The 68077-nt window shown below is 72.1% G+C and overlaps 1 protein-coding gene across 1 annotated transcript; it reads right to left on the minus strand.

The window, feature by feature from the left end:
- Positions 1-5500: 5500 nt before the first annotated feature.
- On the minus strand, positions 5501-60301 carry TAFA5 (TAFA chemokine like family member 5; the record flags this gene model as incomplete). Its single annotated transcript, XM_084254513.1, has 4 exons — positions 5501-5621; positions 11770-11897; positions 19716-19865; positions 60190-60301. 4 exons carry the CDS (start codon positions 60299-60301, stop codon positions 5613-5615), a joined length of 399 nt encoding a protein of 132 aa, XP_084110639.1. The 3' UTR covers positions 5501-5612.
- Between the last annotated feature and the right edge of the window lie 7776 nt (positions 60302-68077).

Genomic DNA, 68077 nt, shown 5'->3' on the forward strand with positions numbered 1-68077 from the left:
CTTCGGACAGGGCTCGCCAGCCAGGAGGAGCCCGTCCCCTCCCCTGGCCACACGCTAGGCCTGGCTGGTCAGGAGGCCCCTCTCAGCCAGGAGGCCGCTGGGTGGGCTCCCGGCCTCCACCCCAGCCCCACCCGAGCTTGGGACTGTGCTGCCCGCTGCCGGGAGCCGGCAGGCTCAGCTGTTTACAGCAGCCGGTCAGGCTGTGAAATGACGCTCAGGGGGGTGAGAGCGGAGACGGACCCCCTGCAGGCACAGGGGTCTCGCTGGCCCTCGGCCGCCGCCAGTGTCCTGTAAGTGGCTCTGCCTGCCAGGCCGGGCAGCGGCTCCTGATTACGGAAACTCCATACCTGGCACTTCCCCCTAGAGCAGCCTCACCTGTGGGTGATGAGCCGAGCGGCTCCCGCATAATTAACACTCCACGGCCCCCGGAGCCCGGCCACCCTCTGCTGAGGCCCTGCTGCCCACTGGCCGGCCCTCCCTCCCCAGTTTGGGGGCTGCGGTGGGGGGTCCAGGCTGCCTGCAGGTGTCGCTGCTTCCCCCATGGGTCTACAGCCAGGCCGTGCTCGAGTCAGCACCCTAGCAGAGGGGGCTGGGGAGCCCCGGACAGGATTCCCCGGGGGCTGGTCCCCCGGCACGCGGGCCACGGGCTCGCCTGGAGCCGCAGGAGCGGGTTTGCGGGACGCCGGGGTCTGCGGGACGCCGGGGTCCGCGCGGGAGGCCCCTGCCTGGTTCACTGACCAGCGGGGCTTTGTCGCAGGGACTGTTATTTTTTATTTGGGAATGAATAATCCAAGGCCCGCCGCGCCCCTGCGGAAGCTCCTTCTTGCCGTCACGAGGTCCGGGCGGCTCATCAGAGCAGAAAGGCCAAAGAGCAGAATCGCATCCCGGGGGCGGCCCCGGGGCGGGGCTGCGCCTGGGGTTCGCGGGTGGGGCTCCCGGGGGCGGGCGGGACACAGGCCGGCCTGAGAAGCGCCCGCCGCGCGACCCGGCGTGGGGGCTGGACGCCGCCGCTGACCTCCCGCAGCAGGGCCGGTCACGTGCCGGCCCGTTGGCTCATCGGCCACAGGTGCCCTGGGCTGGGCAGGGAGCGCCCAGGCCTCCCCCCAGAGGATGGCGCGGATCGGACTCGCGGGAGGCCTGGCGCGCGCTGACCGCTGCGGGGCCCCTGCCCCAGAGCCGTCCCCCACGCCCAGTGGGCTCCCTCTTAACACACAGAGCCTCTGGGCGAAGCCGGCCACACGCTCTCGGGGCCTCCGGCTCGGAGCCTTTCTGGGCGTCTCCTCCGACGTGCGCCGGGCCCCGGCAGCGCCTCCTCCTCGCCCTCACGTCCCGGGTCCCCCGACAGCCACGCGTGGCCTGGCCGTGCACTCCGTCCCCCTCCCCTGGGGGAAGGCCTGGCTGCCCCCACGGGCACTGGACCCAGCTGCCACGTCTTGGCCGGCGCCGGGCGCAGACCACAGGCCCCGCGGCCGGTCCTGAGCCGGGGCCTCTCCCCGCGCCCGGCCCCCACGTCCCAGCCAGGCCGGGGCCGTCAGGCTCTCGCGCGGCCTCTCTCCCTCCGAGGCCAGTCTGCCCCTGAGAGACCCGGGGTCCGGGCGGGCGGCTCGGCGGGGGCGGCGGCCGCGTCCGGGGACAGCAGGCCTGGTGACGGCGCCTGGTCGAGCTGCCACCTCGCTGACGTTCAGTTCCATTCAAGTCAGTCACTTGGAGAGTTTTGCCAAGTCCAAGGTTATAGGGAAATAAAGGCAAATGGCCCATTTTACGGTCTCCCGTCAGCCACCCCCACGGCCCGCGGCCCCGCTGCAGAGGCGGTGGGCGTCCCCCGGCCCCGCCTCCGAGTCCCGGCTCTGCCTGGCTCTGTCTCTGCCGCCGCGGGCGCTGCCTCCCTCGGTGGGCCCTGGGCACAGGCCATGCCCGCCCGAGGCCCGTTCCGCAGGCGCTGTCCCCACACCCGCCCGTGCCCGGCACGGAGGGCTCCAGGGAGACTTTCCCGACAGCTGACGGACACTTTCCAGACGGTGAGGGTGAAGGGACTCCTTTCGGGAGGGGGGTCTAATTCTGACGCCAGCCAGGCAGGGGCAGCATGAGAAAGAGTCAGGTCAGTGGACTTGAGAGCAGCGTTTCTAAAACCCAATCAAGACGTTAGCAATTGAAATGCAGCGATCCCCACGGCACCCCTGGGTCTCTGCGGCTCCCAGGCGGCTCCCAGGGCGGGTGGGGGGTGGAGAACCGAGGAGGTCAGCCCGAGGCCGCCGGCTGCGCCGTCCAGTGGCGAGACCCAACCCCCAGGGAGGACCATGAAGGTTTATGGCAGCAAAGGCTGTTCCCGCTGTGGCAGCCGCCCCGAGTCGCTTTGCGGGGAAATACAACAGGGACCAACCCTGCAGGCTCAGCCGGCTCGGGAGAGGGGCTGGGCGGAGACCCGCACACGAGCGTTGACGTGTCCGTTTGCAGGAAGCCCGGGAGCGTTAACATGTCAGTTTTTCACGCGGATCCATAAATTCAGTGGTTTTCATCAGCACCGCGCAGGCTCTCGGCGGGACCAGACAAGCTGAGGTTGGGGCGGGAGGCCCTGTGGTGAGTGGGGGGCTGCCGCCCTCGGCAGAGGGGTGGCCTGTCCCTGCAGACAAGCCCGGGCCGCCTGTGGCTGAAGGCCCGGACCCTGCCAGGGCCCGCGTGGCCAGGCGGAGCTGGGGTGGAGGCCCAGGGACAGTGGACGTGGGGACACAGACCCGGCCCGGCGCTGCCCTGCCAGGGGCCTCAGCTCAGACCAGCCGGCATGGCCGGGTCCTCAGGAATCTGGGTCCTTGGCTCCACAGGGGGTTCCTTAAGAGGGGGTTCAGCTTCTCAGCCACGGGTCAGCACTGCAGAGGATGATGCAGCGGCCAGCCCTGGACCTCAGCAGGGCCACCTGGGGGCGATATGGGGGACACTGTGGGTGGTGGGGGCCACTCCAGAGGGTGCGGAAGGCACCTGGGGGGTGCTGCGGGGGCAATGGGTTACTGCTGCTGGCCATGCCGGGCGCCCGGTTCTGACTGTGTTGTGACGCCTCTGAGCGCCTCCCCGGGGTCCCTGGAGGCCAGGCCCGGTGTTGGGCTCGCCTGGACCCTCCTACGAGGTGCTTAGGGTGGCGGGTAATGAGCAGAGGCGCCGCATGCCACACGTGTCTCCCACTGGCCGAGCCTGTGCCCTGGGGTGGTGGACAGGGCCAGCATGGGCAGGCCTGTGGCGCCGATAGTGGCAACTACAGGGACCACCGCCCCGAAACCGGGCCCCAGCCGGTGCAGAAGCACCCTGCGGGCGGAGGCCAGAGCCTGCGGCAGGGGAGGGGAGCTGGCACGTGGGCCCTGCAACTGGCCCCTCTCTAGAGCCCCTGGGGCTGCCCCCAGTGTGTGCGGGTGGCGGGCAGAGCCCCGTGTTGGGGGAGCCTCAGAGACGGCTGTCCCCGTGGAGCCACGCCCAGGCCTGCTGGCCTCTGCTGGGCTCCCCCGTCACCCCGACGCGGTGGCCGGGCCAGCAAGCTCTTGCTGCCCTAGACCCAGCGGGGCGTCCTCCTGTCTGTGGGTGGCGCTGCCGGCACTGGGGACACAGCAGCTCTCAGGACCCTCAGCAGTGAGGCCACAGGAGGGGTGCAGAGGGCCCGCCTGTCCACAGCCGGGTCCTGTCCTTGCTTACCAGGGAGCGCCCAGCACCTTGCCTGGAGGCCCCACGGGGTCCCCGCTCTGGCCAAGCCCCGCCCCGCGCGGCCCCGGGACAGTGGGTCTCCTCACGGCAGTGGGGTGGCTGATGCCCCAGCCCCAGCGGGACCCGCCTGAGCCGCGGCCTGCGGAGTGGACGCTGGGAGCCCCCGGCCCGATGGCCTCTGGGATCTCCAAGGGCTCCCAGGACGGGTCTCCCCTGCAAGTCCCCGAGCGCCTTCATGGGCTCCGCTGTCCCGGGCGTGCGAGGCCCCGCGTCAGAGCTGGACTCGGGGGAGCCGGCACCCAGCCAAGGCCTGACGCTGCCCACGGCCCGGCCGCGACGCCACCCATCGAACAAAAGCCATGCTTATAAAGGAGTTTTTCTTTATTTTCATAATTTAGCTGAATCAACACAAAATTGAATACTGTAAAACATGAGAAAAAACGCTGCAACACCTCGAATCTCCCGCCTCGGACCCCCGCGGTGTCGGCCCTCGCTGTCCACCACGCGGGCGGCGCGGGCGGGCGCGGGCGGTCAGCGCTGGTCTGGTCAGTTAAATGTGCGTGGACATCGGCCTTAAATAAATGGGTTTCTCTCCTACCTTTAGTCTATGGGGCTGGGACAGCGTCTATATGGTTATGTGTTTTACTCTGTTACTTGGTAGCGTGAACTAGCATCGTCCTCCTGGTAGGGGCCTCCGGGCGGCTCCCTCCGCGGGCGGGCGGGTGGCCCGGGGGAGCGAGAGGGCCAGGGCAGGGCGGCTGCGCCCCGCACCCCTGGCTGCCCCTGCCACGGGGAGTCTGGGCCCACGGGCCCTCCCCGACCTGGCCACCCCCGTCTGGACCTTCCGACGCGGCGAGAGGACGTCGGGGGGAGGGGCCCTCTGGCCGGGGCTGGCGCGGGGCGCGAGGGGACAGGGGAAGGAAGACCACACGGACGGCCGCTGCCGGGGAGGCCCGGGGGAGCCGCTGCCCGCCCGCCCGCTCCAGACACGGGTCCTCCCAGCCCCCCGGCCTCACCGGCCCCCTCTGGCCCCACCGGTTCCCCGGCCCCACCGGCCCGGCACCTGCCGCCCGGCCTGGCTGCCCTCGGGACGGCCAGGCGACCACATTAATTGTTAAATAGGATTTTCTACAAATATACAACATATAAAAACTGTTAAATATATAACTTTAGGCTTTGCAAAATACATTTAATGATCTCTTTCAAACAGTGTTACTTCAGTTTTCTTTAATTTGCTTTCTGGAGCTAAATGGCGTGTCGATGGGACGCAGTCACAGAGACCCAACATGCTCTTGGCGCGTTTACTGGATTATCCAACTACCGGACATGGGCTGCGGGAGGCTCTAACTGGTTAAAACAGAAAGTGAGTTTAGTAGGTCAGGTCCGTCCGAGCGCGGGGCGGGCGCCGGGGTCCTCCGGCCGGCGCTGGCCCTGAGCGGGCCCCGCAGTGTTCGTGGGGCGGTGGCCTCGGCCGGGGTGCCCGCCGCGCCCCGCCGGCATGTCCGCGCCGCCCCGCAGGCAGGGGCTCGCCGGGCGAGTCCCGTCAGAACAGCCTGCTCTTTGGTCTGTCGCGGTGCTGAAGGGTAAGAAAATAAAAGCGATTCAGACAGTCCAGGCCACGAGGGGCGGCCACTTCTGCGCCGGGGCCGGTCCCAGGCCCGCGCCGTCCTCCTCGGCTGCTGGCCGGCCGCCCCTCGGCGCCTCCGCCTGGTGGGCGCCGGCCCGCCCCGGACGCCTGGGGCCCGCTGAGTCCCGGGCCAACACACCCGGCGGCGGGCAGGCTCAGCTCAGACGCCGAGGAAGCCTTGAGAAATGCGGGCGGGTGGCGGCCGAGAGCCGGGGTGTCCGCTGTGGACGGAGGACGGGGCCGGGGTGTGGACGCTCCAGGGAGCCGAGGCCACTCCCGAGGCCCCTCTCGGCTGTGTCTGTCAGGAGACCTGGAGCAGAGAGAAGACAGCGGTCAGCTCCGGGCTCAGGCGGTGTCAAAGGTCCGGCAAGCCGGGGGCTCATCGGTCTCCCCTCAGGCTGACCTCACGGGCCCAAGGACAAAGGCGACGCCCGAGCCACGTCTGCGCTGACTCGGCACCTCTGGCCGCGCACGAGGCTGCGGCCGTCGATCACCAAGGAACTGAACCGGGGGGAGACGGAGGCAGCAAATACCCCTCGGAGCAGGCAGAGAGCCGACTCGGAGGATGGCCCCAGGCACGGACCGAGCCACAAGCCCCTCTCCCCAGGTCTGCCGGGGTCACCGTGCACCTCAGCGGCAACCCCAAGGGTCCGACCCATCTCCGGTGCAGCTGGGCTGCGGCCTCGGCCATCACCACGCCAGCCCCTCGCCGGCCGGGGACAGGCACCTGGATGCCGGGGGCGGGGGGGGGGGCACCACAGGCTGCCGAGACCAGGGCGCCCAGAGGGTGCCGCTGCCTGTCCCACAGCCCTTCTGTGCCGCGAGGGCGCGGGGCCGGCGTGCGGGGCCTGTCGGGAAGGCGTGTGCTTGAACAGAGAACCAGGCTGCGGGCTCCTCAGTCTCCGCAAGTTGATAAATTGCTAGAATATAGATTTATTGATGAGCACACAGTCCAGCTTCATTTTCTGGGAAGAAATCGATTAATCTGAATATGGGAAAACGGAGTCCTGTCCCCACAGGGCCGGGTTGTCCTCGCTCTGCCGAGTCTGTCCTCGGAGGCGTCTCCTCTGGGCCGGCTCCGCCCAGCGGGGCGCCAGGACGCGGGCCGGGCCGTGGTGCTCTGCAGTGGCCACTGCTGCGGGGCGGGGCAGGGCACGCAGGGCCTGGCTGCGCGGGGTCACTCGCTCGGGGTCCGCCCGTGACCCCAAGGGAAGGGGGCTTGGGCAGCGCTGCCCCCACGCGGGACTGGCCTGCACAGCTGCACCCCCAGGGAGCCTGGTCTGGAGACGGGCGCGGGCTGAGCCTGGAGCTGCGCGCACGCGGGCCCCACCAGGGCGCCACCACCTTCCCCAAGCCTCCCGGGACGCCCCGAGTGCTTCACACCCGAGATGAAATGTAAAATCACTGTAACATTTGGAAAAAATTCTTTGGAGATTGGACTGAAACGGTGCTAAATCTGAAAATTAAATCAGGAAGAACGACACCTCCCTACACCACCCCCGCGCTGGAGCAGAACGGGGGCTTCCAGCCAACTCACCCCCTCGAGCGCTGGGGTACGGCAGCCCTGTCTCGCTGGAGACTTGGAGTAATTTTATCTGCTTTCTGCTTTTCTCAACAAAGCTTTCCTCTCACTTTTATGGCACTTACTGTTTTAATTAAACGCTGCGCCCCTAAACGTCACGACCAGCTCTATCGGGTTTCGGGATCTCCAGCTGCAAGCGGGCACACGTCCCCCTAAAGCTGCCTTCAGGTCGGCCTGCCCCCTGCCCGACCGCCCGGTGCCTGCTGTACCCTGCTCCTGGTGGGCAGGCGGGCGATGCTGGCCGTCCAGGCTGGGTGGGAGACCAGAGCGCACAGAGCCAGGCGGCGCCTCAGCCCCGAGACCTGCTGTCGCTGCACCCTGCACGCTGAGGGCAAGCAGGGCTGTGTTCCAATAAAGCTTTATTGACAAAATGGGGAGGGGGCCGGAGTTGGGCCGTGCAAAATGGGACCCCCCGGAGTCCCGACCGGCCCAGTTTATGAAGCTCCTCGGTTAGCGTTCAAAGTGTTCCCTGGACCCCGCAGCGCCGGGGCGCACCGGCCGCTGCCTGTTTCACGGGGACTGTCCAGTCTCGTGTCGGACACTCTGACCGTGTTTGCCAGGACTTCAGGAAGACACCAGCAGCGGTGGGCGACCGCCGTGGGGGGCGGGCCTGAGCGCCACATTCGGCCCCTTCACCGCACGGGGCCTGGGTGCAACGGGACCCCCTTCTGCCCAGGCCTGCTGGGGCGCTGGGGCTCCTTTGTCCTCTGAGAGGGGTACCCGCTGGCCACGGCCCTTGGCTCTCCGTGCCCGCCCAGCTGGCACCTGCTGCCCTCGGCCTCTGGTGGGGTTCTCCGCTCACCTGGCTGAGGTTCAGGGTGCACTTTCCTTTCTTTTTTAAATTGTCTTTTTAAAAAAATATTTTAGAGATTTATTTTTTATTTATACAAGAGCTGGGGTGCAGGCCAGAGGCGCAGGAGGGTGAGAGGACTCACCAGAGACAGAGCGGGGAGCAGAACAGGCAGACTGACTGAAACCCACTGCTGAGGGGAGCAGCGGGGAGTCAGGAGGGGTCTGCAGCGCCCTGTGGGACCCTCGCCGGCCGGCCGGGAATCGAACCCGCGCTGCAGAGGCCGCGGACAGCTCCACGCGCTGCGCTCAACCCGCTGCGCCAGCGGGGAGGCCCTGCACTTTCATCTCTTATGCAGACCTACTGTGTGGGGCCCCTCTTGTCCCTTTGGGGAGGCAGAGGCCAGGGTGCTGGCGTCTCACACAGGTGCAGGAGCCGTGGCCCCGCCGCCGCCAGGGGTGCCCCTGGGAGACAGGCCATGGGTACTGGAGCCCCCACGTGGCGCCGGGGACCTTGGCCTCGGGGCAGTCTGCGGAGTGAAGCCCTCGGGCCAGGGCCAGCCGCGCCTGCTGGTGAGGCGCCCGGGGCTTCCTGCCCGGGGTGCTCCCGGCTGCCAGGGCTCCCGGTCCGGGCTCAGCTCGTGCCGAGGACCTGGGGGCGAGACCCCGAAGGACAGTGCCCGCTGGCCGCCTCGGTCCTGCCGTCTGGGGACATGACCTGTCTCTGTCCCTTCAGACGTGTGCCTGGTTTCCCCAGAAAATGCCACGCTGGGTCCAAAGCCCCACATTCAGGGTCAGTGAGCGCGGGGCCGGGCGAGCCCCCGACGGCTCCCGCCTTCCCTCACATTCCTTCCACCTTTCCGCGGCCTCTCTTCTTCTTGTCGGGGCTTTCTCGTCAGCGAGAGCCTCCACAGGCCCCCTCCGGGCTCTGCAAACGCGCCGCGTCGTCCTGCTGCGCCCGAGGGGCCGGAGTCATCGGTGGTGGCGCCGTGTCCTCCGCCTCGGCCCGCACAGCCCCGCGCGGGGGTCGCGCCCGCTGGCCAGCTGCCTCCGCGCGGCGAGGAGCAGTTCGTGCCGGCGGCCGGCTGGACGCTGATGCCGCCACTCGATGCGCCGGCCCCCCTGCGCCGCGCTGGCCCCGAGCCGCCCTCCCCTCCCTGCCCCCGCCTGCCCCCGGCCCTCGCTAAGCTGGCCGCGGGGCACGGCAGTTCGTTGTAACGGCCGTTGTTTCCACGTGCAGAGCTGGCGCGGCGCGGCGCGGGGAGTGGGTGCACGGCGGGGAGGCGGGCTCCCCGCTCCCGGGCAGGACGGCCCCGGGTGCTCACCCCCGGCCTCTCCAGCAGCGGCTCTGCCCTCCTCGCTGGCCCCGGCTTTCCCTGTCGACTTTCTCAGGACGGGCAGGCGGGGGTCGCCGCAGGGCGGGGGGCGCGGAGCGGGGGCTCTGTGACCCGGGCAGGTGAAGGCGGGTTCACCCCTTTGCCCAAAGCGGCACCCCGAGCCCGGGCTGAGGTCCTCAGTGAACGCCTGCTCGGGCCCCGCGTCAGCTGGTCTGTCTCCGGCGCCGGGGACCTCGCTCTCCCGCCCCCTCTTGGCTGTGGTGCCGCCGGGGGGGCCGTCGTGGCTTCGTCTCCCGAGACGCCGCACGCAGCGCCTGGCCCGAGGCCGGCGTCTGGCCCCAGCGGGAACCACCGCGTTCTTCTGGAGAGAGCCGCCCGCGCCCGGGGGCCGGCCTCCCCTCGCAGCCCGCTTCTCCGCCTTTCCCCGCGAGTGGTCCTGGGCTAAGATCCGGGCGGCTTTGACCTGCAGCTGGTGCACCCCTCGGCCCCCCACGCGCCGTCTGTGTCCATCTCCAGTGCTGCCCGGCAGGCCCTGGACGTGTGCCCTCCTCTGCTCCAGGCTGTTCTTCCGGCCGCCACCTTGATGCTGGAGGCGGGAGTCCCCGGGAGGGGGGCCGGAGCCAGCTCCCCCGCTACACCCTGGGTGGGCCCCCACGGACGCGGCACCTTGACCCCAGAGCATGGACGCCCGAATTTCCGCACTGACGCCTTCCTATGTTCTCTGTTAAACAGGCAGAGCCTACTCATGGCTGGAAGGAGCCCGCGGGCCCTGGAGAGGTGGGGGAGCAGATCAGGGTCGGGGGCCTGACTGGTCCGGGGGCCTGTGAGACCCTCCTCTTCAACAGGCTTTGAGCCAGCAGGAGGCGGCTGCGGGCGCCCAGCCCTGGGAGCCCGGCTCTCTGCCCAGCTGGGCACCTCTGCTCTCTGGAGAAGGGAGAGCGAGTGCGGGCCTGCGCCCCGGGGCCCCTCCTTCCATGCCTCGCCCTGCCCTGGGCGTGGACCCACAGGGCTGGGGGCCTGGGTGGGGGCTGCCTCCTGCCCCATAGCACTGACCACTGCCGGGTCTCCAGGCCGGGTTCGGCCCAGGCCCAGCCAGTCTGCAGTTCCAGAACAATCACAACCGTCACAGCGGAGAGCGCCGGCCATGGTCACCGCAAGCGGGTGGGGCGAGCGGAAGAGCGGCCAGCGTGATGGGACAGGCGTGAGCAGCTGCAGCTGGGGAGGGGCCCCGAGACCCCTGAATGCAGGGGATGACCAGATGACCAGCGTCTCGCTCACGATCAAGCAGGTCTGCCTAGAGGGGCTTGAAATCACGAACTTCAAAAATAATGACTTAGAGGACCAGGGAGAATGTGGGGACCCGTGGGGCCTGCGGGGAGGGTCTGGGCACAGCCCACGCACCCCCTCACCCACACCTGGCCTTCAGGGGCCTCAACCCTTCGTGCTGCAGATGCTGGACCTCAGGCTCCGAGCAAGGGCCTCCCCGCAGGCTCCGTGGCCCCCAAAGTGGCATCTCTGGGGGGTTACGAGGGGGTGGCCTCAGCTCCCTGGGATCTGGGGGATGGGACACCCCAGCGTCCAACATGGAACCAAGAACAGGAGGCGCTGAGCAAGGGACCCCCGCAGGGAGAGGAGAGGGGCTGCAGGCCCGAGGAAGGGGTCAGCGCTCAGCTTCCCAGAGCCCCCTCTACAGCCCGACCTGGCACAGGCTGCCTCAGGCCTGGGCATCAAGAGCACCCCAACCCGGACCCTGGACCACGGGCTCTCTGTGGGCTCGCCTCCCATCTCAGCCGCTCCCTCACGATTTAAGCGGCACAAACCACAGCCCCGAGGACAGTGGGGTTGGGTCATAGTCGCCGGCGCGAGTTGGGTCATAGTCGCCCCTCCGAGCACCCCCAGGACCTGCTGGGCCGCAGGCAGCCCCTCCCCGGGCGGCCAGCTCCAGGCCTGCGGGCTGAGGCGATAAGGGTCCCCACCGTCCAGTGGCCTCTTGGAGGAGCTAAGGGGCCGAGGCGGCGCTGGGCCGGAGCAGGTGCTGCCGTGGCCACTGTCGGGGCGGGAGGTGCGGGGAGCGGCCCCCAGAGCCTGCCGGGCAGGGCAGCACGCCCAGCCCAGCCCAGCCCAGCCCAGCCCAGCCCAGCCCAGCCCAGCCGGCCGCTGCAGGTCATGCCCTCAGGGTTCCCGCCACCCTGACGAGGGCCACGCGCCGACACCACTGTGGGGGGGGCTGGTCACGGCACGGCCAGGCCAGACCCTCCAGTCCCTCCGGGCGTCTCCCGGGGCGCCGCCCGCCACGCGGCAGGACACTGCATGCCAGGAGCTGGCCTCGCCCCCCCAGTCCGCTCTGCCCGACGCCCCTTCACCCCAGGAGGCCCGAAGTCCTCTGCGGGCCGGCCTCCCGCCTAGGGACAGGCCGCGGCCCCCGCCGACAGCCCGAGGGCCCGGCCGATCGGCCCCACGGCCCGGGGCTGCCTGTGGGCACTGCCCTCGCCGACGGTGGGCGGGGCTCCGGCGCGGGGTGGGCGGGGCTTGGTAGAGGGTGGGCGGGGTGCGGGGCAGGCGGGGCTTGGGAGAGTGAGTGGGCGGGACCTGGGCGTACGGTGGGCGGAGCTCGTGCGCGGGGTGGGCGGGGCTTTGGGCGGGGCCCGGAGTGGGTTGGCGGGGCTGGGCGTAGGGTGGGCGGAGCTGGGGGCGGGGCTCGGGGTGGGCGGGGCCGGGGCGGGGCCCGGGCGCGGGGGGCGGGCACGCACCGTGGTGGTCTTCACCCGCCCGCCGGGCTGCGAGCACGTCCAGCCGGAGCGGTTGATGAGCAGGTCGCAGCCCTCGCCCTCCAGGCACGGCAGCATGTCACACCAGCGCTTGGTCTTGATGATGCGCGCTGCGGAGAGGACACGGTCAGCGCGGGGCGCCCCCAGCGGGGCGGGCGAGGGGCCCCTGGAGCCGGGCAGGTCGGGCGGCCAGGCCCTTCCCGGGGTCACCGCGGGCCTCGTCCTTGTCTGGCGCCGCGGAGCCAGGAAGGGGCACGGGGGGCCCGGGCAGCACAGCCCCAGGGCAGGCGGGCAGGGCGAGCCGGGAGGACGGCAGGGGCGGGCGCCTGCCCACCTCGGGGACCAGCCGCGGCAGAGGCCGCCCCAGGGCGGGACCCCGGGGCTCCAGGATGGGGCCGCGACCCGAGGGGGTGGTCCCTGGGGAACACGAGACCCCAGGCAGGCTCTTCCCCGGGAGGACACCCCCACCCTGCCCTGATCACGCCCTGGCCTGGACGTGCCCCCAGCCCCTGGCCGGAAAGTCTAGAGGCAGGACCCCGCAGTGACGCGAGTGTGGGCTCTGGGCCAGGGACGGGCGTCCCCAGCGCCCCGGAGGAACCGCTCTTCCTGATCCCCGATTCACAGAAGGACGCGGGGCGTCCTTAGCCCTTGGGTGGTCGCTCCGCCTGGCCGGGGGCACGTCGGGGTTCTAGAGCCAAAGGCCGTCCATGTGGATGCTGGGCAGGCAGCTGGACGCTGGCCCTGTGGACGGCCTCTGTCCAGCTCAGTGAGGCTCAGGTTCACGGGGCTCAGGTTCACGGCTCCAACTTGACCCCTGGGGGGACGGGAGAAGTCCCAGGGCCTCACAGGAGGGGTGGGCACGGCCCCTCACCACGCGTCCCCCCACGTAGAGATGCCCCAGGGCCCTGACCTCTAGGCCCCAGGGGTCCTGCAGGCCCTGCCTGGCGCCCCTCCCCTCCAGCAGAGGCCCCCGGGGTAGGGCAGCTCCAGGTTTTCCCGTTTCTACTCCTTTTACCTGGACTTCACCTTCTGAGCGCCCCGAGCCCCAGGAGGCAGAGGCGGGCGCAGGCCCCAGAGCCCCTGACCCCAGGAGGTGTGGCTGCGCCGTGGCCTCAGTGCCCGCCTCTCCCCTGGTGCACCGACGTGCCAGGCAGCCAGGCTCCCTGCTGACGTCTGCCTGGGTTTCCCCGCGGGGAGGGGCGCCGTGTGCGCAGGGGTGTCAGTGACCGCGGCGGCTCGCGGGCCAGGCTGCCCTTGTGCTGGGACTTCCCAGTGACTTTCCAAAGGGTCCCCACATTCCCCTTTCGCAGGGGACCCCGCCAGTGATGCCTCGCGGCCACATGTGGACACATGTGTGGACACGCAGCTCACACGCCGGCAGCCAGCACGCGCCCACGTGCACGCCCTGCGGGGCGGCCACCCCTGGGCCCTGCGCCTGTGGGTGGAGGGACGAGCGGCCCGTGTCCCCGTGGAGCCGCCTGCTGAGGGCGCTGCAGCCCGTGGTGCGCTTGGCGCCTTTGTCCCCAGAGCCCGCCCCACTCAGCGCCGCTTCCTGCTGGGGCGGCCCAGGCCTGGCCCCAGCCCGGGACAAAGGGGCCTTTCATGCCCGCTCGCCGCGTCTCCCTCTGCCCCCTGGAGCTGGGCTGGAGGGCCGGGGTGGGCGGCGCGGGGCTGCGGCTGGGCCTGCATGTCCCGGCAGCACGAGACCTGCTCCCCGGCCCCGGGGGCTGTGACGCTACAGGGAAGGGGCCGCCTCTCCCCACGGCTGTCCGGGGAAGAGGGTCGCGAAAGCCTCGGCCTGCCACAGGCGCGGCCAGAGATGGGGGCCTGGCCGGGGCTCCTGCCGCCCGGCCTCCGTGAGGACACGGGGGACGCGGGGCCCGGGGGAGGGTGTGGACTCCCTCTGGGGAGGGGACAGCAGAGCTTATTGGGGCCACGCCACGGCCCGGCATACCCAGAGCACAGGGCCCCGCAGGACGAGGGGGCGGGGCTGGTGGTTCGAGACCAGCCCCGCCGGGACTAAGATGCACCCCTGCCTCCCGCTCCCCAGGCGCCCCAGCTCCCCCTGCGCCCCCTCAGCGCCCCGGCCCTCCCGGCTGGGGAGCCCCCTTCAGTCACCCCGGGAAAGGCTGCAAAGGGTAGACGGCGACTGTCGGAATTAGACAAAATTTTTTTCTACAACTTTCAGACAGTGGAGTTCCGAGAGCGCCGCCATCATGAGTCTCTTTTCTTTACATCGTTACAGGGGAATGTGCTCGTTCCCGAGACGCTGCTCTGATCAGCGGGTTCTCAGCCCCGCGCTGCCCCGCTCCGCGGGCCCCCAGGCAGCCCCGCGGCCGCCATCGGGCATCAGAGCGGCGAGCGCACGTCACCGCGCCCGTCCCGGGCATCACCCTGGGGGCGCGGGCAGAGAAGACCCTCCAGGCTCCCTTCTCGGCCAGTTCCCACGACTGACAGGCGCCCTTGGGTGGGGCGAGGCAGCTGCTCTGTCCTCACGCGCTCCCTGGGGACAGCCACCGCCCTGTCCCGAGGGCCCCAGCGCAGGGGCTGCTGGGCGCTGTCTGGGCCACTCTTGGGTGTGGCCCCTCACGGGGGAACAACAGACCAGCCAGGCCGAGAACGCTGCCTCCTCAGGGCGCCAGTGCCGCAAGGCCCAGAACCCCCAGCACTCACCGCAGGTTCCACCGCGGAGCCCTCCAAACACTTAGAAAGTCGCTCTCCGTCCGCCTGTCCCCCTTCCGTTTCCCCCACCTGCCCGCCCTCTTGTCCACCCGCCTACCTGATACCCTGCCCCCCCTCCGCTTGCCCACCCAGCTCTCCCCCCACCCCTTCCACATCTCCTCCCGTGTCCACCTGCCCACCCTGAGTCCACCTGCCCACCCTGTGTCCACCTGCCCACCCTGTGTCCACCCTTCCATCCAAGCCGGGTTGCGCTGAGCACCTGGAGTCCCCGAGTCGCCTTCCTGTTAGTCTGAGGTCGAGTCGAGGCTGCGCTTGCCCTGAAACTCGGGGGGCCCCTCCCAGGTCCTGGCGCTTGGGGCTGGCAGGTGCCTCCCCCACGTCGCCTCCCGCGCCGCTCCCTGTGCCCACACAGGTTCTGCGCATTGGGCGTGGTTGCCTTGGTTACAGCTCTGGTCGGGTCCCCCACCTTGCCGGACACGTGATTGTCCTTCAAAGCCCCACAGGCTGCACCTGTGTGTGGCCCCACGAGGACCCCCACCGCCTGAGCCGGGCGAATCCGCGGCAAGGGCCCCCAGCACCGACCCCAGGATTCGGACAGGTTGTGGGGATGCATGGGCGCCACGGCCATCAGCTCACGCGTCCCCTACAGGGTGCAGGACCCGGGGGGCTGGGACGAGGGCCCTCGCCAGGAGAGCTGCGCCCGGGCTTTGACGTGTCCCGGCTGGCGCCCCGGCCCGCAGGCGAGAGCAGACCCGCAGAGTGGGGCCTTGTCCCGGCCCGGTGTGGAGCGCGAGGCTCCTCCTGGAGCCTCCCCTACCCGCCCGCCCGCCCGCTCCCCACTTCCCAGACCCCGGTGGGCCCTGGAAGGAGACCGCGGGCCTCCGATGCTGCAAACCTGGCCGTGGCTCGCAGCCAAAGCTCTGGGGTGAGGCCGCCCTGGGGGATGCAGTGGGAGGCCCTTGGGTGCTGGACCCCAGCTTCAGGGGGCTGGGGAGTAGGAGCAGCAGACACAGCCCCTCAGGCGGCAGCCTGGTGGCTCTCAGAAAGCTGACCACTGACCGCCTGTGTCTGGTGCTGGGGTCCATGACATGAGGCAGTTCTGTCCCCACAGCACACAGGACACCCCAAGGCCTGGCTGGCGGGGAGGGCACCTTCTGACCCCGGGAGAGGGAACATGGCCCAGGGCACCTGCCGTCCAGAGGGGCCTCGCTCCTCAGGGGAGCACCAGGGATCAGAAACACCCAGGCTGGGGAGAGCTGACCTCTGACATGCACTGGGGGGCCGGGGCGGCCAGGTCAGGGCACCGGTGCACGGGGAGTCGCCCCCGGGACCTGCCTTCCTGCGGGGACTTCCTCTGTCCCCCTGCTGGGAGGCTGGCAGGCGGCGCGTGGCCCTGGGGGGGCGTGGAGCTCGCCCCTGCGTGAGCCTCGTGTCAGACGTGAGGCTGCGGAAGCGCGTGCAGACCCTTGCTCCGGCCCCTGGAGCGAGCAGACTGCGCGTCTGTGAATGCCCCCCGGCTGCTCCCTCCTCCGCGGGGAAGAGACGGGCACGCGCTGCCCTCTGGGACTGTGGCGGCCGGCCCGGCCTCCTGGACCAGCGCCAGCGGGCTCTAGGGTGGTTGTGCGGGGGGAGCACCTGCCCCAGGGCCCACGACACCCCGGGCCGAGGTGGCCGCGGACCCTGTGGATGTGGCTGCGACACGGACTCGACATGCTGGTCACCGTGTGTCCTGGGAGGGCCCTGGGGGGGCGGCCTGCGGGGTGGGTGGGAACACTTTGCTTTCTGCCCCGCTAGTCTCTGAACCCAAACTCTCTAAACACAAAGCCTTAACAAGGTTGGGGTTTTCATCCGAAGAGGTGAGTGCCGTGCCCAGCCCGGGGCGCGCCGCCCCCCTGCCGTGCGAATCGCGCACGGCAGCCCCCAGGACCCTCGAGGACGCCGTGGGGAGCTGCGGTGCATCACGGCCTCCCCCGGCCCCCGAGCTGTCCTGCCGTCGGGACCAAGACAAGCGCCCACGCCCGGCCTGCTCCTCATCCCAGAGGCGGCACGTCTGCAGGGTCCGCCCTGGCTGCCCAGCCCTCCGAGGCCCACCCCGGCCGCGCTCCACCCTGGGGCTCCACGCCCAGGCCCTGGCCGCTCTGTCTACAAGCCCCACTCGGGCTCTCGGCCCTGAGCCCCGTCGGCAGGCCCAGCGGGCCGTGGGCCTCACCCCAGCCAGCGCTCTCTGGGCTCAGCTGACAGCGGTCTCGGAGGCGCGGGAGGGCGGCCTGGCGGGGCCCGGGTGGGGTCTGCCGGGCCGGGCGCTCACAGCTGCTGCGTCCTGCGGGCCGGAGGGCCAGGCCACCTGCACGCCCGCTTCTGTGGGCAGACGCCAAGGGCCCGGCCAGAGAGGGGCCCCCGCAGCGGCCTCGCCGCACCAGCCTGGCCTGGGGGTGCCTGGGGGGGCGTGGGCCAGGCCTGCACCGCACCCCACGCCTCTGGATCAGTCTCTCAGAGATCAAAACAAACTTGTTTCTGCTCAAATCTCCTGGCTTTGGTTGCTCCTCATCTCCCCTTAATTTGGTCTGACGTCCCGACTGCATCGAAAGCACAGGGGTCTGCGCTCTGCAAAGAGCCTCTGGCAGAAGGTGGGGGGCCGGCGGGGCCCCCACAGCACCCCGCCCCACACGGGGAGTGCCCAGCGAGGGTCTGGCTGCGGCATGGCGCGGGGCCAGCAGCTGTGTGGGAGGACAGCGGGCACGCCAAGGCCCCGCCTCTGGGCCTGCCCCCCACTCTGGCCAGGCCGGCCCCGAAGGCGGTGGAGGCGTCCCCTCCAAAGGCGTCAGGCCCACGGGGCGTCGGCCGCAGTGACCCTGGCGGGACCTCGCGTTGCAGCTCCACTACCCCAGCCCGAGCTGGACGGAGGCCGGCCCGGGAAGCAGCAGCTGTCAAGCCCCAGGATTGCCCCCCCAGAGTGCAGCTGACGCCCCTCCAGGAAGCCTCAGTCCGGTTCCTCCCCTGGCTCCTGTCTGTGGCCCGACTCCTTGCACCCTGGGCGCCTGGGCCCTACCCTGCCTCAGGGTCCCGGCCGGCTCAGAGCAGCGGGTGTGTCCGGGAGGGTGGCAACCCCCCGGGACCCTGGACGCCCCAGTACCCCACAACCCGGCTGAGCGCTTGGACGAGTCCCTGGCCGGGGCCCGGGGGCAGCCCTGCCCCAGCGGGTGTCTGTGAGGTGAGTGAGGCTCGGCCCCAGCGCCTCGGCCCCGGCGATGGTGTGGCCTGCACATGCCGGCGGAGGCTGAAGACTACCCAGGCTGGGGTGGGGGCTCCAGCTGGGCCCCCCGTCGGCTCGGGGCCCCTCCTTCCTCCTGGCACAGCGGGACCCTGGTGGCCCAGGGGCGCCTGGCATTGCGGGTCTGGGCCTTGGGGGTGGGCTGTGTGGGCGACGCAGGACAGGACACTTGCACGCGGCGGTCAGCTGGACCCCAGCAGCTCCCCGAGGTGGGCACGAGTGCCCTGTCCCCACGGGGGCACAATCAGCAGGCAGGCTCCCCACTGGGCTGCAGCAGCTCCCGGCCTCCTGAGGAGAGGGTCCCCCAGATGTTTGGGATCCCCTCCTCCTCGACGCTGATTATCTCCAAGGCTGATTAAGAGCGTGAGAGGGCGGCACCGGCACAGCGAGTTCTGGGCCTCGAGGACGCCCTGGCGCAGGACCGGGCTGCCCCAGGCCACGGCGCAGGGTCAGGGCGTCCAGGTGCTGTGGGGTCAGGGCGCTGTCAGCTGCCCAGCCAGCGCCTGCCACAGGCCAGGTGGGCTCTGCCTGCCACGCCGGGCCCTGGAGGCTCAAGCCGGGAGATTGTGCCCCGAGCCACAGCCCCAATATCCTCTCCGGCAGGGCCAGCTGCCCTGCGCCCGAGGGGCCCTCTGTGAAGGTCAGCGACTCACCTGCCCTCCGGCGCCGCTCTTAGGGGTGGCGCCTGCGCCCCCTCCCACTGCGTCCGTCTCCTCCTGCCCGACCCAGGTCCCTGCTGCCCTACCCGGGTCTCGCTCTGCCAGTCCCTGGTGACGCCTTTGCTGTCCATGTAACTGGCCGGCAGACCCGCACCCCGACTTTAGCAGCAGCTGTGTTTACGCGGGCGCGGCCGGGATCGGGGTGCCGGGAGGAGGGCCGGGCAGAGCCTTTCCGAGGCTCTCGAAGGTGGACGGACTCGGGCAGGCGCAGGAGCCGCGTCATGCAGGCCGCGGAGGCTCACCCAGACTTGGGGCTCGGAGGCCCCCCGGGAGCTCCCCCCGCCCCGCCCCGGCCCCTGCGTTGGGGAGGAGTCCCCGGTGGACGCTTCCTCACCCCTCAAAACCCTGCCGAAGCGGCCCCTCCCTCACGGCTGCAGCTCTGCCAAGGTCCTGGGCGGGACGAGCTGGGCCCGGCCACCCCGCCGCGGGGTTCCAGGCCGGGAGTTTTCGGAGCCCCTCACGCTCGCCTGCCCACGCCCGCGCCGCGTGTGCCAGTGCGCGGAGGGAGGTGGGCGCCGGCCAGCAGGCGGGCGGCTGCACAGGGCGCCGGTTCCCCAGCTCCGTGCTCCCGGGCGCGGCCGGCCAGCAAGAGCCACGGCGGCCCCAGAGGGACGAGGCAGCGTCCTCTTCGGCGACGCCACCCGCGGGCAGGAGCGGGGCAGCAGAAGCGCCAAGACGGAGCGAGACCCGGCCCAAGCCCCACCGTGTGGGACGCGCCGCCCACGGCTGGGCCTCCCGTGGACACGGCCGGGTCCTGACCTGGGTCTCCGGGCCCGGCTCGGGGAGGGATGCGGGGCAGCGCGGCGTCAGGTGAGCAGACCCAGATTCCAGGAGCGAGGAGCCCTGAGCGGCGCCACCTTTCCGGGTGCTCTGGACACCCCAAGCCCTGCAGCCGGGACACCCACGGGCCGGGCCCCAGCACGGGCTTAGCCCCAGGCCGCCCAGGCTGCCCTCCGCCCCGCCGAGGGGGGGGGGGGCACACCCAATGCGCCACGCCCTTGGGACACCCCGCAGGCCACATGGGCTCCCTGGCCGGACGAGCTCGGCCCCTCTGAGGGCCCGTGATCTGCCCTCCCTTCCCGGGAACCCCCCCGGGCCTTGGTGATGGCCGTGTCTCGCCCCAGGCAGGCGCCCAGGGGTGGGGGGGAGTGCGGCCTTGGCCCCAGACCACACTGGTCGACACTCAGCGCCAAGGGCCCGGCCCTCCCACCCAGAGCGGCCGCCGCGGACAGTGCGGGGGTGGCCGAGGCGCTTACCGTCCACGCAGGCGGGCCGGGCCCGTGTGGTGCCCGCGATCTGCCCCTTCCTGCAGGCGCAGCGGGCCGTCTGCCGGGCGATGGTCCTCCGCGGCTGGCTGCTGTCCCGGTCCAGGGTCACAATCTCACAGGTGCCGGCGGCCAGCTGACCTGCAGGACAGGCACAGGGTCAGCGCGAGACACGCACTGGGCTCTGCCCCGGCCCCTGCTGGGGAGACCTGCACACGGTCCCGCCCAGGCAGCCGCCAATGGGGCAGGCCAGGCCGGGGCTGCCCGCAGGGCCCCACATGGGGCGGGGAGGTGGCGGCGGAGGGGCCCAAGGCCGGGGGAGCAGCCAATGGGTCCTCGCCTCTGCGCCCACAGTCCCGCCTCATCCACACCACCCTCCCTGCGGCCACCACGGCCCCTCTGGGCAGCCGTCCCGCCCCGTCGCTGTGCCAGGCAGGGCTGCGCACACGGCAGCCTGAGCCGGGGGCACGTGGGCAGAGGAGCGAGGGGGAGAGGCACACAGGTGTGGGCAGGCTCGCGCGGCCTCTGCGCCCCCCGGGCAGCCTGCCCCAGAGCGTGCGCCCCTGACCGCCTCTGTCCCGAGGCTGCCCCGCTGCGAGCGGCCGGCAACCCCCGCTGTGCCAGGAGCAGACGGAACGCACTAGCCAGCCGCGCGCTCAGGTGGGGGGCAGCGTCTCCTGACCGGGCTGGCCGGGCCCAGAGGCCAGGCGGCTGCGGGCGGTGGCAGCGGGGCGCGGGCGGGCGCTGCGTGGGCCCCGCGGCTGCCGTTTCTGGCTCTGGGAGCTATTCCCGTCCTGGCTGCCGCCCACCTTGACCCTGACCGCTCCCGCTGACGTCGGCGGGCGGCCCAGGCGACTCCCAAGACCGGCTCACACGTCGGCACCGGGCGGCCACCTGGGCGTCGGGGCGCCCTCCACACTCGAGGGGCTCAGGCCCCGCGTGGTCTCTGCCCAGGGGACTTCCAAGGCCGTGGTGAGCCGGCCTGAGCTCCTCATGTCCCGCAGCAGGAAGGGAGGGGAGGGGAGGCCCCGGCGGCACCCACCTGGGAGACCCTGGCCTGGGCCCTGAGGACAGGCAGAGCGTCCAGCCCCACAGGACAGGGAGCCAGGGGCTGTCAGGACACTGTGGTGCCTTGACCAGTGTGGGCCCCCGAGGGGTCGGCGTGGACAGAAGGGGAGACAAGGGCCAGTGGGCGCGTCCTTAGTGCTGGAAGTCCTGGTGTGGACGGTCCCCGCTCCCCACCCGGGGCTGGGTTTCGGCGCGGACACAGCTACCCCGGACCGAGTCTCGAGGCCAGGGACACACGGCCTGGCCCCGGCGAGGGCCTGCTGTCCAGTGGCCTCGCAGGGTGGAGCCTCTAGGCCACACATGGGGCCCGCGGGGGGCCACACTGCCGAGGGGATGCGAGGAGGAGTCCGGCCTCGAGTGTCCACCTTTCAGAACCGCGCTCCCGACTGCCAAGGCAGCTGTCAGGCAGCTGAACCCTTGGGCCCTGCCAGGAGCCGGCCGGAGGGCGGCAGGGCCGCCTACCCCAGCGTCCAGGCTCCAGGGGCCGGCCGGGCCGCAGAGACCATGCAGCGAGGCTCGCTGGCAAAGCGCCTTTCCCCTTATCCTGCTGCAACCCCTGGGACTGCACCAGGCACCCCCAAACCAGGACATGCCTCAGCGGCTGGTGCTGCAGATGGGCGTCCACCAGCCCTCCGGGCCCCAGGGCCACTGCCACCTGCTCCAGCCTGGGCCACGGCCGCTCCACGTGCCAGACCCAGTGGGGCAGCAGGAGGAAGCCCCAGCGGCCACCTTAGGGTCCGGCCGCGCTGCCCATCGCCAGAGGCCTGGCCTTCGCCAGCCTGGGGCCACCCCAGGCCCATGTGGGCTCCAGAAAGTGGGCGCAGAGAGGGCGACTGGGAGGGTGGCCCTGCGGGCAGAGCGGAGGACTGAAGCCCCGTCCCCGCACCAGGGCCGCAGCCGCCGTGTGCATGTCCCCTCCGTGACCTCCAGACGCTCGGACGGCTCAGAGGGAGCCTGCAGAAGGCGCAGAGGGGCCGGGACAATAGGGGCGCCGAGGCGGGTCCCAGCGCCAGGGCTGGAGAGGGGCCAGGAGGGCCGGCCCCCAGCTCTGCCGCCATGGCTGCGCGAGTGTCCCGGGAGGGTCAGCAGCGGCCCCGGGGATGCACCTGCCCAGGACAGCCCTGTGCCCGGAGCCCCACGGAGGACGGGGCGCGGCTGCCCCGAGCCCGGCAGGGCCGAGAGGAGGGGCCCCGCCCTCGCAGGTGTGCCTGTGTCCCGTGTCCCGTGTCCCGGCACGGCTCGATTTTACCCTGTTTTGTACATGAGAAAAACAAGTTCTGGGGCCTCCCTGGTGGCTCAAGGAGTTAGGACGCAACCTGTGAAGCATCCGCAGCCTCTGCAGCACGAGCTCCATCCCCGGCCAGGGAGCTGCCCACACGGCGCAGGAGACCTCTCCTGCCGCCCGCTGCTCCCCGCAGCAGTGCGTTCAGTCAATCCGCCTGTTCTGCTCCCCGCTCTGTCTCTGGGGAGTCCTCTCACCCCCGCACCTCTGGTCTGTTCCCCAGCTCTTGTACGCATAAATAAATCTTTAAAAAAAAAAACAAAGAAAACCAAGTTCCCAGGAACCCAGGGACAGGCCTGGGGCGCAGCCACCGGGAGACGCTTGGGCACCAGCAGGGTCGCCCGTGGGGGCCCTGGGCCTCCGGCCCGGCAGACTATAGAACGGCTGAGGTGGTTCAATAAACAATATGTGGAACCCCAAGGAAAAGGGGGTCCTCCCCAGCGAGCAGGGGTCCTGAGGCTGCTGCTGCCCCCAGGCCCCTCGGCACCCTGCTCATGGGCACACCGGGCACACCGACGCCCCGGCCTCCTCAACACGGTGCTCGGTGTCCGCAGGCCCACGACCCACACCCCGAGCCCAGGGCCCCCGGCCCCGCCCAGCGCCCGATGCCCAGCTCTGGGAACCAGCCCAGCTTCCCATCCTGTGGGCTAGGGAGCAGCGTGAGCCCTAAATCAGCGCACCCGGGAGCAACAATAATGAGCAAATTGGGCGTTAAACGCGCACCACGGACGGCACGTAACGGGGGTGGGGGAGCAAACAGACTCAAGAGCTGCGGCGGAGGGTCTGCGCGGGGCCTTCCCGGCGGGGAGCTGGGCGAGTCAGGACGGCAGGACCCGGCCCCGGGGACGCAGCGGGAACGAGACGCCCGAGGCGGCCAGCGGGGACGCGGCAGGCGCTGGGCTGGGTGCGCGTGGACAGGGGCCCCCGCCCGACCAGCTCCCGCACCTGCAGGCCCCAGCTGCCCTGTGTCACGGCCTGAGGACAGCTGAGTCAGCAGGACGGGGGCGGGGGGGGGGGCGGCGGCGGTGGGGCCAGAACCGGGAGCTCAGGGCCCCACAAAGAGCCAGCGGCTCACCCGGACGCAGGAAAGGGGGGCCCTCAAGACGCAGCATGGGAACCCCGACACCCTGCAGCCGGTGGGGCTGCCCGACGGGCTCCGTGGGTCACAGGCAAAGCCAAAGAGGATGTCCGGGGCGCCCCGCAGGGCCCCACTTGGCCCGGGGGGTGCCCTGCCCAGTGGGAGCACTCAACAGGGGCTGTGCATGGCCCCGAGAGAGGACGCACCCCTTCCTGCCACCACCCACGGGCCGAGCACCCCGGGGCTGCCGCCTCGGCCCACACACCGGCTGGCGCAGCTCCTGCCGCTGGGGCCACGCGGCCGGGGCATCCTCGTGGAGATGGGGCTCACCCTCAGAGCGGAGCTGCCTTCCCCCAAGGCCCCTGGGCTGTACCCCAGAAGGTGCCACCTGGGGTGGGGCACAGAGCCCAACACATGCTCAGGACCCGCCGCAATGTGAGATCCGGCCTCGCTCCGGACCCGGGGTCGAGGGTGCGCAGGGCGTCCCGGGCTCGCGTCCAGACAGACGCCTGCACCCAGCTCCCCGGCGGGCGCCGCCCCGGGGCCCTCAGCCCACCCTTTCCCCGGTGTCTCCAGGGAGCAGACGCGGCCTCGGCGCGGCGGGAGTCTCGGCGACCCCGGCGGGCAGGCCGGTTCAGGACCAGAGCAGCTCCAGGCCCCGGCGGGGACCCAGCACCCCGAGCAGCAGCGCGGGGAGGCCCCGGCGGCCGGGCAAGAGGCTCCGCTTTCCCGGGTCTCTCGTCAGCAGCCTCCTAGGAAACCACGCGCTGTAAAAAGGCCTTGAGGAGACGGGAAACAACAACAAAAATAGCTAAAAATAATGGCAGCTGGACCGCACCGGAGGGCGGTAGGCAGAGCCGAGCTGTCCCCGCCCGTCACCAGCCGGGCGGCCGGCCAGGGGCAGGGAGGACAGGGGCTCCTGGCCGCGGGAGCGCCGGGGTGAGGCCGGGGGGACCCCTGAGTCGTGCGGCCGGGCCCCTGGAGGGCTTCTCTGCCCGGGGCGACCACAGGCTCGGCTGCGGCCAGGGCCCCGCCCGGCCCCTCCGCAGACCCCGGGCCCCGGCCCAGACAGCGGCTCAGCCTGCCGGGCGGCGGGTGGGCTGCGCTCTCCGGCCCAACAGCCGCCTGCCAGGGTCTGCCCCCCACCGGCAGGACCCGCCAGGCCGGGGCCCCTCGCAGGCCGGACCTGCGTCCCCAGGGCGGAAGGGAGCTGCACAGCAGCTGCCGGTCAGTCTTCCTCCGGCTCGGGGCCGGTGCCCAGGCACCCACTGCACCAGACCCGCTGGGCCTGGGTGTGAGACGTGGCCGGGCTCCGAGGCCGGCTCTGGTCAGCTCCGGGCTCCACGGGGCCTCCCCTGGCTCCCGCACCGCACCGGGATGACCCTCCCGCCCCCCGGCTCCGAGGACGCCCAGACCCGGGACTCCTGTGAACACGGAACATGGCAGCGGGGGGCAGCGGGGCGCAGCGGGGGGCAGCGGCGGCCCCTGCCGGCCCCGTCCCCTCCTGAGTATCCAGGGGACGGCTCCTCTCACGCGCCGGCTGGTCCGGTGCTGGGCGAGGGTGGGGGGGCTGCCCTGGGGGGCCAGGGCTGCAGGCGCCACTGGCTGGCTGCGAGGCGGGGTCGGCCTCGAGGGCCAGAGCCTTCCCATGTCCCGAAACCCCCACAGAGGAGGGGAGCAGGGAGGACACAGGGGTCCGGGGTCCTGGCCAAAGCAGCACTTGTGTCTGAGCACCCCAACTCGAGGTTGGGGGACAGCCACAGAGTCCGGTCAGGAGGACCAGGGGCTGGGGGTGACCATGCAGGGCCGTCCAGTTCCAAGATCGACCCCTGGAACCTGTCACTATTGGGGGGCCTGGCCCGGAGGCTCCCGCACGGAGGGGGCAGGCTGAGTGGGTGCTGAGAAGCCGAGGCAGGCCCCATCCTGGGCCCCAGACCCCGAAAACCGGGCCCGACGGCGGGGACAGGGCCGGGGGCAGCAGCTCACCCTAAAGCCAGAGCCGACCCATCAGACACACTCCGGAAGGTGGTCAACGGGCACAAGTCCACGCCCAGGCCCCCCGGCCGCAGCAGCCCAGGGGACCCAGGGAGCCTGGAGCTGGGGCTGCCTGCACCAAGCCTCCCCGAAGCCGGGCTGCTGGGGGCACGAGACACGGCGCTGCCCAGGGCCAGCCGCACGGCCTGTCCTTCTAGGATGGACAGCACCCAGGGTGAGGGCCCTGGAGACCGCAGCCGGGGCTGCTGGACCCGGGAGCCCGCCCAGCCCAGCAGACGGCACCTCCCCGTAGACCCGGCCCCGGCGAGGGCTCACGGCCACGTGAGGCTGGGGCTGCTGGGCCTGCGCCGGCGCCTCCCATGGCCAGCTCCCACGAGGGGTGGCCCTGACCCACGGACGCACCCCACAACCCGGGCTCAGGCCCGGGCTGGCTCCTGACGCACACCCGTGCCGTGACCAGGGACAGGACGTCTCCTACGGAGGCCGGGCCGGCGGCTCAGCCGGACACCCCCAGCCACCCGGAGTGGGGGTCCGAGCCCCTGACCCGCTTTCTCTAAGGAGCCGGGAGGAGGAGGGGCCGGTGTGCGGGGCCTGCCCTCGGCTCCCTCGGACAGGGGGCCCGCGCAGAGGCGCATCTGGAAACGCAGGGGATGCTCAAGGTCACCCAGAACAGCCTGGCAGGCGCCTCGGAGGCCCCACAGCACAAGGCGACCGAGCTTCACCCGCTGCCCAGGAGCCTGGCTGGACACCACCCAGCCCCACCGCGGCAGCATCCCCCACCCCCGCCGGGGGCTTCCCCAGGGGCCTCCCCCAGCCCCTCTCCAGGGAGGACGTCACCCCAGCACCCGGCCAGGTGGCCCACAGGCTGGGCACCCAGGAGGGGCCGGCCCTGTGACTTCCCCGGGGTCAGCAGGGGGACGGCGCACCCGAGCAGCCCCTCCGGCCTCCGCTGCCCTCCTGGCTCCCGCGTGGCCTCCAGGTGCTCGCGCTGTCAGGCCACCAGCGCAGGCGCCCCAGCCTTCCTGACTGCGGGCCCCGCCCCCGGTAAGAGCCACGCCGGCGAGTGCCTGGCCCCCCGGCCGCTCCCACGAGGCCTCCCGGCACCCTCCCGGGCCTCACACTCTGCCCTCTGCGGCGTCTGCCCGGCCAGCGCACCTCCACTGCCCAGCACCCCAGCCCGCCTGGCCTAGCAGGGCCAGTGCCCACGCGTGCCCCATGTCCAGCATGGCTGGTGGGGGGTGGCCCAGCGGGCCAAGGGCCTCAAGGCTGCCGGAACTTGCCCGTGCCTTGTCCTCGCCACCCGGGAGAATGGGACCTGGGTCCAGGAGTGGCACCCGGCGGTGCGGGGAGGGGCGTGCCAGGCCTCGCAGGGAGCCGGATGCTCCGGTGAGGACTTGGGCGCTCGGTCTCGTGGGCGGGCCGGGCTCAGTCAGGGCCATGCCCCCCATCAGCCGCCGGGAAACTGCGTCTGCACACAAAGGCCAAGTGTGGAAAGCGGCTCTGCCCCCCTTGGGCGCCCAAGAGCCAGTGTCCTGGAAAGGGCTGCTCACTCACGCCTCCTCCCTGGGGCCGTCACGGCCGCCCCGCTTGTCTGCCCGGCCCCCCTGGCCGGTGGGCTCCTCATGCCGCCCGGAGCAGCCCCAAGGCAGGCCAGGGAGGGCCAGACCGGTGGGGCTGGGGGCTGGGCGGGCCAGGAGGCCTCGGGGGTCAGGCTGTGCCCCCACGTGCTCTCTGGTGCCTCCTGGGCCGCGGCCACCCTGCTCCCGCGTCTTCCACGGCAGCGGGTCGGCCTCACGTGCGGTGGCAACGGCCACGCTCGGCCCTCGGCGCGCTCCTCCGGCACACGCCTGCCCGCACCGCCGCTGTCCCAGGTGCCAGACGCCCGGGACGGCAGACCCTGGTGGGCGCCAGGAGGCGGTGCCCGGGCAGAGAAGGGCTCCCGGCGCGGTCGAGGTGCAGCACCGGCCCCTCCTGCTCATCTAGGCTCCGCGACCTCGGGGAACCGCCAAGGGCGAGAGGCAGCAAAACTTCCAGGAGCTCGGCGCCGGGTGGGAGGGGGCAGCTCGCGGCCAGACGAAGCCTGGCCTCTGGGGACTCCTGGCCATCCGGCCCTGCAGAGCTCACAGCTGAGGGCAGCCCCCTGGGGTGTGGCTGGGGACCGGCTGGGGGGTCAGCCCGGGCACCCAACCCTGGCGGGACACCCACTTCCCAACGCCGCAGGGCTGCCTCCAACTCGGGCACTGCCTCTTGGGAAGGACCAGCAAGTCCCGGGAGGCCCCCGGGAGGCCCCCTCCCCGTCGCAGCGCGCCCCTCCTCTGTCCACGGCCGCCAGACCAAAGCCGAGGGAGTGAGATGTGCCTCGGGTGGACAGCAGAGGTCACCCGGCCAGGGCCAGGGCCAGGTCTCCCAATCCCCCTGCTCCCCGGAAAGCCCGGCACCCCGACTCGGCAGGAGGGCGGAGCTGGGACCCTGCTGTGCCGGAGCGAAGGTCCGTCTGCATCACGGCCCCTCCGGCGGCCAGCGAGCGACCCGGCGGCCACGGCCGGCCGCAGGCAGCCTGTGGCCAGTGCCGAGGGCAGGGGCACGGCCAGTGTGGGCAGCAGGTGTCACTGCCACCGCCGCGGGTGCCTCCTCCTGCCGTCCTGGAGGGCCGGCGAGGGGCTCGGAGGGCGTGGGGTCCCCTCGGAGCCGGGCAGGGCCGGGAAGTTTCCAGGACTGCACTGGGGTGCGTGGCCACCCCTGCGCTGCGCCCCACTCCGAGCCCCGGCGCTGGCTCCCCTCCCGGAGACCCCCGGCTGCCAGGTCTGGGCGCTCACAGCGCCCTCGGCCGGGGCCCCAGGGTGGGCTCGGCTCGCTCGGTGCCGGCAGGACTGAGGCCGGACTTGGGGCTGGGGGGGTGCCCTGCTCCCCGCGCCCTGCGCGCCCCGCGCCCCCCGCCGCCCCGGGAGCGGCCCGCGGGGCGCCGGCCCCCCAGCTCCCCGGCCGGCTCTGCTCGGCCCCTCCGGCCCCTCGGCGCGCGGCTGCCACCTGCCGAGGCCGCGGCCAGCGGGCGGGCGCGGCGGTCAGCGGGCCAGCGGGGCGGCCGCCGGGGCAGCCGCTCGGCTCGGCCGGGCCCCCGGCCCGCGACCCCCCCGCCCGCGCCCCCGGCCCGCGCCCCCCCCCGCCCGCGCCCCCCGCCCGCGCCCCCCCCCGCGCCCCGGCCCGGCCCGGCCCGGTTACCTTCCCGCAGGACGTGCGCGCGGAGCGCCAGGACGAGGACGCAGCAGAGCGCGGCCCCCGCGAGCGCCCAGAGCGCCCTGGGCAGCTGCATCGCGGCTTCGCGGCCGCCCGGGGTCCGCAGCGGGGCCGGCGCGCATCGGCCGGAGCAGCCGCCGCTCGGCTCCCGCCGCCGCCGGCCCGCGCCGCGACTGGGGCTCCCGGGGCGCCGCGGGGGGGGCGGGGGCGGGGGGCGCGGCTAGCGGGGGGTCTCGGGCCGCGGCGGCCGCCGCTCCGGCCCCTCGGCCACCATGGCGGGCTGCGGGGCGCCGGCGGCCCGGGCGCGGGGGGGCGGCCGCCGCGGCCCCATGAACAGCGCCGCCCCCGGAGCCGGAGCCGGAGCCGGAGCCGGAGCCGGAGCCCGAGCCCGAGCCCGAGCCGCGCGCAGGCCGGACGGGCCGCGGGCTGCGCAGCGGCGGGGGGCGGGCGGCGGGCGGCGGGCGGGGGTCCCGCGGGCGGCGGGCGGGGGTCCCGGGTCCTGCGCGTCCTGCGGGGCTCGGCGGGGCCGCGGCTGGCGCCGCCTCCTCCCGCCCGCGCCCGCCCGGGGGCTCAGGGGGCCGCGCGGCCGCCGCCGAGGGCCGGGCTCGGGGCGCGCGGCCGCCGCACCATCCCGGGGCCGCGGGGCCGCGTCGCGGGCGCAGAGGCGGGGGGGGAGGCCGCGGGGCGCGGGGCGCGGACGGGCGGGCGGGCGCCGACAGGTGGGGCCGGGGGACCCGCGGCTGCGGCCGGGGGCGCGCTCGGCGCGGGCGGGGCGGGGCGGGGCGGGGCGCGCGGCGCGGGGCGCGGGGCGCGGGGCGCGGGGCGCTGCAGCCAGGCGGCCAGGCCGCGCGGCCCCCCCTCCGCCCGGCTCCGGCTCGGCTCGGCTCGGCTCCGGCTCGGCTCCGGCTCCGGCTCCGGCCCGCGCCGCCGCTGCCGCTGCCGCCGCCGGCCCGCGGAGCCGCGATGCGCACTGGGCCGCGGAGGGGACCCGGGGGACCCCCCGCCCCGCAGCGCCCCCGCCTGGCGCGCCGGAGGGTCAGGCGGGGCCGGCCCAGCCGAAAACCGCGGGTCGGGCTCCACCTAGGCGCGCCGGGCCTCACTGCAGAGCCCGCGCCCCAACCCGCCCGCCCCCCCGCGCGCCCCCCCCGCGCCCCCCCCCCGCCCCCGACGGGACGGCCCGGGCCGGAGCCCGCACCCCGCCTGCAGGCGCGCGCCCCTCTCGGGCCTGCACAGCCGCGGCCTGACCCCCGGCCCGGGGCCGCGCGGGCGCGAGCGGGGGCGTCTGTCCGGCCCGGCCGCTGCCCGCGCCCCGCGCCCCGCCAGCGGGATCTCTCGGCGGCCGAGCGGGGACACCCGCCCCCACCCCGCTCCGACGCAGGCACCTGCTCCTGCCCGTGCGGCCCCGGGCGAGGGCAGCGGGGCCCCGAGGGCCTCGGGAGATGTCAGGCCTGGGGGCGGCCAGGGTCCTGCCCCAGGAAGGGAGCCCGGTGCCCGCACGCACGCGCCGGAACCCACAGGCGGGATGTGGAGGCCGGTAGAGGTCAGACGGGTCAAGCCACCGCGCAGCAGGGAGGCCAGGCGCTGACCCCGGCACCCCGTCCAGCAATGGGGGGCAGGGCCTGCCTGAGCTGCAACTGCCCGCCTGCCTGCCGCACCGCCCCGGGGAGGGTGCCCCCAAGCCAGCCCACGCCGGGGTGGCTGCAGCCCCATCCCCACCCTCCCGGGAGTCAGGTCCAGCTGGGGACCCTCCCCCCCATCCCCCTCATTCCCCCCATCCCCCCGCAGCTGGGCCACTCAGGTGCTTCAGGAGGTCTCTCCCCTGCTCAGAACCCCAGCGCCCCCGGCCCGCCCCCCGCCCAGAGACCACCGGCAGGGCCCGCGCCAGCCCTCCGGAGCCACCTGCCCGCGCCGCAAGAGCCGACCTCCACCAAGGTCGTTGGCCTCCAGCCCTGGCCGGAGCAGCGGCCACATGCACCCCAGCCAGGGCCGGCAGGACAAGGAGCCCCAAGACCGGTGTCTGGTCCACGCATCTGAGCTAAGCCTCTGAGAACCGCACGGGACCGTGAGGGCATCTGGGGACTTTCAGAAACGAGCCATTTGCAGGGTCCGTCCGTGCAGAGAATCGAGGCAGTTCCCAGGGGAGTGTGGCCCCGCGTGTCCAGAGCAGGGCGGGCGGCCACCGCCGCGGACACCTTCCCAGGGCGGGGCCCTGCCTGGTCCCACACTCCTGCCTGGTTCCCTGGCAGGAGTCACGGGACAAGCCACCTCCCCGGCTGGCAGTGCTGAGACCGGTGGCACCGCTGGGAGGCCAGCCCGGCGGCAGAGTGGGCACTGGAGGACGCAGCCCGTGCCTGACCAGGAAGAGCTTGCACAGCACAGCAGAGCGTCGCGTGGCTGGGGTCGAGGACGTGGCGGGGGCAGCTCCCGGCACTGCTGCAGAGGGCAGGGGCTGTCGCCGGGTGCGGGGGGCTGCAGGGCCCTCCCTGGTCATCACCCGGCGCCCAGGAATGGGCAGGCCTGGAGGGAGGCCGGCAGAGGGCTGCTCCCAGCCAAGGGCTGTGGTCAGGCGAGGTCGGTCCAGCTGGAGCTGAAGGTCAAGCCAACAGAGGAGCCCCGCCAGGGCCCAGCTGCACGGGACGGGGGGGCGGGGGGGCTCCGTGCAGGGCGCCCCTGGGACACAGGGGCAGGAGGCGGCTTAGGGGTGACGGGAGGGAGCTGGGAACGGTCCCGCCGCTGGGGCTAGTGCGGCTGCAGGGCCCCTGGCGCGACAGCTGGTGGCCCCAAATGCTGTGGGGACGCTTTAAGACTGTCCTCCTCAGCCCCCCGCACCTCAGAAGCCTCTTCCTTGACCAGGTCCCAGACTCTGTTGAGTCATCCACGATGTGACTGTCCAGCGTCCACCTTTGTCCTTCTGACCTGCTGGACGGCCGTGGCCCCACGGTGCCCCGCGGCATGGAGAGACTGGGGCCTCTGGTCCCTCCGTCAGCGCACGTGGGCCTCCCCCGTGCTGCTGCAGGGAGCAGCCCTCAGGTCGTGGCTCAGCAACATTCTGTGGGGAGGCCTGGGTGGCCGCTGAGGCCGAAGCCCCACCGCCCGGGAACCAGAGCCAGAGTCCAGGGTGTCCCTGCACGCGTGGCCCAGCGGCCGAGGCTGGAGCTGGCCCTGCTGCCCACACCCTTACGGACCCCAGCGGGCTTCACTGGACGCCTGCTCCGCTCGGGGGCCCGGCGGCGTGACCGCCTGGCGGGGCCGGGACGCGGGCGTGTGGGGAGCGGCCAGCACCCGCACCCGAGGGCAGAGGCCGCCGGGGAGTCGGCTCACCCGCGTGGCGGCCAAGTGGCAAACAGCACCGTTGCTGGAGAAACTGGGGGGAGGCGGCGTCACGAGAGCACAGGGCTGCCGGCGTCTTTTCCGTCCCGTCTTTTCCATCCCCGCCTTCGGGCTCGCCCTGGCACCGTGTGTTCTGGCGACCGGAGGCGCCTCATTTCCCGCACGGGCTGTCCGGACACCCCGGACGCGCAGGGCCAGGCGCGGGGCGCGTGGGAGCCCATGGGGGGCGTGTGCCCCACCTCCAGTGGCACACGCACCGGAGAGCCGCTCCCGGACGGGGCTGCCCGGCTCCCGCCCCGGAGGCTCGGCCGCACCGGCGGTGAGGGCCCCGCAGACGCCGCAGAGCACCAGACACGCGGGGGGGGGGGGCACGCACGGTGACGGGCACACGCAGAGACAGACACGCAGAGACACACACGGGGACCCACACGCAGACAAAACATCTGCACACACGTGGATGCACAGCGGCGTGCAAGCGCCCTGCACGCAGACGCTCCGCGCAGGCCGTGTGGACCCCGCCTGCCGGCACCGGCCCTGGGGCTCGCTGGGCGGGGGAGGTGTCTCCTCGGACGCAGGGCCCCGGGCGCGCCTGCTCCCGCATCGTCCTCCTCAGCAAAGCTTCGGCGAGGCCGTGGGGGCGCCCGCCCGCCCCCCTCAGGCTGAGCCCCCGCCGGGGAGGGCAGCGCAGGGCCGCCGGCCGGCTCTCGTGCTTCGCATTTCGCTTCGGCGTCTGAGCAGGTGGCCCCGCCGCCCCGGCTGCCGCGCACCTCAGGAAGCCGGACTCTTAATTTTTATTTTTCACCATTGAAAGTTGGGGGACGCCACTAAATTGACCACTTCTGACCACCTGGAGGGGCCCGTGCTCTGCACCCCGACAGCCTCTCTGTGGGGGCCCGGAGGAGCTCCGAGGCGCAGCACCCACGGTGAGGATGGGGCGGCCCCCAGGCGCCCCCAGCCCCGGCCGGCCCAGCAGTAGCCAGCTCTGCCCGGCCGACCGGCCTCCTCCGCCCCATCCAGACGCTCCTCCGCACTGCCCGCGCTCCGGCCGGACCACACGGACCGTGAGCCCGAGCGCCAGAGGCCCCTGCGCCCGCCGTGCCCTCAGGCTGGCCGGTCGCTGCCCGCGCCTGCGGCTCCGTCTGGGCCCAGGACGCCAACGCAGGGACCCTGCCGAGTGTGCACAGTGATTTCCTGTCCCGGCAGCCCAGGAGGGTCAGTGTAGATGCTTCAGCCGCCCCGTCTACCCTGAGCAGCACCGGCGCCCGCACACGCGCCCCAGGCTGCGGGCAGGACGGACACGCCCACGCGCGGGACAGATACGCCTGCATGTGGGATGGACACACCCGCACACGCAGCCCCGGCCCCGCGGCTTGGAAGCAGCCTGGCGCTCCCCCGCAGTCAGGCCGCCTGGGCAGCCTGGGGCACAGGATGGGCCAGGCGAGCCCCACGTGGCAGCGCTGGCCTTGGCAGGAGGCTGTGGGCCGTGGACGGGACCCCAGGCTGGCTCCTCATCCCCCTCAGGGACCACCTGAGGCTCAGTCCCCACCTCCTGCCATGCACACCGGACTCAAACTCAGTGACCCGCCGCAGCGGCACAAAGCGGGCCTGGGCGGGGCCTGGACCTTGCGGCTGCCCCGTCACCAGCCTGAAGAGGCCGTCATGTGACATCTTCAGGGGCCCCTCCATCTCCCAGCCGTCCGCTCGTGTCCGGCTCTCCATCCACCCGCAACTTCCCGCCCATCCGTCACCCACTGCACGGCCATAATCCACCCTCCACCCACCCGCCCGGCTGCCCTCCACTCATCTATCCGTCACCCACCCCTCATCAACCCACCCGCCCACGCGTACCCGTCACCCATCCAGCCATCCCTCTCCGTCCAGCACCTGTACATCCACCGACACAGCCACGATCCAGCCTCTGTCCATCCACCCAGCCACCCGTCCATCATCCATCACCCAACTGTCATCCAGCCACCTGCTCATCCTCACACCGTCCATCCAGAATTCTAGTCGTCCATCTGCATATCCATCCTCCATCCATCCATCCATCCTCCATCCTCATCCATCCATCCTCCATCCATCCATCCATCTTCATCCATCCTCCATCCACCATCCTTCCTCCATCCATCCATGCGTCCATCCATCCATCCATCCTCCATCCACCATCCATCCATCCATGCGTCCATCCATCCTCATCCATCCTCCATCCACCATCCATCCTCCATCCATCCATCCTCCATCCATCCTCCATCCACCATCCATCCATCCTCCATCCATCCACCCTCCGCCCACCATCCCTCCTTTCTACTTTTCTCCCATCTGCACATCTACCCGTGCATCTCGGCCCAGTCTGTCCCCTGCTTGTGCTGACCTGGTCACGGAGCACTCACGAGGGATGAGACCAAGGCGTGCTCCCCCCACCCGGGGAAGACGACCCTGCTCCGGGCAGTCCAGCCCCACAAAGCACACTGTGGGCAGGGGCCAGCCTGAGGGTCCCTGGGAGCCTTGTGCAGGCCGGGTGGGCAGCAAGGCAGAGGTCTAGTGTGGCGGACGGGCTTCCAGAAGCTACGCCCTGGGGACAAGGAGGGTCTGTGCCGACACCCAGAGCCCATGTCTGAGGAGAAAGCTGCAGGCAGCGGCGGCGGCACCTTGGCCTGAGCGCAGCGGAGCTGGAAACGGAGAGAGGGCTGCCCGTCCTTCGGAGGCTGCGGCCAGGCAAGGAGCGGCCGCGCTTTCAGGGCAGACGGGACGCCTCCCCAGGCTGCTGCTGCGCCAAGGGCACACCCTCCACCTGCCCGCGTGCTCATCTGCGTGCCCATGCTCCGTCTGCACCCGGAGGACCCCTCTGCGTGACCAGGTCCTGGGGACGCCTCGCCTGCCGCATTCTGGCCCGGCCCTGTGGGCGCCGCCACAGGAGCTGAGCCAGATGCCCAGCAGGGGTGCTGGCTGGCTCCCCGCCCCCGGCTGTGGTCAGGCGCAGGTCTGGTCCTGCTCCTTCCCGCCCCTGCCACCCCAGACCCTAAGCTCAGCCTTCCCTGCTGCCCGGGCCATGCCACGCTCGTCAGCCTCTGGGCCCCGCCACTAAGCCCCTCAAGACTGTAGATGCACCTCCAAGCTCTCTGAGCCTCGGTTTCCCGCTGCGCACCGCATCAGGAGGCGCTCCCGAGGCCGTGAAGGCCGCAGCTGTGAGTGTGTGGGCATGAGCCGACCGTGCTCGTGCCCAAGGTGGTTGCCGTCCCCGCGCGGCTCCCGCAGCCCCTCCACGGGGGTCAGCGCCACGCACCTGCTCCAGCCAAGCGCGCAGTGGATGCCCACCTCCCCGGGACCTGGGTCCAGGCCCCAGGGGCTGACGGTCCAGTGGGCTGCGGACCCAGCCAGACACCTGTGACAGTGTAGCTGGGCTCCATGGCTGGCACTGCCCCTGCCACTCACCCGCATCCAGAGAGCCCCACCTTCCCGCAGCCCAGGATGCCCCTGCCCGCCCGCACACGCCAGCGCCAGGCCCCGGCCCCGCAGCAGCCCTCGCCGGCCCTCCCGCTGGGAAACAGCCTTTGCTGCTGCCCAGGACGCGTGTGACTGCGCTGAGGAGCCCCGCTAACCACAGGCAGGCTTGAGGAGGCCCTCCCGCCCCCCAGTGTTCTCAGTGTTCTCTGTCCACCTTCCCTGTGCACCCCTCCTTGGCGAGACGGCCACATGGGGACCTGAGGCCCTGCACCAGCCCCTGCTTTCATGAGTCCCTGCCAGGCTGCCTGACACCACCTGGCTGCTCTCCCTGAGGCCCAGTTCCACCCGGTCCCTCAGGTCACCTTCCTCCCTGCCTCTCCAGACAAGTCTGCACCCCTTCTCCAAGGCCTGTCACCCCTAAGGAGGAGAAGACGTCCCCTCTCTGGGGCCCCAGGTCAAGGCACAGGGCACATGCAGGGGGCAGCTGCTTGGGGCGAGGAGGGGCCACGGCCAGGGGCAGTTGGGAGGGCCCCAGAGCCGGTGGGCAGGTTCCCGCACACGCCAGGGAGGAGCCACGCTCAGGTCCCCGAGCAGATCTGTGGCCGGGGCTGGGGTGAGGCCAGGCCCCACCTCAGTCCAGGAGGCCACCAAGCAAAGCACCACAATCCAGGGTCTGGACAGCAATTTCTCGCCGTCTGGAGGCCGAGGCCCAGCATGGCAGCCCAGATGCCTGTCCTGGCCCCGAGGGGGCCCCCCTCCACCACCGGCCCGCACGACCTCGGGGACCCTGCTCTCCACCCGCACCTGAGGCCCGGAACACGGCCACGGAGCGGGCCTGCCACGGATCAGGTGCCCGGCACGCGCCGCTCTCCGGGAAGGCGCGGGCACAGACAGGGGCCGGAGGAGGCCCCACGCCCTGTCCCCCCCTCACCGTCCCGTGCACTGCTGCCCACGCGCCACGCCCCCAGCCCGGGACACCTTTCCCGCGGGCCCAAGGGGCCGAAGCGGGCGTGTCCCCTCCGGCCGCCCACGGGGGAGGGGGGGTGGGCAGAGCCCAGCCCTCGGGCCGACCGCACTGAACCACCGCGGGGTCGGCCGTGCGGACACTCCGTGGGCGAGGGGACGCGGCGCCCCGGCGCACCCCGTCTTCCGGGAGCAGGACACTTGCGAACCGGGCCGCACCTGTCCGGCCGCCCAACGCAGACGCGCAGAAGCACCTGTGCGGGGAGCAAAGGCGCCGAGCAGGCCCGGCAGCCCCGCCCACCCGGCCCCGCCCACCCGGCCCACGCCCCGCCCACCCAGCCCACGCCCCGCCCCTCCGGCCCCGCCCACCCCGGCCCACGCCCCTCCGGCCCCGCCCACCCCGGCCCACGCCCCGCCCCTCCGGCCCCGCCCACCCCGGCCCACGCCCCGCCCCCGCCGCCGGCCCCGCCCCCCCACTGTCCGGTGCCGGCGCAGCAGGCGGGAGCAGCGGCCCTCTGGCGCCCAGTGGGTCTCCCAGGCCCCGCCCCCCGCCGGCTGCCTGCAGAGCGGGTGTGGACGAGCGTGTTGATGACGGGCGGCTGGGCCGGGCCGCAGCCCCAGGACCCGGGCGGGAGCCCCGGCCTCTGCCGCGTCCCGTCGCCTCCCGGGCGGCCGGGTCGGATGGACGCAGCGAGACCCCCGGGCCTGCGGGCCGGGACCCCAGCGACGCCCCGCCCCGGCGCCCCGCCTCGCGCCCGCACCCCCGCCCCGCGCCCGCACCCCCCGCCCCGCGCCCGCACCCCCACCCCGTGCCAGCATCCCCACCCCGTGGCCGCACCCCGCGCCCCGCGCCCGCACCCCCCACCCCGCATCCCCACCCCGCGCCCGCACCCCCACCCCTTGCCCGCACCCCCACTCCGCCCCCCGCGTCCACCCACAGCGTCCACGCGCCAGCCTGGGGAGTCGTCCCCCCCCCAGTGGACCCGCCGTGGGCGCCCCGGCCGCTGACCCCGCGCACGGCCGGCCGGGGGTGAAGCCCAATCTGAGGGCAAATCTGATAAAGCAGCGATCGACGTCCAGCTGCGGCCGCGATGAGCGTGGATGACCCTGGCCAGCCCGGCCGCGCCAGCGGCCACTGCTCCCCCCGACCACCCCCGCGGCCTCCTGTGGGTGCCCCGCCTCCCGGCAGGGAGCGCCGGGGGACAAAGGGACGGGCCGGGGTCACCTCCTACCGCAGGAAGGCGCCAGGCCGAAAGCTCACCGGGCGCCGCACCCCGTGAACCCCTTGGGCCAAAGAACCCTGACGGAAGGAGGAGCCGGCGGACTCCGTGGCCAGCGCGGCTCAGATCCTCTCTCTCCGCCCTGCGTTTTATTAATGCAAAGAGTGACCAGCCCAGCGAGCCGGTCGCAGGCCTGCGCGGCGGCGAGGGGCCCACGTGGTGCTCCCTGGGACGCTGCTGGGCCCCTCCGCCCCGAAGCCCCAGCGCACCCTCCCCTGACCTCAGCGGGCAGGCGTCCCTGGAGGGCCCTGGGGCGGCCGCGCTTCTACCTTGGGGGATGTCCGGGAGGTCGGGGCCTGGAGGGAGGGCCGAGCCTCTCCCTGGGCGGGGGGCGGGGGGCCTGGTGCTGCCGGGTCCAGGTCCTGCTGGACCACGGGCAGCGACCTATCAGGAGCTGGTGCTGGGCCAGATTCCGGGTGGGACCCTCCCTGCAGCAGACACCCCAAGACCCAGGCGGGCTGACGGCACAGGAGCACTCAGCCAGGGGGCGGCCTGTAGGGCGGGCAGCGCGTGAACCAGGAGCTCAGACACACCACAGGCACCTTCCAGAAGGCCCCCCAACAGCACCCCGGCAGAAGGAGACTCAGTGGCACCAGGGCCGCCCATCGGCCAGACGAGCAGGAGGGCAGACCCCCGTCAGCACAGGCAGCCCCGGGCCCAGATGGGGTGGCATCCAGCTGCCCCTCACTTCGTCAGGAGCTGGCCTGGCCCCTCTGGACGTGCTAAATATTTATTTAAGGTTTTTCTAGTTGTCAGTGTGATAAACGGACCCTTGACAAGATCAATGAGTCAAGTAAGCTGCGCTAATCTACAGGGGACCCCGGGGGCTCTGCGGGGTGGGGGCTCACTGCACACTCGGCCCGCACGGGGCTCCGGCCTGGCCAGGAAGGGAGGAGCCTGGCCTGAGCTGCTGCGCAGGAGGGCAGAGCAGCGGCCACAGGGCCGGGCCGTGGAGAGGCCAAGCCAGTCATATGCCCAGGTGGCCCTACCCTGGGCTCCCAGACAGCCCTGGACAGAGGCCTGACCTGCCTCAGCTCGGCCGGCCGGGCAGCAGCGCCCTAGGGCCGGGAGCAGGGAGGTGACAGAGGCTGAGCCCGGGCTTGCTCCTGCATCGGGCCTTCCAGAGCTCGTGGGTGTCCTCTGCGGAGCTCACGACAGGCCCACGGCGGCCACCCCGGCCCGAAGGCCCCGCCTGCTCTTGCACAAAGCACACGTGGTGGGTGGGTGGCAGGTGGGCGCGGCCGGGCCAGCCCTATGGCCGAGGGCCTTCAGGAAGGTAGGGGGACGCGCTGTCGGACCTCTGGCGAGGACCCTGGCGGGCTGGCCCCGGCGGCTGGGGTGTGTGGGCGCGGGGGTGCCCCCTAGCCTGCCCTGGTGGGGGCAGGGTACTTGGCCGCCATGGGGGCATGAGGGGCAGCCGTGCAGCGGCCCAGGCAGGGGCGGCACCACCTGGCGTGTGATCCTGACGGCCCCCGGGCCTGTGGTGTGGGCAGCGAGCAGGAGCTGAGGCGCAGGCAGCGGGGAGCCTGGAGGAGCTGCGAGCAGGTGCGTCTGCAGTCAAGGCCGCCGAGGAGGGGCCGGAGGGTGGGGGCCGGCCGCGAGCCCTGCAGCCGCCTCCGGCCACGGCTCTCCGGGAGGGGCAGGGGTGGGGAGCAGTGACCGACCGGGCAGTGTGTGTGAGGCTGTGACCGGCCGGCAAGGCCCCGCCAGAGCTCGAGCCCACATCCATGCCCTGAGGCCGCCGCTAAGTCCAGGCCCTGCCCGCTCGGCCGCAGCTGGCGGAGTTGGGACAGCCCCACAGGTCCAGGCCACCAGCCTGTGTCCCGGAGCAGCTTGGGGTCCCCGCCGGCCAGCTGGGGTGCTGGCAGGGGAGGCCCACGGCCAGACGCCCTGCCAGGGAAGAGGACGCCCCGTCCAGCCGGTGGGCCTCCCGCGCCTCCACCAGGCCTGCGCTTCTCGTGAAAACACAGAGACCATCAGACGCGTCCACCATCCACCATTTCTATTTTTGTTCCTGCGCTTCAATTTTGGCAGTTCTCTCCTGGGAGCTGGGGGAAAACACATTTCTCTGCCATTTTTAATCTTCTTTTGTTTATCAAACTCAGCCCCTCCTTTCGTGGGTTAAGGCAGACTTGGACCGAGCCTGGAAAAACAGATTCTTTTACAACAAGACGAAGACTGGGCCGGCCAGCTGGCTCCTCCAGCCTCGCGACGGGCCGCTGGGTGGGGGGGCTGTTCCTGGGCCCCGGCCCCTGGCCAGCCTCACTCCAGCCCCGGCCCTGGGTCCAGCCCCAGCCCCGGCCCCAGCGCAGCCTGCCCAGCACCCACCGGGCCGAGCCAGGGTGGGCCGGGACAGAGACGCGAGCTTGCTGGCGACCCAATGGGCACAGCCAAGCGGACCCTGCCCCCCACCATCGTCTCCCCTCCTGGCCCGCGGACCCCTAGCACCCCCTCAGTGCAGGCGAGTCAGGGGGCCAGAGACGCCCCCAGCCCTGGGCGCGGGTGCCCCGTGTGGACGCCTGGCTCCGGCCCCACCCCCGCGACGGTCTGCACAGGTGGGGCCCTGGGCTTGTGGCACAGGGGCCCCCGCAGGGGAGATGCACGTACAGGGGCGCCGAAGGTGGGGCGTGCGTGAGCCCCAGGCCAGCCAGCAGGCCGCAGGGGCCAGCAGGCGGCCTCCTTCCGTGCTGAGTCCCATGAGTCCTGGGGCTGCTGGGAGACCCCCCTCATGAAAGCCTGGCGCCTTGGGGGGGCCCTCCTGGGAAGGACCCTCTCTGGCACAGCACTGCCCACTCGGTGGATGCGGGGGCTGCTGCCCTCTGACCTGGTGATCCTGTGGGGGGTCCGGGGCCTCGGGGGGACGGGCTCTGGGCAATGCCAGGAGGCAGATGGCACTCACGGGGGGCTCTCATGGCCGCAGGGGTCCCCCACTGCCTCCACAGCCCACTCCTGGTTCCAGGCATCTCCTCGGACCCCGGGGGTCAGGCCCAGCCTTGAGCCCTCCTCCCAGCCTCAGCACCTCCTGCCCCCGGGGACGCAGCCCGGCTGGTGCGGAGAGCGCCAGGGAGCCCGTGTCTCTGGCCGCCGGGGCGTGGGGCTCGGCCCCGCCGGGACGCGCTGTCCTGGGGACCCTCCGGCCACGGGCCAGGTGACGCGCTACAGCCACAGCAGATGAGCCGCGGAGGCGACGTGAGGGGCACTGCCCAGACCCCGGGGCCGGGAGGGCAGGCCCCGCTGGGCAGCCTTCTCCCAGAATCCAGAGACGGACTCGGGCCTCCGGATGCCGGCCCCAGCGGGCAGAGGGGCGGCAGGGCCGGGCCGAGGCAGGGACCGGGCGGCACATGCCAGACACGTAAACAGCCTCCTTGGCCCTGAAGACCTGCGGGGGCCCCGGCTGCCGGGAGGGAGTGGGCGCTGCTGGGGGGCCCGGGGGCCCTCCCCTTCTACAGCCCCGGCCGTGGGGCCGCCCAGGAGAGGTCGCTCAGGGACGGGTCACTGGCTGGAAGGAGGCCCCAGCCGCTGCCCTCAGTGTGGACACGGCTCCATCGCTGTCAAGGGGGAGCCCGGGGTGGGGACGGCAGCTCCCGGGGGCCGGGACCGGGAGGACAGCGTTCACCGCTTCCCGACCCTGCAGCCGGCGCCTGCACAGCTGCCCGCGCCCGCCCGCCCGCGCTAACGTCGTTAACACCGTGTCCTCACCCCGCCGGCTGCGCTCCTCTGAATAAAGCCCAAATTAGCATTCGGTGCAAGGATCGTGGGCTTGTCAGATGTCACCTCCGCGGGGGCCTGCCGGCGCCCTGGCAGAGTGCGGCCGTTCTGGAGTAAAGGGAGGCTGGGACTGTCCCCTGAACCCGGGCTGCTGGCCGGCCCCCGGCCTCCTTTAGGATGACAAGCCACACAGGGCGGAGGGCACCCCAGACCCGCAGCGGGAGGGGCCGGCCTGGGTCTCACCCGGGGCCATGGCTATCGGGTCCTGGGGAAGGCATAGGAGCCCTTTCTGGAGGACAGCCCCGCCCGGACCGTCCTGCTGGGCCTGGTGCACAGGGAGCTCCAGGTCCGAGGTCTTGGGGCCACGGCGCAATGCCACAAGGCCCCAGGTGTCTGGTGCAGGCTGGGGGGCTGCACCCCATGGTCACAGCCACCTGGGACCATCTGGGGCGGGCCTCCTGCCACCCACGAGCCACGTGGGGCCGAGCCAGACCCTCCAGCACCAGGTCCCACCTGGCCCCACGGGGCAGCCCATCACCCTGCAGCGGCACCAGGCCGCGGAGCCTCCCGACGGGGGTAATCTCATCAGTGCAGTGAGGGGTGCACTCTCCTGGCCCAACACCCAGCCTGTTAAGCACCCAAAGGACCCAGGTCTGAGTGGTTCCTGAATGGGGCCTACCTAGGAGGTGGGGGTTCTGGCGCCCCAGACGGGCAAGAATATGGCGGGGGCAGGGGGAGGCGCAGCGGCTGCCTGGGGCCTGAGCCGTCTCCGTCAGCCTCTTGCCCTCTCTGCCCCGCCATGGGGGCTGTGAGGGTCCAGCGGCGGGGGTGCCCTGCTTGGACACGGCCCACCCCCCTGCTCCCTAGTGACACTCCCACGTGCGCCGGAAAGGTCGGCTCCTCCGCGCCGCGCGGCTCCTTGCTAGGATCACGCTTTACGAGCCCTGACGAAGATCGTGAAGTTCCACAAATGTTATTGCAAAGAATGACCCGGCCTCGCTCCTGCCGCGGCTCTCCTGCCGCTGGGCGCAGGGGCCCTCGGCCCAGAAGAACGAAAACAGAGGACAAAGGGGGGGATTTGTCTGTGGCAGGAGGAGAAGGGTCCCCTTGCCGGGGTTGGGGGAGCAGGTCACAGTGCAGGCAGCCCCCCAACACACGGTGTCCCTGACCCTGCGGTGGGCAGCGCTGAGGAGCAGCCTGAGGTGGGACCAGGGGGGCCTCAGCCTCTTGGGTCTGCTCCGCCCAGGCCCCCCAAGGCCCACAACATGGGGGCACTGCCCACCCCAGTCCTGTGCCTGCGCTGACCCAGGAGCCACGCTGGACAGCCCCCCTCCCCACGCCTTGTGGGGCCCAGGCAGGAGCGCGTCCCTGGTGTGGCCGGCCTGGAGGCGGTTGGGATGGCGCCAGGGACAGCTGTTGTCTTCAGTGCCAGTCTGACTGCCCAGACGTCCAGGACCCTCCCGGTGCTAGGGGCTTGGGATCCACACCACACCCCGTCCCCGGCTCCCCTGCAGCACCCTCCCAGGAGCACCCCTGGGCCCGGCTCCCCTGCCCCCATCAAGCCGCCCTGCTGCAGTGCTGAGGCCCCCGTCCATGCAGGAGCCGGCACAGGCGGTCAGGCACAGGCGGTCAGGGTGTGGCGCCGGCCTGGGCCCCAGGGCTGGCACCCACGGGAGCGCACCCACCTTGCGGAGCGCAGCTGTCCACCCCCTACCCCGCCCCCGTCCTGGGGGCCGCCCCCGCCTGTCGGGATGGAGGGAAAAGTCGCCTTGACGAGCTCCAGTCAGTGCGCGTTTCTGCCGGGAGCGCCACCAGCAGCCGCCTGGCCGGGCCGGAGGGAGCTCAGCGCGTCTCCCGGGCGGCGCCGGCCCGTCTGCTCGAGCGGGGTCCATTACCGCGTCGCTCTGCCTGCGATTATCTGCAAATAAACCAATTTAGGAGCCCGCCAGGGTCTATCTGGCCACCTCCCCCGGGCCCTGGCCCCGCGGCCTCGTCTCCGCCGCAGCATCTGTGTGAGATGTGGAGCCGCGTCGTTTACCCGAGAGCGAGGGCGGGACACGGAGGCAGGACACGGCAGGCAGGAGACGGCGGCCCACGCGCCAGCTCGCAGGAGTCCCTGGCCTTCCAAGGGAGGACTGACTGGAGCCCGGGACATGGCGGCCTCCAGCAGGGGCCCCGCCCCCTGGCCCCAGCGGCTGGCCCAGGGGTGCACGGCCCCACAGCGCCCTCCTCCCGGGACCTCTAGATCCACCACCGGCTCCAGAAAGTGCAGGGCCCCGAAGGAGACCCAGGTGCCTGCGGAGGCCGCCCAAGGGTCACTGCAGTCCACCCCTCCCTGCCGTGCATGCAGGGAGCTTGGGATGGGCCTGCCGCCTCCTCCAGCCAGCGGGCTCTGGGGTCCCCTGCAGGACGTCTACTAACGAAACGTGGGGGTCCCCGAGGGGCTGTGCTGCCCACCGCTGGCACAGGAGCCACATGCCAGCAGGCAGCGGAGCACGGGCGCCCCGGTCAGTCAGGCCCCAGGGCCCCACGGCTCCCCACAGACATGGCGGCGCACCCGCAGAGCCGGGGACACAGGGGCCCACGCCAGAGCTGACCCGGCACGTGGACGGGACACCCCGCGCGCAGGGCCGGCCCCCCACGCTGCAAGCACCCCGCGAGTGGCTCCAACGTCCCTCCGCGGCGGCCCGTCGCTCTGGAAAAGGCCAGGTAGTAAACACCAGGCTCGCGGGCTGCGGCCATCTGTGCTGTTTCTGCTCACTCTCGAGCCGCGGGAACCGCTCTCAGCCGCGGGAGCGGGAACTGGCAGGAAGAGCTGCGCAGCTGGCGGCCCCCCTCCCTCGTCGGTGCCGGCGCTGCCCCCTCCCCGGGCCAGGCCCCCGCGCCCCAGCAGGCGTCTGGCCGCCACCCGCCCCCACGCGCCCCTGCTGGGCGTGCCGGACCCAGGCTGGGGAACTTTCCAGAGCAGCAGCCCCGCACTCCGCGGCCCTGGTGTGCCCCAGCGGACGCCTGGCTCAGCGCAGGACGTGACCTGGACCCCCTCCGGCGCGGGAGGCCCCCTGCTCGCCTCACAGGCGCAGGGGCTGCCGGGCTCGGGGAGGACCACCACGGCCAGGCGGCCAGGCCCAGGCCCCCAGCGCAGGACTAGCCTGGCCGGGCCAGACCACGCCTGGAGGCCGCGGACGGGGGGCGCCTGGGCCCCAGATGCAACCCCACCTCTCCCGACGCCTCCCTGGGAGGTGCGGCAGCCGGGTGGGCCGAGGGTCAGGGCAGAGCAGAGCCTGCGACCACGGCCTGGGGGGGGTGTGGTGGCCGAGCAGCCCCGCAGAGCAGGGTCCCCCCGACACCCCTGCCGGCCCAGTGCCCGCGCACGTCAACAGGAGCCTCTGGGTGCCGCCAGGGCAGGGCACAGCGGGGCCTGACGTTGGGCACGTTTCCCGACCAAGGCCCAAGAGAAGCCCAGAGGCGCCCAGGAGCCCTTCAGGGAAATCGAGGCAGCCGGCCCACAGCTACGGGCCCCGGCCAGACCCTCGCCAGCTGCACACTCGGGGCCTCGCGCCCGGGACACCAGAGGCCCGTCCACTGCGAGAGCCTCCCGCCACCACAGAGACCCGAGTGGCTCCCCCTGCCCCTGCCGGGCGGCCTCTGCCCACCAGCTGAGCCAGCCCGAGACAGCAGCCGTTGGCGGGACCCAGGGCTACACCCGCAGGCGCTTCCGAGACGTCAGATCTGGTCACCTGGCGGGACCCTCGTTCCTCCACAGTGACCACCGGCCAGCAGGCCAGGGCCCCAACAACACGTCAGGGCAGGGGGAGTGGCTCGTCACATGCCCCAGCCCACACGCCGAGGCCCCGGCTGGACGCGGCTCTGCGCGGGCGACCGGCCCAGGTGTGGCCTGTGGGGTGCAGGGCAGGGGCCTAGGGGCCGCTCAGTCCCTCTGCTCCAGGGACGAGGACGCAGCCCCACCGCAGTGCTCACCGTGGCAACTGCACACGCCGTGGGGACCCCACACCGGAAGGAGCCACCCACTGGGGACAGTGTCCAGTCCGGGTGTCAGGGCCCCCGTGGCCTGGGAGGGGCAGTCGCCCCCACTAGACTGCGATGCCCTGACGCAGGCAGAGGCCTCCTTCTGGGTGGGAGCCTCACTCTGGGGGGGGCACAAAGTTCCCACCAGCCTCCACCTCCTCTCCTGCACCCCACATCAGCCCATTACCAGATCGGGGCAAAGATCCCACTTGTCCATAATCCAGGCTGTAAAAGACCCTCCACTCCTGCCTGGACACCCTCTGCTCCTGTCTGGACACCTGGTCTCCTGCCTGGACACCCTCGACGGCCTCTGACTGACTGTCCCTGCCTCCATGCAGGCCCAGACACATGGAGTCACTGGAGCTCTTCAAAGTGAGGGGGGTTAACTGGCCACGGCCCCACAGGGGATCTGCTGCCCAAGTCACTCTGGAGCAGGACATCGGCGCTCACCGCTCCCCCAGGCCAAGGGGCTCTGCCTTGCCCAGGCTTTCCCCTGGGTGGGCCCCCGTCCCCGACCCCGGGGCCAGGGCGACCTCCACCAGGGCAGCGGGGGAGGCCTGGGGGCTGCCGACACCACAGCCCCGCCTGCTCCGGGCCCTCTCGGGCCTCTCTGGGCACTGCCCTGGGGGGCGGGGCGGGAGCAGCGGGGTGGAGAGGACCCTCCTCTGTGGACTCTGGACCCAGGGCCACCCTGGGCTCTTGGGGAGAGGCCATGCCTGGGACATAGGCCTGGGCCCGCGCCCAACAGGCCTGGGGCTGCCCGGAACCGGAGCTCCGTTTCTGGAAGTTTCCCTCCAAGGACGTCTCCGCAGCCCCTCTGCGGCTGAGCCCGGGGCGTCTGCAGGGCACGGCTCCCGGGGCCCACATGGGGTCACTCGCACACTGTCCCTTCACCCCCAAACACGGCCTGCACTGCCTTCCTGAGGAGGGGGTGTCTGCCGGCCCGGGCCTGGGCTGGGACACTGGGCGAGACCCCAAGGAGTCAGGAAGGCGGCGGGGCCAGGCCAGGCCACAGCCCTGCTGCCCCCCGCCATGTCCCCGCCCACTGGCCACTGGCCGGATGGGCGCGGCCGGGGCGGGGCTGGGCGGCCGCAGCGCCTCCCTCGGGTTCTCCAACACACACACCCGCCCGCCGCAGGACGAGAAAGTTGGGAAGTGATGACATAAGATTAGAGGCAGAGAAATCACTTCAGAAATGACAAGGACGACCGACGTTGCCGCCGCTCAGATGCCAGCCCCTCGCGCTCCATGTCATCGCTAATTTCCTAACGACACATTCCAGAAACAAAGCAAAACAAAAGAACCATCAACTCAGCGTTTAGAACAACATATTTTGACAGCATATTTTAAAACCGGCTCCCGCTCCCGAGGAAGCGCCGCCTCGCAATCTCCCGGGCTATTCAGGACACACCAGCGTGATTGTCTCATTCTTCTCGCGGTGAAAGCCCGGATCCGGATCCGGGGGCAGGATGCTCGGGACGCGGCCGGGCCGGACGCTGCCCGCACCCAGCAGGCGCGGCGAGGGGCCCGCACCTTCGGGGGCCGCAGCGGGTCCCCTGGCCGGGACCTGGCCGGGACGCGCCCGCCCCGGAGCCCCGGCCGCTCTGTGCTGGCCACTCGCTTGCTGTCAGAAACGTGGCCGCTGAGAAGGGGAACGTGGCCGCTGAGAAGGGGGACACGGCGGAGCCGTGGCAGTGGGAAGACGGGTCTGGACGCCCACGTGACCCCAACGCCTGGCGAGGCCACGAGCAGCAGTCCACGGGGCAGGACTGGATGGGGCCGATGCCCGGGGTGCTGGCAAGCGTTGGCAGAGGCACCCGCACTAGGTCTGAGACGCGCCCGCCCCAGGCCCACGGCCGACGCGCTGACCGTCAGACACACCCCCACCCGACGCCACCCAGACCACGGCCCGTGGTGGGCAGGGTCGGACTCACGAGACGAGGGGCCCAGGGCCCCTGAACTCCCACTCCGGGGCAGCTCAGGGCAGCTCGGCGCTGCCGGGGATGGGGTGAGGGCGATGGCAAGGAGCAGCCACAGAGAGGCAGGGGCAGGGGGAGAGACCCCTGGGGGCCCGCGCCCAACAGGCCTGGGGCTGCCCGGAACCGGAGCTCTGTTTCTGGAAGTTTCCCTCCAAGGGCGTCTCCGCAGTCCCTCTGCGGCTGAGCCCGGGTTCTCTTCCCGCGGGCCCAGCGCCCCCTCCGCCCCTTGCCGTGACGCCGGATGTGGCTGGGCCTCGTGTTGGCACAGGCCGCCCAGGGGAGCTCGCGTGGTCACACGCCCCCCAGCCCTCCAGCCGCTCGGGCCAGGCCCGCGTGTCCAAGCACCGCCCCGCAGACACGCCCGGAGGCCGAGGCCCGAAGGAGTCTCTTGTTTCACGCCGCGGGCTCTGCGCCGACCTGCGCGGGTGGGGCTCTCGCGCTCCCTGTGGCTCCGGGGACACCACCCATCAGCACGCAGGGGCGTGGGACCCTCAGGGCCGAGGCGGGCGGCAGCCACGGGCTCGGGACCCTGTCTCGGCCTCGGCCCGACGCCCTCCATCCCTCGCTGTTGCCGCTGCGGAATCAGACGTGCCCAGGCCGGGAGGGGCTCCCGAGAGCGGCGCCCTCTAAGGTGCCCAGATGCGCGGAGACGCAGCCACAGGGCGGCCGTCCCTGGGCGGGGGGCCTGGGAATCCGGTTCAGCCTCTCGGCCCCGGAGCCCGGCTGCAGCGGCACGAGGAATCACCGGGCAATGGATTTCCAAAGACCCGTCCAGGCGCCCCTGTGAACAGACGCCCCGCCTTGGGGGCCTGCCCCGCCTCCCCCCGCCCCAGCTGGGGAGCGGGACCTCGAGGCCTGCCGCGCCCACCCCCCAGCCCCGCCAGCCCCGCCGCTCTTGCGGGGTCTCCGGCACAGGCAGCCAGTCCTCGGGGGCCGTCCCGGTCTGGGGCCTTACGCTGTCCTTGAGCCCTGACCTGCCCACCTCCTGGGTCCTCAGGTTCTCCCCACCGGTCATGGGCACAGGCAGGACCCTGTGCCCACCCCCAATAGCCAGCGTGGCCCCAGACCGGACAGGCCAGCCAGCCCCACTAGTCTCACGGCCTGGGGGGTTGGGGGGATTCTCAGCAAACCCCTCTCTTGGGAGAGCCTCGCTGCCCGCTGGTGGCCGGGAGTATCCTTCACTCTCGCTCCCTCTTGTAACAAACCTGCCCTTCTGGACCCACCAGTGTCTCTGCCGTGGGGAGACTTGCTGGGACTCGCCGGTGCCGCTGAGAGGGGGGCTCTGGGGAAGCCTTTCCCAGGGTGAACCCAAGGACCCCGCTCTCAGAGGGGTCACCTTGCTGACCAGGATGCTGGGAGGAGCCGAAGTGGCTCCCGGGAGGGTCAGGGAAGCTCGGAGCGGGCATGGGCCTGGCCATGGCAACAGGGAACAGCGGGGGCCAGCCGGGAAACGAAGGACAGGGCGGCCGTGCGCATGTCCGCTCCTGGCCCCTCCGCGGCCCACAGGCAGGTGGCCGGCGCGGCCGAGTCCGCTCTGGGGTAAGAAGGCTCCAGGGCCCCTCAGCGCCCGGTGCTCCAGGCCCCTCGCCCCTGCGCAGGGGACGCGCCCACCGTGCCCAGCGTGTCCCGGCATGTCCTCTTGGACAAGGGCCCCGTCGCTGGCCCTGGAGCCTCCAAGGCGACCCCTCCCGCCCAGGAGCATCTGCGGGACCCTCTTTCCGACGGCCACCTTCCGGGGGCAGCCAGTGGATGCCAGCGGGGAGGGTCGTCACCCCGCCAGGAGAGGGGTGTGACCGGCACCCCGGGAGACTGGGGCGAGGGCGGGGCCGAGGCGGACCCACTCTGCGCCTGCGGTGAGGGCTCGGGCGGCGGTGCCCAGCCTGCCCGGGGGCCCCTCGGCAGCCGCTGGAGCCGCGGTCCCTGCTGGGGCAGCTCCGTCCTGCCCGTGCCTGAGAGACAGGCCAGCCCTGGGCGCCGGAGCCAGAGCGGGGTCCCTCCGAGGAAGGCGGGGGGGGGGGTCCGTCTCCCTCAAATATGTAATGAAATTTAAATTGAATCTGGTTTAAAATCATTTACCTTTTGACACCGTGTATCAGTGCGCAGCGCGTCGGCCGCGAAAGCAAATAACCTTCCGAGCAGAATGAAAAATTACTCTGTCTCTTTTGATTTCATGTTAATTTTCAAATTTAAAGTATCCCAGAGCTCCCCGCTTGGGGTCCATCCCTCCGCGCCTGCGGGGCGCTCGGGGGCCCATCTATCCTGGATGCCCTCCTGGCTGTGGGGTGACTGGGCCCGGGGGATGGGCTGCGGGGCGACCAGGGTCCAGGAACAGGCTGAGGGGTGGCCAGACTTGGGGGACGGGCTGTGGGGTGACCGGGCCTTGGGGACGGGCTGTGGGGGGACAGGGTGCAGGGACAGGCTGAGGGGTGGCTGGACTTGGGGGAAGGGCCGCGGGGTGACCAGGATCCAGGGACAGGCTGCGGGTGACAAGGCGCCGGGGGCCGGGCCTGCTGAGCCCGTCTGGCTCTCGGCTCCCACGCGGGCCCAGCCCCAGCCACGGCCGTCCTCAGCTTCCCAGCTCCGGAGGCCGAGGGCAGTGGGTGGCCGGCAGCAGGGCGCGCGGAGGCGGTGCTCCTGACGCCCAGGAAGGCGGGCCCGCCTGAGGCCGTGGCGGGCGTCCAGGGAGGACGTGGGGCCTGGGCCCCCGAGGCTGCTGCTACTTCTTAATTAGTCAGAGTGAACAAAGGGGCTTTCAGTGGCCTCAGCGCGGAACCGTCACGTGGCCGCCCGGCCGGGCCGGAACAGAGTGGGCTTTGCCAGGACCTCGCCCCCACCGGCCAGCCCGGGGAGACGCGGGGTTGGGGGACGGGGGCCCGGAGGGGAAGGGGCCGCTGGCCCGCGCTGGCCGGCAGAGGGGCCCGGCTGAGTCACGCGGTCCAGCCTCAGGCCACCCTGGGGCCTGAACCCGGCGGCTGCGCTCCCCAGCGAGGGGCCCTCCTGGGGACGCAGCCCGGCCCACGGTGGCCCAGGGCCAGGCCCGCACAGAGGCCCCGGATGTCGGTCACCAGCCGCCAGCGCCAGGCCCGGCCCCGGGGGTTTGCTCCCCGCTGCCCCTCCCCAGCTGCACAAGCAGCCCCAGAGGCCCGGAGAGGGATGGACGGGGGCGGCAGAGGGCAGGGCAGGGGGCGCCCCTGGGAGCAGGGCTGTGCGGAGCCCCTGGGCTCAGCACCACGTGGCACGGCAGCCACAGCACCCACAGCGCCCCCTGCAGTGGCTGGACCCTCGGAGTCGGGAGCCGCCGGGCACCTGCTGTCCGCGTCTCCCCCTGAAGTGTCCCAGACCCTCTAGGGGGCGTCCCCATGCCAGGCCCACAGGGTCTCAGCTCCTGCTTCGAAAGGCATGACGGGGCCGCGGGGGGGCAGGCAGTGAGGCTTCCTGGGGGGGGCTTCCTCTCGGGGGTCCCCGCCCCGGGGGCACGCGGCCCCGTGATGCCTGCACGCGTCTCGCCCGCTGTCACGGCGCCTGACCCCGCAGAGGCCGCCCCGCGGCCCGTCCCCTCCGGTCCAGCTGCCGGTGCTGCCTGGTGGCCTCTGCACCAGAGACCCAGCTCCTGCCGCGGGGCCGGGCCGGGGAGAGCCGCGGAGGCGGGCAGCGCCTAGAGGCCTCAGGCCGGACCTGCGCCGTGAACCCTGACAAGGCCGTGGTGGGGAGCGGGGCCGGCCACAGGGGGCCGGAGGAGGCAGGAGCGGCCGGGGCGCCAGGGCAGGAGGGGCTGAGGTATCTGGATGGAGGCCGAGGTTCCAGGACACAGGAGGGTGATGGCCGCAGGGGTCAGGCAGGACCAGGGCCGGGCTCTGCCCTTGCGGCTGGCTGTCCGTCCGAGGGCAGCAGGCCCACACACCTGCCCCAGGCGGGGCCCGTCCTGGCCAGCGGGTCATTTCCGTCCACGGTGTCTCCTCGGGCTCACACCAGCCTGGTCTCCGGCTCCCACTCGCCAGCGTTTGTGAGCTGAGGCCCTGCCGCTGGCTGGCTGGGAGGCCTGTGGCGGGGGGCGGGGGAGCCCTGCTTCGCCCCGTAGACGGAGAGGACAGCGCCAGCCCCTCCTGGTTTGGGGGTGGTTTGTCAAGGCATCGCCCCAGCTGAGTCAGCGGCTGCGAGGGCTGGTTCTGAGCGCTGGCGGGACGTGAGAGCTGCACCCAGAGGGCTTTCCCCTTTTGCCCTGTCTGCCAGGAAGCTCAGAGCTAAGATTCTGGCTTCATTTCAGGGGCTCCCCCAGCGGGCTGCTGACGCCCTGCTGAGATGGCCCAAGATGGGGAGGGCGTCCCCCCTCTGCCAGCACCAGCCCCGCAGGCACGAAGGGTGTCCTGCGGCCCCGTCGGTGGAAGGGGAGCACTCCCCGCGTGCAGGGCTGCAGGGAGCAGAGCTGCAGCCCGGCTTGCACCTCCACAGACCCCAGGGAGGGGGCGAGCCCCCGTGGGGGCCAGGGGAGCCCAGACCAGGGTGGGGGACGCCCCGACTACAAGGACTCCGCAGCCCCACAGCGCAGGTTGCGACGTGGAGGTGCGCTGGCCCCGCTCCGGAGGGGCAGGCCCGACGGCGTCACCCAGCGCCCCTGCCGCCTCCCGGACTCAGCGCACCCTGTCAGGAGCGACAGTTTCGCCGTCTGAGCCCGCGCGCGAGCCGAGGAGGGGCGTGCTGGGCCCTGCCCGGGGTCTGGACGCCGGCACCGGGATGCCAGCAGCAGGCTCTGGCTGTGCAGGGACGGGGAGGTTCCCACCCCCCGAGACCCGCGGTGCCGGGGAGGCCAAGGAAGACAGGGGGGTGGCCCCATCCCCTCCCGCCGGCAGCCCTGGGCCCGGCACGCGGAGGCCGTGGGGCCACAACTGCCCCCCGCCCAGCCTCGAGGGCGAGCGCAGCAACGGAGAAGCCGGTCTTCACGGCCAGTCACTGCCACACCCGGTGCCGCAGCAGGACACGCGTGGGCTCCCCAGCAGCACCCAGCCTGCTGGCGCCGCCCAGGCCAGGCACCCAGCGCAGGGAGCCAGGAGGACTCGGCTCTGAGGGTGGGGGGCGCCCCGTGGCTTGAGGGCTGCTTTTAAAGTCGCCTCGAAAGAAGCCTCTGCGAGATCTGCGGGGCGAGCTGGACCCTGCACACGGCCCTCGTTAAGGCTGCAGCGACAGGGCAGGACGGGCTGCAGCGTCAGGAGACCAGGGTGGCCCGCGTCCGTCCCTTCCTCCAGGAAGCCCTCCCGGGTCAGCTCCCATGTCCACCGGGGAGAAGGGCACGTCAGGAACGTCTGGCATAGCGTCGGCACAGGACCACCCCGTGGGCCGCGCTGGTCAGGCCTGGCTACTCCCCTCGCTCCTGCTGGAGCCTCGCCAGAGCCCCCGCCATCTAGGGGCGCGGCAGGCGGGGCTCCTCCAGCGGGCCGCGGTGTGGCGTGGGCGGGGAAGGGGTGCTCTTGTCCCGCTGCACAGACTGCTGGCGGCACAGACCGGGCACCGTGGAGCTGGGGGCACAGCAGAGCCCCACGCCCGAGGAAGCCGAGAGCACTGCCTGGGCCTCCGGGCGCGCGTGGGAGAACCGAGCTGAGAAAGGGCTTTTCTGTAGGCCTGGGGGTGCTCAGCCGGCCCCAAGGGCATTTCCAACACGGTCACCGGGACCTTGTGAACGGTCAGGGGCTGGACACAAGCACAGGCCTCTTGGTGCACAAGCAGCTGCAGGAGGGCGGGCCCCGTCCAGGCCGCAGCGTGTCGGCCTCCTGGAGAGCGGGCCCCAAACCCGTCTCCTGAGCCAAAGCCTGGCCGGCTCTGCGATCCCCGCAGGGGCCGCCGGCTGCGCGGTCTGCAGGGGCGGAGGGTGGACAGCGCCGTCGCGGCCCCGGGCTCCCGCTCAGGGTCTGTGCTGCCCGGCCCCACGGCTCGCACGTCCACCTCCCAGACCCGGCACGCCTGGGTCGTGGCCAGAGTGTTCCCGAGGGCAGGGCGGCGCTGCGGGGCCAGGACACTCCTGGAAGCACCCCCGGGAGGACGGCCCCGCAGCGTGAGGCGCATGGGCCGCTGCGTTGTCTGACCCGGCCCGCCGCGGGCTGGAAGGACGGCCACGGGGGACCCCGAGTCCCAGAGCAGACTCAAGCCCTGGCCGTGACAGCCGCAGGCCCCCAGCCCCGGCCTCGCCGGGAAGGCCTCGGGTGTGGCAAAGCCGGGGGCCGGCCGGGGCCAGCAAGCGGGGGCACAGGAGGGGCCCAGCCTGCTCCCCAGCTGCCTCCGCGGCCTGCCCCGGCCCGCCCCTCCTGTGGCTGGTGGGCTGGGACGTCGCCGCAGGCCCCTCCCCCAGGCAGGTGGACACAGCTGGCTGGGCGCGTGAGGAGCGGGCGCCAGGGTGCTGGCCGTGGACTCTGGGGCGACGGCGCCCTGGGCACAGACGCTGAGGCCCTCACATGGAGCCTGTGTGGTTTGGGTCAACCCGGTGCCGTGCGGCCTGGGCTCAGCGGAGCGCGTGACGCCTGCTGGAGAGGCCGCCGCACTCGGCCAGGACCACCGGGAGGACAGGGCAGGCGCGGCCCCGGGCGAGGGGAGTGGCCTCCAGCACCTGCCCAGCTCCCGTGGGCCTCCAGGCAGACCAAGGAGTCCTCCTGGCGCCTGGCACCCCCTGAGCCCGGAGACCCAGCCAGGCCAGCACAGCCCACCCCGGAACACGGCCTCGGCCCGCGGGCCCCCTGGCCGCCGGCTCTGCTGCTGCCCGCACCCGCGGGGCCTGTGGAAGCAGAGGCCCTCGCTCCGTCACGTGGCCTGTGCCCACCTCACACCGGCACCCCACTGAGAAGTCCCAGCCACTCCTGACATTGGCGGCGGCGGCCCGAGGTGGGCAGGCAGGGCTGGTCTGCCGGTCTGGAGCCGGATCCCACCCCCGAGAGGGCAGATGCCAGGGGGACAGCGCCCAGGGAAGGCCCTGCACCCACACAGGCCTCCTCCTTCCTTCCAGGAGGGCAGCTGCTGCCCGGTGCCACCCCCCCGCCCCGTGCACTGGGGCCAGCCCACCCCGTCAGGCTCCCAGACACGGTGGGCGGTGGCGGCGGGAGGCCGCACGGGTGACCGCTTCCCTGTGAGCGCTGCCATCCGGCCACGCCTGCTGTCGTGGGCAGTGCTGTTGGGTCCCCGACGCGGCCAGGGAAGCGGGCTGGGCGGCCAGCCTCCTGGCCTCCTGTGCTGCTGCCCCTGACAGAGACCGCTGGGTCACTGCCCGTCTGCAAACGCCGGCCCTGGGCCCCACTGTGGGAGGCACGTCACCCCGCGGTGCAGCTGGGGAAGCAGATGCTGTCAGCGGGCCTCGAGGGCAGGGCCAGCGGCCAGGGCTGGAGCTGCTCCGTGGCCCCGGGGGCTCTGGGAGCGAGATCCGGGCCCTGCCAACCTCTAGGTGCCGCCCCGCTCTTGCCCAAAGTCCACACCGAGCAGACATCGGCACCTGCCTCGGGAGACCGAGGCCCCAAAGGGGACAGTCAGGAGGATGCGTGCCGTGGTCAGTGTGCACGAGGGGCCGGCGCCATGGACAGGAACTCCGGGACCAGGAGGGGAGCCCCAGCACCGGGGGAGCCCAGGCCCGCCCACATGGGGTGAGGGCTGCCTCCATGGCCCTGCAGCCCCCGGTTCAGAGCCAACTAACGAGGGAAACCTGCGGGCACCATCCCATCAGGGACCCCGTGACTCACCACATGGGGCATCTCTGGACTCAGAGGGGACACAGGGCCGGGGGCCGGGGGAGACTCAAGACACGCTTGAGCCCGGGGTGAACAAGGGGCAGGCTGGGCTGGGGTGCAGGGCCTGCACGGTGTGGGGGCTCAGGAGCTGCACTTTCGGGGCTGTGGCCAGAAGCAGCCGCCGATCCCTGTGGGTGCGCAGAGTGACGCCCATCCCCGCCGCCCCAGGACCAGGACAGCTCTGCTTTTGCCCCAAAAAGAGAGGGAGCCAGACGCCCCGACATGGCTGGAACCGGTCAACGATGCTGGGGCAGGTGGGGCCCCAGGAGAGGGGCCGGGAGGGAGGGGCACCGGGAAGGAGCCCAGGCGGCACGCAGGACAAGAGCAGCTGCCCACCAGGAAGCCCCGCAGGTGCTGGGCGCTGACCTGGCTCCCTCCCTCCCTCTGTGGACGGCTTCGGGCCAGCGGGGCCCAGGGACGAGGCAGGGGCCAGAGGGCACTCTGGAGGTGGGCCGGGGTCCCGCCAGTGGGACTGAACCCAGGGCAGCCTCTCCCCAGCCCGGGGCCTGGCTGCTGACGGCAGAACTCTGCAGAGTGAGAGGCGCCAACAAAATCTGTTTCAGTGGCCTCTAGACACCCCAGAAATCTTGAATCACATGTAGGGGGTCGGCCCCTCTTGGGGAGGGAGGAGTGGCAGGTGGGTGGGCGTCCGGGCCAGCGGGACAGGCTCTGGGCCCCGGCCGCCCGGCCCACGCCACAGTCAGACGGAGGGAGAGGCTGCCAGCGGCGCCCGCGGACACACCGCCTCCCCGGCAGCCTCCCTCCGCGCGGCCCGCGGCGCTGTGGGCACGTGGATGCTGGGGCCGGGGACGCAGGTCGCGGTCCCGGCCCCACAGCGGTCCTGGGCCCCCACCGCGCCCGGGGCCAGAGGACCGGAGACGCCGGGGCAGGTGCCGCGGCGTGGACGGGCCCCGGCGAGGGTCTGGCTCGAGCAGGCTGCTGGCCGCGCTCGTCTGCCCGCAGGACGGGCATCACGGGCTGGAGCCACCCCTGGTGGCGCCCAGGGTGCGGGGACTCCTGGCATCGGGGGGGTCAGAGATGCTTCTGAGCACCCCAAGGCCCGACAGCCCCACCAGCCGGCAGCCCAGCCTGGGTGTCCGCGCCGGGGGGCGGGTGGGCGCCCTGGACGCGCCGTCTTGGGGGAGGTGTGGCACCTGGGCGGGAGCCGGGGAGCAGCGCGGGCAGGGCTGACACCGGGCCCCGGCTCACCCAGGGGGGACCCAGGGCTCACCCAGGGGCGCCCCGCGCCCGCCTCCCGTCAGGAGACGCCGCCAACAGCCGGGCCGACCGGGCGCGTCGGGGCTGCTCACCGGGCGCGCCAGCCCGGCCGCCAAGACCCCCCCCCCCCGCCCGGGGCGCCCGCAGCTGTAGCCGCACCCCGTTACAGGGCTCACCCGGCCCGCGCCGCCTCAGCCCCGCCCACGCCCCACTGACCACGCCCATCATCTAGCCCCGCCCACACAGCAATCAGCCCCGCCCACCCTAAGCTTTAGCCCCGCCCCATCATTGAGCCCCGCCCCCCGCATCCTTGAGCCCCGCCCACCGCATCCTTGAGCCCCGCCCACCACATCCTTGAGCCCCGCCCCCGGCCTTCCGCTGGGGGGGGCGCCCTGGGCAGCGGGAGTGGACGCGGCGCCCCCAGGGGCTCCGTGCCTGGAAGGCCCCGCCGGCAGCTTCCTGGAGGAGGCGGCGCTCCAGCCCGGCCCTGGGCCCTTCCTGCCCCCCGGCCTCGGGGCGCGGGTCACCGGGCCTGGGCGGGGGCGCGGGGCGGGGGCGCTCCAGGGCGCGGCAGCCTCGGGGCGTAGCTGGCCTCCGGGGGGCCAGAGGGCCAGCGCCGCCTGCTCCCCCGGGCGCGGTGGGGGCCGCGCACCCGCGGCCTCGCTGCCCACCCGGCGTCCGCGCGCTGGGGCCGCGGGGAGCCGAGCCCGCGCCTGCCCGCCGGCCCGGGGCGCCCCCCCCCATTGACTCCGCAGCCCCAGGCCCCCCGCGCCGCTGCGGAGCCGTGTAAAGAAATGGGGGCGTTAATGTTTTGCTTTTCTTGCCTTTTCTAGAGCCGCATTATCATCACATCCCCGTAATTACACCATGGAAGTCACCTGCGAGCAGCCACGCCGCAAAGCTGACCTCCACATTTCCCTCCCGCACGCCGAGCGGGGTCCCCGGGCGCCCCCAGGGACACCCCAGCTCAGCCTCCCAGCAGGGCGGCGGGCGGGGTGGGGGCTGGCCGCTCCACGAGGCCTCCTCCGCCAGGACCCGGCCCGAGCCCCTCGGGGGACACGCAGGCCCCTGCCCGGCTGACCCCTCGGGCGCGGCTCGCAGCCCAGCCGGGCGCGTGTTGCCGGGGCGGGAGGAACACGCCCCTCCCGGCCCGAGACCCCCACGGCCGCGCAGGGGAGGGACGCGGTCCGGAGCGGCCGAGTGGCCCGGCAGCGGCTCTCCCGCCCGCCTCGCCGGACCCCAACGCGACGTGTGAGCAGCGGGAAGTGGCCTTCTCTACTCTCTCCCAGATAGGCGCTAGACTGTTTGTCCAGGGCGCCCACGGCGGCCACGGCGGCCGCGCTCGGTTAGTGTCCTAATGGATTAAAAACAATTTGCAAGTTGTTTATAATTTCTTCCCATCCTTGGAGCCGAGGCCGGAGATTCAGCTGAAAGACGCAGCTCCCTGTCCAGGGGGTTCGTTGAAAGAAAGAAACTCCCCGTGGAAGGCAGCGCACGAGCCCCCCGCCCCCCGCCCCCCGCCCCCCCGCTCCTGGTTTGCGCGAAACCAGACTTTCCTCCCACCCCCCACACGCCGGGGCACCTGTTCACCGCGGGCACTCGGCCGCCCTCCGGCCCCATCAGAGTCGGGGCTCCCCCACGCCTGCCTTCAGCCTCAGCCAGCGCGCCGTCAGCCAGCCTGGAAAGCGGCTTTGGGGTGCTGCCCAGCCCCGCCCCGCCAGCCGGGCCGCAGCGTCCGGGGCCAGAGGCCTCTGCCCTGAGCGGCTAGGGGGGGCCTCTCCAGGCCGCAACAGGGGCGTCCCCAGACCAGGCCAGGAGGTGCAACTTTCTCCTCCTCCCCCCGCGTCCCCGTCCACTCCTCCCGCAGCACCCGGCCCGCTGTCCAGGGGCGCACAGGTCGGGGAGGGCCGGCCGGGGAGGGCCAGCGGCCGCTGCCCGGGGCTTCCTGGCCTCTCCCGCAGGAGGAAGGGACAGGCGGTGTCTCTATAGCAACAAAGCTAATTGGCGCCTGCAGGTCGCTCTCCTGCCAGCCGGTGGCGCCCGACCCCTGTGCTGGGAGCCCCCCAACCCCCTTCTGGGGGGCTCCAGGCGGCGGGCAGCCGGCAGGGAAAGCAGGGCAGGACCAGCCCTGTCCAGCGGCCAGCAGCACTGCCCCGCTGCCGGGGCGCGCGGACGGAGCCGGCGGGGACGGTGCGGGGCGGCGCCCGCTGTGCCCCTAATGAACACGACACATAGACCTGCCTCACCACACAGCGAGGACGCTGCGGGCACCCCGGCCCCGAGGGTCACGGGAGCCACGCGCCCGCGGGGTGCAGCCGCGCTCCCTGCGGCCGGGGCCGGGGCACGGCAGGGCGGCCCCGCTCGGGTGTGATTTGCTTTATCCTTTCCAGAAGAGCGAGCCGCTTCTCGGGCGCTGTGCGGAGCCGCGAATCACTATTACGCCTGTTTTGTCTCGGCGACGCGTCTTAATTTCTCCAGCGCGTCCCTGGCGTCCTGGGCTTGTCCGGAGACGCCATCTCAATGCCAGTGACTCCTCGTACGTAGCGTGGAGATTTGGCGACCCGGCCGCGGGGCCGCCCCGCCGTCCTGGGGGAGACGCCTGCGCCGCCGGCCGCGTGTGGCAGAAGCGCCGTTTCGGGCGCCGGGGCCTCCTCGCGGCGCCTGGCGTCAGGGGGCCTTGGCTTCCACGTGCGTCCTGTCGGCAGCCGCACCCCACCGACGGGTGCAGGCCGGAGGGGCCGGCTGAAGATCCGGGTGAGGGTGGCCTCGCGGGCAGGGCAGTGGGGGCAGCCTGGGTGTGGGGTGTGAGGTTGCGGGGTGGGGTCAGGACCCAACCACACTCATCCCGTCTCCCGCCACAGGGCTGCCCCCTGTGGGGTCTCGGCACGGCCCCAAGGACCAGGCCAGCAGCAGCCCAGGGCTCGGGGGGCTGCTGTCTCCTCCCTAAGCCCGCTGGGGAGCCCCTCGGGGTGCCCAGAAGCCTGTGCACCTCCTCCCTGCAGCTGGAGTTCGGTGCCTTTGACCCTGCCCACGCCGGCCGGGGCTCGCCGGGGACGTCAGCCAAGCCCAGGCCTGGGGCACCCCGCCTGGCGGTGCCCGCCCGCGCCCCGACCCCTGCCCACCCAGGGCCGCCGCCCGAGCAGCGATTCAGGGGCAGGACCGAGCCGGCCAAGCAGGCGGACGGGCCGTGGGCTTCCCTCCGGGCGGCCGTCCCGGGCCGGGCCTGTCCCGCTGTGCTCGCCCGAGCAGGGACGCCTGGGCCGGAGGCCGCGCTGGAGCAGGTGCTGGCGAGCCCGGCGCTGGCTGCCTTTGGGGGCGGGGGCGGGTGAAGGATCCACGTTCCCCACCTCGCCGGGCCGCCCTCCATGACAGGTGCGCCCAGCGCCGGCCCTTCCGCCCGCGGGCTCGGAGGGGCCCAGCAGCCGCTGCCAGGAGGCCGGCGGCCGGCCAGCCGGTGCTGCCAAGGACGCGCCACTCCCCGCCCGCCCAGCCAGCTGCCCGCCGTGCCCGGCACTGACCGGCGCGCGCCCCAGTCCCGGCTGTGCGGGGACCGACCCCCCATCGCGGCGCTGCCGGCCCCGGGCTCAGCGCACTTGCCCCGCCCGGCCCGGCGCCGGCCTGGTCAGGTCCCCGCGCCGCGGCCACCGGCCGGAGCCTGTGCCCGGGGCGCCCGCCGGCCCGGCCCGGCCCGCGCCAGACCCGGGTCCCGGCGCGTCTCCGGCCGCCGCGGCAGGCGGCTCGGCGGGTCCCGCAGGCGCCACCTCGCGCCCCCGGACAGCGGCCGGGGCTCCTCGCGGGCACCAGCCTGGGCGCGGACCCCCCCCCCGGCCCCCCGGCGCCCGCCCCGCGCCCCGGCCCCGCGGGGGTGTCGCCCCCAGCCCCGGCCCCAGCCCCGCGCCCCGGCCCCGCGCCCCGGCCCCGCCGCCTCCGGAGCGCGCGGCTCGGCGGGGAGCGGCGGGCGGGCCGGGCGCCGGGCCGGCCATTCCGCGCAGGGACGCGCCGCCACCGGGCCTGGCGCGGGCGGCGGGCCGGGCCGGGCCGGGCCGGGCCGGGCCGGGCCGGGTCCCCGCGGCGGCCCGCCCCCCGCCGCGCCCCGCACTCACCGCAGTAGGCGACGAGCAGCCCGGCCAGGATCACGAGCGCCCAGAAAGTTGAGGACATGCCGGGCAGCGCGGGCGCATCCTGCCGGCGGCCGGAGCGCGGCGATGGCGCCATGGAGCCGGCCCGGCGGGGCAGCGCGTCTCAGCGGCCGGCCCTGCCCGCGCCCCCGCGCCGGCCTCCACGTGCGGGCCCCGCGCGCGCCATCCCCGCCGCCGCCCGCGCCGCCGCCGCCCGCCGCCCGCGCCCGCGCCCCCGCCCGCCGCCCGCCCGCCGCCCGCGCCCCCGCGCCCGGGGGGAGGCGGCCGCGGCCCCGGCGCCGGCTGCGCGCGCCCGCCCGCCCAGGCGAGCACGCGCCCGGCGCGCGCCCGACGCCGCGGGGCCCGCGCCGGCCGGGGACGGGCCAGGGCCGGGAGGGCGAGGGGCGCCGGCGCGCGCGGCCGGGGGGGGGGGGGGGGGGGGGGGCGGCAGCGGCCCCCGCGGGGCGGCCCGGCCGGCTGGAAGTTGGCGGCGGCGGGGACCCCGTGGGCCGGGGCCCGCGCAGGACCCCGGGTGCTGTCCCGGGCAGCCCCTGGCCCGCCGCGGCCTGCCCTGCCGGCCCCGGCCCCCGCGCCGGGGCGCCCCTCGGCCTCACCCGCAAGCCCGGCGCCTGGGGCTGCAGGGGGAGGGAGGCGGCCGAGGTCGCCCCCGCCCCCCCGACCGCCCCTCCAGATGGCTGTGCGGGCGCCGCTCGCTGCCCCCCTCGCGCCTGGCACCGCCGCGGCCCCGGCATGGGGGGCCGAGGCCCCAGCGGTCTTGGGGTCCCGGGGACCCTTTCCAAGGAGGCGCTAGAGGGCCCGGCGCTGGCCTGACGGACGGGCGGGGAGATGCACGCACACACGCACACACACACATGCACACACCCGCACACATGCACGCCACAGTCTAGATACACGCATGCAAGCAACACAGGTGCGCACGCCCACACACGCATGCACACGCCCACACACGCATGCACACGCCCACACACGCATGCACACGCCCACACGTGCATGCACCCATACTATCCACACACACGCCATGTCCTCATGCATCCGCACACAGCACGCACAACACACTACACGCGCACGTGGTAACCACACATGTGTGCAGCGCTCTGCCCTGCCCGTACACGGCCCTGTTGCACGCCAGGCAAGCCCGCCTCTGCACGCAGCACACAGTCCCCGCAGGGGAAGCCCAGGCTGGGGCGCAGGGGCCTCCCGCCCGCGGCGCTGCCTGTGTCCAGCCGGATGTTTCCTCAATGCCTGTGAACCGCAGACCCTTCTTCCTTCTTCCCAGCGGTGGCCCCTGTCCCAGGCTGGCAGGGGTGGCGGCTGCCGAGGCCTGGGGGCACAGGAGCGGGGCCTCTCCGAGGCCCCCACGGGGGCCACGCAGCCTCCGCCACGCCGGCCCTCTGCCTTCCCGCGTCCGCCGCTTTGGCTGTGGCTGTCGGAGGACGGCGCCTCCTGGTGCCCGCAGAGGCGGCCCTTCCTCCGGCCCCGCCGGGTCCTGCTGCGCGGCACGTTCCTCCTGCAGCTTTTACTGAGCACCTACTAGATGCCCAGGTGGGAGGAGGGGACACAGATGCGTCCCTGCCCCCCGAGACCAGGGTGCGGGGGCACGGGGACCGGGGCTGGGGGGCTCCCGGGAGAGAGGCTCCCCGGCCCGCTCGGTGTCATCCACAGGACGCGCAGGCGCGGCGCAGACAGCCCCTAGCGCCCGAGCACCCCAGTCCTCTCCTCCAGCAGCTCCTCCTGAGAAGGCCGCTTGCCCACCCGGTCGTTCTGTGGACGGGAAGTTCCTTTGTCTGAAACCGCCGCTCCAGAGGAAGCGCTGCGCCTGCGGGGGCTGGGGCTGCTGCCCTTCTCGGAGCACCTGAGGGCGGCCGGGTGCCCCGAGCACAGGGCTGCTACGGGGCCGCTTCCTCTCGGGGCAGAGCTGCCGCTCAGGGCGTGACGTGTCCGGGAGGACTCAGGGATGCGTGATAGGGCGGGGAGCTGACCGCCCGTCGTCCCGGGGCGCCCGGGCTGGGCTCTGAACGCGGGGCGGGAGGGTGTGCGGGCAGGCGGCGGGGAGGAGGCCGGGCTCCGGCCAGGTGAGTCCAGCCTCAGGCCAGGACTCTGGCGGGCCAGAGCAGGCCTCCCGGGGCCCCCAGACCGCTGTGGGGCTCTGGGCGCCGAGACTGAGTGCTGGGCCTCACACGGCCCCGCCGGGGTCGGCAGGAGGCGCACGAGGCCGGCCCAGCACCGCCTCTGGCCACGAGCGGAGCCCGGCGGGGCTCGCAGGGGCTCTGGCTGCGGCGGCTCCCGCTGGGGAAAGGCGCCGGTGCCTGGAGCCGGGTGGCGGAGCACCTCACCGGTGCGGCTGGAGGAGGGAGAAGGTCGGGGCCCCCCGTGGGCTCAGCCTGACCCGCCCGGAGAGCAGGTGCAGCCCGGCGGCCCCGCCCCCGCCGCTCGGGGCCGGGAGACACCAGGATGGAAACTGAGGGCGAGCAGAGCCCCAGCGCTGTTGCTAGGGAACAGGAAGCTCAGCTCCGCGCCCCACGCACGCCGCGGAGTGACAACTTATTGTTGTTGATTGGCTGGTTTTGATTACTCGCCAGGACCGACAGCAGCTCCATTCGGAGCCTCCAGTGAATCCCGGAGGAGCCGCCTCCTCCCTGGCCAGCCTGGGGAGGCCGCGGGCGCCCGCGGGGAGGGGCCGGGTCTGGCGTGGCCGCAGAGGCCCGGCTTGCGGGGGGCCTGCCTCGTGGGCTGCCCAGGTGCCGCGGGGTGGGCGGCCACGGAGGAGGTGAGGTGCGAGAGGGCGCTTGGCCAGGGAGCACCCCCAGTCTGGGCACACGCGGGTTCCCTTTCCCTGCTCTGCTTTCACGGAGGGGACTGTGGGTTGTGCCTCTCCCCATCTCTGCTCCCCCCGTGGAGCGGCCACGTCACCCCTTACTGCGGCTGCCGGCGGACCAGGGCTCCGGGGACCCCGAGGCCTGTGTGGATGTTCCCACTGGGTGGGATGTTGGGGTGTCCCGCTGGAGCAACAGGGAGAGGCCCTTCGGTGGAGAGGCAGCCCTGTGCCGTAGGAAGAGGCGGTTCTCCCCGCAGTGGGCGGCTAAAGGGGTGGACTGTGGCGGGTCCAGTCTCCGCCTCCTTCTGGAAACAAGGCAGGCACCCTGCAGGCCTCCTGGCCCGGCGGTGAGAGGGGCAGCCGTGGGCAGCAGGTGTGGGCGGGTGCTGCATCCCTCAGGGGCCACTGGGAGCCCCCGGGGGTGCTGAAGCCCTGAGAAGTGACCAGCCCAGGGACCAAGACCCTGGAGGCCGTGGGAGATGCCTGGGGTGTGTCTGGGCTCGGCTGAGACGGGAGGATGGACTGAGGCCTGTTGAGACGGGCTCTGGGCAGGCGCCGGGACGGGCACACACCCAGCGCCAGGCCTCTGCGGGGAGGGGCCGCAGGAGAGGGGAGCAGCGGGGCAGGGGACACGCTGCGGCTGGTGCGATTTGGAGGCACAGCCCATTAGCCGCGGGCAGAGCAGCTCCGTGGGGTCCCAGCACCGGGACGGGGCGCGCAGACGCTGGAAACAGACCCCGCGACTCGTTCTCAAGCTGTGTCTGAAAGGCCTGGCGGGACCCAGAGTCACTAGCGTGAAAAGGCATCTGGGGGACGCCGCCCGGGGGCGCGAGGAGGAGCCCGCCCGGGCGAGAGTGAGACCTGCCGAGCCGTCAGAAAACAGCTGCTGCTCGTTACCTGCGCGCCCGGTGCCCTCTGAAACCCGCCTCCCCCGGCCAAGCGCGCGGCTGCCCCGACCCCCACCTGCGGGCCCTGAGGTTCGCCGGGAGCGCCGCCAAGCCCCCCTTAAACTCCCTCTGTCGTCCTGCCTCGCCCTCCTGCCCTCCCCTGCCGACCTCCCCGTGTCCGTCTCATCCAACGTCCTCCCAGCAGCCGGATCCGCACCCGCCGTGCCGCCCGCGGGCCTCCCCCGTCCTGGGCACCCGAGGTCCGGTGGGACTGAGGCCAGGTGGGGGTGCGCCGGGTGAGGGGCGGGCGCGGCTCCCGGGCAGGCTCTCTCTGAGTTGCGGGACTCGGCCCGTCAGGGGACGCGCCAGCCAGGGCACCGGCCAGGGAAGGGGCCCTTCCTCGCTGGCGACCTCGTCTCCCGCCCCGCGGTCTGCAGAGGGCGCAGCCTCCCCCCGCGGGGCGCGCCTTTAATTTTTCGGCCGTCGAGGCTATTTCCAGTGTGTTTCTCTCCTGGACATCAGCAATGGCCACGGGTCACTCTGAGTCTTTCCCATGAAACCATCATTTAGAGAAAAAAACAGTAGAACTGGCTCTGTCAGCAGAGGACAGATGTGAGGGCCTGGCCCTGTCTCCCCGCGATGTCCTGTTGAGTCACACACGTGGGCAGTGCCCCGGCCAAGGGGGGCGCAGGGGGAGGCCGGGGAGGCCTGGGGGCAGGGGGAGGCCCGGGGAGGCTCCCCCGCGGGGTGGTCTGCCGCGGGTAGCCGTGTTCACGCAGCTGGCACCTGCCACCTCCCGCGTCAGCTCCTCGTCTTCCTTCCCAGGTCTCTCCTGGGTGCTTGTCTTTTATTATCGATCGGTAAGGAATATTTTTGGAAATAATTTCCCGGAATTTAGAAAATGCAGAAAGGCACCATAAGAGAACAACAGGTGTGAACAAGCTCCCCATATGTTGTGGACCGTTTCCCTCCCTTCCTGGATGAGGTGTCGTCTGGCAGCTTTTCCTTCCTGGGGTGGGAGAGGTGAGCCCCCCGAGGGGCGACAGCCGGGGTTCCCCAAAGTAACAGAACCCATGGGGAGGAGGGGCGGGGAGGCAGGGGAGGGAGGCTGGGGGCAGGAAGGGAGACGTGGCGTGTGATTTGGGGACTGGCGAGTCCAGTTTGCAGGGAGGAAAGCGCCGATGTTGCACCCGGCTCTCAAAGGCGCCTGGAAGAAGAACGCCCCCCTCAGGGGACTCTGGCTCCGCTTAAGACCCTCGGCCGACTGCACACGGCCCACCCACGTCGAGGAGGGCCACCGGCTTTACTCAGAGTTCACGGATTTAAATATTAATCACGTCCAGCGCCACCGTCCTGCAGCAGCTGCCCCTGGGCCAGGCAACGGCAGGGCACTGAGGCCCAGGCAAACCCTCACATAGGATCACCGGCCGGGGAGACATAGCTGCGTGCACCGCCCAGCACACGTTCAGGGTGGACAGTGGAAACACTCAGACACGCCACAGCCGTCATGGACACACCCACATGCGTCACCCCAGCATGTGTCCTCGGCCCCTCCGCCCCTGTTCGCCTCATCCCGGGCAGCCGGTCCCCCCATCACACATGCTTTGCATCCCTAGAAGTCAGCACACAGAGACACACAAACTTCCTCCTATTTTCCAGGCTTGTATCACTCACCCCCTAGAATTATTCTGAGTCATCCACGTTGCCGTAGGTACCAACAGACCGCTCGCTCTTTTTCAGTGCTGTGTAGTGTTCCACCGCGGGCTTCTTACGTGAGTCCACTCGTAGCTGGAGCCCGGGGGGCTTGGAGCGTGGCTGTGGAGAATAAAGCTCTGAGGTGTTACGGGCAAGTCCTGCTTGAGGCGTGCGTGCGTGTCTTGTGGGTGGCTATCGGGGAACAGAACTGTGATGTCACAGCCGTAGCTGCGCTTTCCAGAGCGGCTGGACTTTCTGCACAGACAGCTGGAGAGTTCTGTTGCGCCCGCGCCCGGCCACGCGGTGACGCGGCGCCCGGACTGTCATCACCGTCACCGTCCCCTGGGCTAGGAGGTGTCATCGCATGGGCTCTTAATTAGCATCTCCCTAATGACTGATGATCTTGAGAATCTTTTCATGTGCGTATTTGCATATATGCAAATCATCCTTCTATGATCAAATGCCCACAGCTTTTTATCAAGTTGTTGGTTTTCTTGATTTTTGAGAGTTTTTATATATTCTAGATCCAAGCACTTGATCAAACATGTAATTTGCAAATGTCTTCTCCCCACCCCAGGCCCCGGCAAGTCCTGGGAAGCGCAGAGACTTCGCGCTCCGGCGGGTGTTGGCGGGTGTGCTCTGCGGGGGGCGGGTGCCGGCCCGGAGGGGGGCTGTGTCCGGCCTCCTCTCTGTCTTTTCTTTAAAAGTATTTTGGCTTCTAGGGCCTGAGTCCACCGGTGCCCCCCGGAGCCTGTGGGTAGACTGGACACGGACAGGGCCGGGGGCAGGGGACACGCCCCGGAGCGGGACCCCAGGGAAGGAGGGGCAGACGCTGGGCCCCGGGAAGCCCCCGAACTCCTCCTGCCTTGCGTTCACTGGGTGGGAACCGAGAGGCTCATGGAAACATCCCCGGAGAATGGCTTGGGAGGAGATGCCCCTGGGGGAGGGAGCAGGCGGGAAAGCCAGGCCTGCGGTGTGTGAAGGCACCGGGTGGCGGAGTCGGAGGAGATGCAGGAGGGCCCTAGGGCCCCACTTCATTCACAAATTAACCCCAAACACGGGGAACTCGGACAGGGGCAGGGATCTCAGGAAGGTGTTTGTGATTTCAGGAAGTTGTTGGTGATTTCAACGTGAATTTGAAAGGAGTCACTGAAACACATTTCACAGAGGCAGGACGCGCGGATGCTCTGGTCTGCTTGGACCAGCCATGGCGAGAAAAAGTGGCCGGGACGTTGCCAGGCGGGCGAGCACCCACACACCAACTCTGCAGCCACAGGTCGAGCAAACGTGTCTCACTCTTGCTTGGAAGATGGTCGACTCCCCTTTGCCACAGGATCGCAGCGCCGGCGGCCCGAGCGGGCAGGACAACCGTGCACAGGCCACCGAGCCCGAGCCCCAGGCGGGCGGTGCAGGTGGGGCCGAGGGAGGGTTTGTGGAGCACTGCTGAAGCCACCGGCGCTTTGCAAGACCCTCCACGTGGCTGCAGCTCCCGCTCCAGGACGACATTCCAGGCCGTGAAGAAGCCGCTAGCAGAGTCGGACAGTCTGGACGGACGCGCCTGCCCCCTCGGGCCGCAGGTCACGCTCGTCCTGGAGGACACGCCCCAGCGGCAGGCGGGGCCGGCGGAGCCCAGGGAGCTCAGGCGGCCTCACTGCCCTGCCCAGCGTCGGCAGGTCCGGCCAGTGGGAATTACACGACGAGCTAAAATGATATTTATTTGCAGGAGATGTGGCCAAGCACAGTACAATCTAAGGAAAAGCTACCAGGAAGGCTCTGGGCGCGACGTCGGGAAGCGCCAGCGGCATTCGGAACAGCCAGTCAGTGAAAACACGACAGGAAAGGCGTCTGCTCTTTCAGAAACTGCCGTGGAGACACAGACCTCTCAGGCCACGAGTGACCGGCGGGGCATGTAGGGGTTGGGAGCCGAGCAGTGGGGACCAGTCGGGCGTGGACGTGGCCTCTACCCTGAGCTAGACTCCGGGGCAAGGGTCGCGGGCCTGCAGCTGAGTCAGCCGCGGAGGCGACGGCGTCTTGCCCACCTTGGCAGACAGGTGGCCCCGCGGGGTCATGACGGCCCAGGGGGCCCAGGGCAGCAACCCTGGGCAGACCAGACCCGTGCGGGAGATCGAGGCTGTTTCCGTGACAGGCGAGCACAGCTGCTCGTCGGCAGGACAGGTCAGCGCCTCTTGCCGCTCTCGGAGACGACGTCGGGGGGCCGGGAACTAAGCGCCCAGAGGCAGCGTTGAGGGCCTCCCGCGTCCCGCTGGCTGTGGCGTGGGCTGTGGGTGAGGTCCCGCGAGGGCGGGTTAAGCCCGAGACGCACAGCGTATGCCACGGATGCCCCACATGCGTCCTTCTACCCAAAATAGCAAAGAGAAGCTTCCAAAATAAAAAATGACAGGGATGCGCAGAACGGACGTGGCTGCTGCCCCACGGCACCTGCCGGCTGCAGAGA

This window comes from Talpa europaea (assembly GCF_964194135.1).
Source record: "Talpa europaea genome assembly, chromosome: 15".
Classification (NCBI taxonomy): domain Eukaryota; kingdom Metazoa; phylum Chordata; class Mammalia; order Eulipotyphla; family Talpidae; genus Talpa; species Talpa europaea.